This window comes from Salvia miltiorrhiza, chromosome 4 (genome assembly GCF_028751815.1).
Source record: "Salvia miltiorrhiza cultivar Shanhuang (shh) chromosome 4, IMPLAD_Smil_shh, whole genome shotgun sequence".
Lineage (NCBI taxonomy): Eukaryota > Viridiplantae > Streptophyta > Magnoliopsida > Lamiales > Lamiaceae > Salvia > Salvia miltiorrhiza.
This window is the reverse complement of record NC_080390.1, coordinates 43051315-43123403: the sequence shown is the minus strand read 5'-3', so window position 1 is coordinate 43123403 and position 72089 is coordinate 43051315. Positions and strand designations below refer to the sequence as shown.

Here is a 72089-nt window from a genome sequence, read left to right as displayed (position 1 = left end):
CACTTGTAGGATGTGGGAATTGAGCTGTATCCCCTGCCCTCATGCAATTGCTGCTTTTTACTCTTCTTCATTGGACCTTTTGTCTGTCATGAGTAACTGGTTCCATAAAAAAATGTATAAGAAATGTTATGAACATACAATTCAACCACTTCCTAGGCAAAAATTCTGGAATATTAAGTTTCAAGATTACATTGAGCCTCCACCTGTTGAGAAGAAGGTGGGAGGGACGAAGAAGAACAGGGTCAGAGCTCCAAATGAGCCAAAATTGAAGCAGAAGCCGTCGAGGAAGGGTAAGGGGTCCAGCATTGTAGCCTTTGTGGAAGTGTAAGCCACAAAAAACACAATTGTCGTCAAAGGCCTACACAAGTATCTATCTCCTAATCACCCTATAAACTGCATATCTTGTTTAATTCATATACTAACCTGTTATATTGTAAACGCAGTTAATCAACCAATCTCAGGCTTCAACATCTACAAAGCCTAAGAAAAAATCAGTGGCTTGAGTAGGTCTTTATGTGAATTTGGAAAATGGAAGGCAGATCTTAAATGTGAGTTTGAAGAATACATCACTTTATAACACTAAATTTCACATGTAATCTTCAACTAACTGATTGTTCTTTCATTGTTTACACAGCCCGAATGAAGCAAATCAATTGTGATTGATGAAGGCACACCCAAGGAGGCAAACCCAAACACACGATTCCCTATACCTAATGAAGCAAAGCTAAGGAAGGATAAGAGGAAGAGAGGAGAAAGCAGCTCAACTAGACTGTCAGTGAAGGAAAAAAAACATTAAAAGTAAACCATTTAAAGCTCCAAGAAAGAGCTTGACAGAATCTGTGGATCAAGAGCACACCCTTAGAAGAAGTTCTAGAGGAAAAAATGTCATTTCAACTATTGGATCTACAACCACTAGTTGAAATGGCATTTAACATTGGGTTATTTTTTTTTTTTTTTATCAAAACATCTTGGTTATGATTACAACAAGAATGGAATGGTTTTTTTGGAATTGTATTTTGCTGAAACAACAGGTTATTGATGTTGATACACTTTGTTTGGTTATGATTTTGAGAATACAATGCTAATTTTTGGTGTTATTTCATATTACTTTGTCAACTTATGATTAACTCAAAGTTTGATGGAAGATATACATCAAGATGGAAGATTGAATACAATATAAATTTCATTCATTCATTGCAAAAAATCCAAGATACAAAAACCAACACATAACTACTTTCATGCTATAACAAGCTTGATTATCACAAACCAAGATACAATCAAAATCATGAAAAGAAATTTGCTTTTCCTTCTAACAACCCTTGTTTCTTCTTTCCAACCTTCAATTTCAGTCCAATGATGAGCAATTTCGGCTTCCAAATCCATGGGTGGGGTCGAACTTTCATGCATCTTTACAAGCTTCGTGTTTTCCTTCTTCAAATGGTTAATAACTTCCCTAGCTCGTTCACTCATTGGTTCATCATACCAATAAAAAAAACCACAATTTTTGGTCCGCAAAAGGTAAAATCTGCGTTATTTACACCAAGTTACAACAACCAAATGAGTGATGAACATAAGTGACGTACCTTCCAATTTCTACACCCATAGAACCTTCTCCCCGGGTTGTCGTTCGTCCATGAAGTCATTCTCGTAGCTTTGAACCTATTGCTTCCAAATTCGCTATGACAATACCTAACCTCGTTGTCGTTCTCCCTCTGTCGGCGACCGCGCGACGACGAAGAGCCGAAACCTGAGTTCGAACTCATGATTAGCTCGAACACTAATTTCTTGAAGAAACCCTAACCTAATTCCACAAGATTTCGTTAATTTCACTTAATTTCTGGAAGATGGCTTCACAAATTAGGGTTCTTGCTATTTGAACCCTAAATTCTAATTAGAGTACCGTTGGGCATGTCGTTATGGTGGGGCCTGCCTAACATTAAAAAAATAAGCAAAATTGCGTTTAGGTGTCGTTTAATGGAGGGGTTTAAGTGCACCATTGTTTCGGGAGTTCAGGGAGGTCAACGCAACTTGACCGAGTCTGGGGGGGTAAAAGTTCTAGGGGTGTCAAGTTCAGGGGCTAATGTGCACCATAGCCCTACATTTTAAATTAAGGCTCAAAACTTGTAATTTTATAGGTTGAGAAATTATCATCGGCACATTCTCTAAATTCGAACCACCACCAGTCTCTCTGTTCAGTATCAAATAGAAAAGCAAAAAGATAATCTTCGAAAAGTTAATTCCTAACCAAAAGAAACACACTAAAATGGGCAGAGAAAACAAACATGCTAACACCAAATTATAATCCAAATCAAAGGAATTTATATCTGTATACTTAAGTTGAAAATAAGACAAGAAAGTCAATCTATGTTTGAAAACAATTAACACAGGTTCAATTGAAAAAAAAAAAGTCACAATTGCTTCAACATCTAAAATGATATAGTATTTTAGTTAAATCAAGAATTTGAGCGATGAAACAAGAATTTGAAATGTTGCAGAGATTAAGGATTAAAGATGAGAAAGATTTCGGTTAAAAATCAATACTACAAAACTTATATTTTTTTTATTTTTTTTAATACATAATGTGAAATTATAAAATACTCCTATAAAAATTATACTCCTTCCGTCCTCATAAAATGTCTCTACTTTTAAATGACATGAGTTTTAATAAAGTGATTGATATGTTGTGAGTGGAGTAAGAGTTCAATTTTATTAGGGTGAAAAACTTATCAAAAATAGACCGAATACATTTTATAAGAACAGACGAAAATGACAAATTTGATATATTTTTATGAGGACAAAGGAAGTAAAATTCTAGGAGATTCAGTGACCCCATTGCCAGTGACAAACGCACGTGCTCCATAATTTTTAATTTTATTTAATTAAGTATATATATATATATATATAATTAAAATATATAATAAATATATAAACTTTTAAATCTTTAATTTCTAATAAACTTGAATTATATCTAGTAATTATTTTCAATATATTTTTATATTTCTATAAAAAAAAAATTTGTGAATCCATCCGTTCCTTCGTGGCTCCGCCTCCGCCCCGGCATAGAATGAGTATGCTCTGCTCTCCTTGAAAAAAACAAGAAAAAGAATGACTGTGTTCTCTCTCTCCCACGACTTCAACGCCTCATCCCAATGCTTTGGTAACTTCTTATTTGACTATTCCTACAATTATACTTTCCTTCCTCCCATGAATTTCTTGGAATGATGCAATCAATTTACATTTCTCTTCCTTTGCACTTGAAAGTTGAAATACAAGAGAATTGCCATCAATGCCAGGGTGTCACGCAGGCATTTACGATATTCCAATTATCTACCTTTTACTGCATTACAATGAAATTGAAAATCAATATCAACTGCACAAGTCATGCTTTCGTATCACAATTGCCAATATAATTTAAAAAATGGTACATGTTCAAAATGGTAAAGATGACTTATTAATTACAGAAACTGGCCATTTTCGATCATTTATGCCACAAACTGAGAAGCTATATTTTTTTTATTCAAAATGATTATTTACAAATTTACTATATCCCACTCTATTTTTATCTTTTATTTTCATTACATTTACATCATGATATATAAGTGTCATGTACATAAATATGAAACAATATAAGGGATGACAATTAGAGAATATTGCGTGGTTAAATTTCATAGTTTGACAAATACTTCAGGGTACGTTCTGTTCGATGGAAAATGATTAAAAAAATATAGTATATTTCACTCTTTTCACACTTTTTATTAGGGTGATCAAGCAACATGGAAAATTTTCGCAAAATCCATCTTCACTTGAATTCATGATAATATTATCATATAGGTATTACTATGATTATATTTTCCCATATTTTTCATCTTAGAGCACATGAGATAAAAATAAAATAGTATGATAAAAATTTAGTCTCTTTTCATGTCTTTGTTTTCTCATGATAAATTTTAACCAAAGACAATATATCATTGTGTTATAGTTTTCTAGCATAATATGTATTGTTTACTCTCATGATACATATATATATATATATATATATATATATAGGGGAGGGCTAAAATAAGTACACTTTTTTAAGATATAAAATAAGAATCATTTTCATCCCTTATATCATCAAAATCTGCGGTTGATTCATCATCCTGTTGGATGAATTCATAGTCCTGAGTTCGAATCTCAAATATAGCAAAAATTTAATTTTTGCAATTCATACCTTTATACAGCGAATTCATACGTGTTCTACATAAAACTCATACATTTTTCCTAGCTCTTATTTCTTATTTTAAGAGGTGCTCTCACGGTAGCTCTTCCATATATATATATATGTATATATATATATATATATATATATTAATTTCAATAAAATAATATTCTTTCTGTCTACAAAAAGAATATTCATTTCATGATGACCCGAATTTTAATAAATTAGTTTTGTGTTGTGAATGAAATAAGGATCTCATTTTTATTGTACTTTTAAATTGATTAATTTGGTTGAGTGGTGAGTCGATAATAATAATATTGGTAAATAAAAGGTAACATTGAAGGTTATAATTAAACGTATAAGTGAAATATGGGTCCTATTATTTTTGTAGTTTCAAATTAATTAATTTGGTTGGATGATGGCCTCGTGAATTCAGTAATGACAATATTGATAAATAAGAGATAATATGAGAGTTATAATTAATAGTGTACCTTAATAAAAATGAAAATATAGAATAAGTATATGCTTTAAAAAAGAGATTTTATATTTCCTTTGTCTACACCAAATTCTAGCTAGTTAGCTCCCGCGTATATTCTTTTTCATATTAAAGTTAAATAACTTTGTGTGATCTTATCGATCAATAATGCATCTAATGATGAACAATGATATAAAAAAGCCAATTCCCACATTTGAAAAAGTCACAATTTATTACTCATTCTCAATCTCCACCTAAATAATAAGCCATCAAGATCTAACACGTTTGTTGTACAGAAGTAGGTTTCACCAACTACCAATTATACATATCATAACAATTTATTATAGTGCTCCAAAGGAGTAGGTAACCAATAAAATATACATATATTTAAAATACATTGACTGAATAATTATTTGTAGGAAATAATAAATAATAATAATAATAATAATAATAATAATAATAATAATAATAATAAAAATAATAATTTGATCTGATTTGCACGTATAAAATAGACGTAACTTATTAATTTGAAACCTACCCAAAGACAATACCGTAATATGGAATCTAGCATCTCTGAATAATACAACTACGCACTACAAGAAAACTGGTCGAACACCGACGGATATCACCGACGGACTATTTTCCGTCGGTATCTACCGACGGATCACCGACGGACCGTCATCCGGCAACATCGCCGGAGCCGGCATCTATTTCCGATGAAAATACCGACGGACTACCGACGGAATCACGACCGACGGACAATATCCGTCGGTAAATTGGGTATTTTTTATTTTAATAATTATTTTTATTTTTTACCGACGGAATACCGACGGAATCTCTACCGACGGATTAAACTCCGTCGAAAAATTGGGTAATTTTGAATTTAATAATTATTTTTATGTTTTACCGACGGAATATTCCGTCGGTAATTTCAATAAATAGTATTATTTTTATTTTTATTGTTTTTTTATTTTTTTATTTATTTTATTTATTTTTAATTATTTTAAAAATTATTACCGACGGATAAAGTCCGTCGGTAAATTATTTTTTTATTATTATTTTTTTATTTTTTATTTCTTATTTTTTTATTATTTATTTTTTTATTTTAAATTATTTTAAATTGATTTTCTATATTATTATTATTTTTAAATTATTGAAAATATTGTTAAAATTATTTTTCTCTTTTTAATAAACGATAATATTATTTTTTTTTTATTATCTTAAATTCGATCATATATTTACCGTCATTTTTTTGCCGGCACCACAAGTCTTAGATATCATCTCGACATATTCTAAGATTATGAATAAATGATATTGTATATTGAAATAGAGTTTAAATGAATTAATAGGTGCTAGTTATATCAATAATACGCGTGTTCTCTACTGGCGACCACTCGAAAGAAACTTCAAGGTTAAGCGTGCTTGACTCAGAGCACTAGTAAGATGGGTGACCCACTGGGAAGTTGGCCAAATCATATGCAATTAAGTTCAAAATACATTAGAAATACGAAATACTTGTAGAATACGAAGATAGGTTGATAAAAAAAAAATTAAAAATTAAAAATTAAAAATTAAAAATAATAATTAATTTACCGACGGAATTTTCCGTCGGTAAACGCGCCACCTACCACGGCCAACGCCGGCGCCGGAGACTTACCGACGGCGATGTCCGTCGGTATCCACCGACGGACAGAAAAGATCCGTCGGTAAATGATTTACCGACGAGCGTTTTCACGACAGGTAAAATCCGTCGGTAGTCCGTCGGTATCTCCATTTATCGACGAAATTTTGATTCTTACCGACAGAATATTCCGTCGGTGTTCGGCCAGATTGTGGTTGTGACGCATACAATAATATGATGTAAGAAACAAATATTACTTAACGTTATGATCACGTGTTTGTCCAAAGAATTAACGAGTTAAAAATTGTAAGACAACATATTAAAATGTCAACTAATTAGCTATAAGATCATTGTCCACTTGAATACCGATTCGGCCACACTTCGAAAATTAACTTCATTTTATTGAATAATGTACCCATGATAATTTTTTTATTTTACGTTTGAAATTTCAAAGGATGATTCATGACGCGTGACGAAAAGATGGTTTGCTCATCATTTTTTTAATATATTTTTAAACAAGTAAGTTTAATTGGGTTTAAGTTGGAATAGATTTAATTATATATATTTGGATGCAATTTAAATAGAAATAGTTTCCAGATACATCAAAATTATTTAACCAAGATCTCAAGGAAGTGGTACTATTCAAATTTTATCAGAATTTCTGCTGGATTATATATTGCATATTTTGAAATATAGCATAGTCAAAGAGAAGCATCCGTGTTCCATTCCATGCATACCAGTTACGTGTATTCCTGTACACACTCAACCATGTATATATAGATGGTTGGATTTCAGAACAACTTTTATAAGATAAGAATTAATTATGAGTCTTGTACTTAATTAATTTATGGAATAATTACGTTTAATATATAAAATAATTATACTTTCGTGTAATATAATAATTGTGTTTTCTTTGATATTCCAACCCATAATCACGAAAGTGTAGATAATATAATCACTAAATAAAATAAGAACGGACAACCATATTCGGTCATTCAATCATCAAGATTTAAGCTTGATGCATCATCTTGATGGATGAATGAATGAAACATCTGGGTTCGAATCCTGAAGGGAGTGAAAAATTTATATTTTCCAAGTGTAGTAAATTTAACACAGATGCTTATCAACGGTTCTCATATTCTTACGAAAAATGCATTTCTCACTAGAACCACACCCTATATGTGTGTGTGTGTGTGTGTAGGAGTGAGCTAAAATAAAAATACCTTTTAGAATATAAAATAGAAATCATTTTCAGCCTTAGATCATCAAGATCTACAGTTTATTCATCACTTTGTTGGATGAATTCATGGTTCCGAGTTCGAATCCCATAGAAAGTATCCATTCTCATGACAAAAATAAAAAGTATCCATTAAAATAAAAAAAAATTATTCCCTTCATCCCATTAGTAGTGTCTCATTTCTTTTAGGCACGGAGATTAAGGAGTGTGTAGAAAGTAGATAAAGTGGGTTGATGGAAATTATTTAAATATTAGGTATAGAGAGAGAAAATATTGTCATAAAGGAAATGAGACATTATTAATGGGACAACCTAAAAAAAAGTGAGACACTACTAATGGGACGGAGGAAGTAAAATTTAACCAAATTTTATGTAAAACGACAATATTATCCTCCAACTATGGAAGGAGCAATCAAAGTCTTTTCAGCTGAGATTCAATGACATGAGGCTCTGTGCTTTGACTGCAGCTGCATTTTTCTCTTCAATTGCTTTTTTTTTTTATGTAGATACAACGAGAAAGTCAAAGTTGATTTCCTATCCTCAATTGAAAGAGGAATGGGGATGTGAGATTAAATCATATATTCAGTCGTATGAACTGCAAAATGCGATTAGACTCTCAACATTTTGTACTTTTTCCTACCTCCACCATAATTATAGGTCTCCATGAAATCAAGCAAAATAGCAGCCTTCTCCTCACGAGACTGGATGACATCACTATCGAAAGAAGTGGAAAGAAGGGACTGGTACGAGGAAAACATAATGAATAAGACACTTAGGGCCTGTTTGATATGGGTTTATAGGTAGGATAAATTAAATTAATACAGGTTAGTGTGATGTTTGATATCATATTCTATTAATGTGGTCAACTCCTACTTCTATATGCTATTTTGTGGGAATAACCCATACTAATAATCCGGCCTCCCCCTCGGATAACTTTAATACTGCGAAGTTGGATAAAAATTTTGCTACCTTTCCTCACGCATATCGATGCAAATGCCCAAGTAATGGTGGACACACATGATATTTTTAAAATTATATGAGGATAGTTTTGGTATTAGATAATATAATCCAACATAATCCTATGGATATCAAACACAATATAGGATTAAGTAGCCATGATATCAAACACCCATGAAATAATATAAATCCACACTAATCCACACTAATTTCTCAAGATAATTTTAATCCTAATCAATCATAAACTGCAAATCAAACAGTCCCTTAATTATTTAGGCTAAAGACAAACTATGAGGTTATCTATATCTAGACAAAAGAAAATTAAAAGCAAATAAAAACGTAGATATAACTTAGGAATAAAATATTGATCGCTTTAGGGAATGTAAATATGTAATGACTAAACTAAATCTATGTAATTAACTTATTAATCTAATGACCAAATTTTGATCTAATTCTGATGAAAGTTCACAAAACTCACCACATATAGAGCAATCTATGACAGTAGATTAATATACTCTCTATCACTCGAAGATATTAAGAAGAAATATACTAACTCCGAAGAGTACATTAATATACTAACTCCGTTAGATCAATGAATGACTATGATAGCTGGATCTGCACATCCGTACGTTGATGTTGATATTTGGCTGACATCATTGTACCATTTTTTTTCTTTTCTGAAAAGCGTGATTCACATTTAATGCAAACTCTGTTGCATTAAATGTTCGAAATGACTTGATACTCTTTAAAGGTTGGCTTCACTTTAAGCTTGTTGACTTCAGGACCGACGTGGCATAACTGAGTCTCAACATGTGGCAGGCTGCCAGCTTTGTGTCCTTCAGTCAGTCAACTTGAGCAAGACTGATGCTTCCATCAGTCCACATTTCATTTCAGCAAATTCTTCGTGTTGGTGGCGTGACACGAGCTTGATTTACTTGGCCGTCAACTGATCATTCAGACTGGGTTCTTCATTAGTTTGCTTCTCATTCAGCTGGATCATCTGTTGGTTTTTCTTTGCAGTTTGATCTTCATCTGAGATTTTAACAACCTTGAACTTCTTCACAGAATTTTTCTAAGTAATTTTTCTTCAGACTTAGGTTTCAGCATACTGCATTTCAACTAGAAATTTCCTAATCCTTCAACTGATTTTGGTCATCATCAGGGTTCACTTTGTTGGGTTTTGACATTAATCGAAACATATAATTTTGTCAACATATATTTTTCTCAAACAAATTAAGATGAAATTACAAAATTAACAAACATTAATAATAATAATAATAATAATAATAATAATAATAATAATAATAATAATAATAATAATAATAATAATAATAATAATAATAATTATAATAATAATAATTATATAAACTGACATATTAAATATATATTTTCACCTATTTAACATATGATTTCACATTATTAACATACATTCATATAAGCATCCTAAAAAGTACGGGCTATTGTTACATTAATATGAGACCTTCTAGAAACTTCAAGTATGCGTTCTTTTTTATTGATAAATTTATCATGAGAAAGTGAGGAATAATAAAAATTTATCTATTTAAATTCCTTCTTTTTTTTCAATCATTTTCTACAAAAATGAATTTTAATCTTTCTCATCCCTCTTTTTCACTTCAAAAAGGGATAATATTATCCCTCATTTGAGTGAAAAGAAGAAATGAGAAAAGAATAAAATTCTTTTTTGTAGAAAATAAGAGAAAATAGAAATAATAATAATAATTTCTTTAATATTTTCTTATGATAAATTTATTAATTAAAAAGAATAGGGCCAAAAGTATAGGTAAAATTCTTACCTATTGCTAATAATTTCGTGCTAGCGTGAAGATGTATTTATTTATTTTTATTGTTTTGGACTTTCGATCAGTATTGCTATCAGAGCCATGTTTCATACGTAATCGAACTATAGTACAACATCAATTAAGCATGAGTATACAGTTATGGACCACATCTTTACTACTACAATATTATTTGGAATTTTGGACAAGTCACAATTAAAATGCAATGTTCTGATTAGAGCTAGAAAACAATTTTCGTAGCGTTGTGGAGCCTCTATTGAATGAACTTTGAGTTTTAGGACAGAATCCAATGTTAAAATATAATTAATAAAATACTTAAATTTAATTAAATACTAGTTTTGAATGATTTAATTTCGGATGGCTGATTCGGTCTGTATTTTAATTGTTCAATTAAGAGATTATTAATCATTCTAAAATTAGATTGATTATTTAATTATTTTGCAATGTTATCAAAATTATATATTTCATCTATCAAATCAAATGCGTCTTTAATAATTACAATGAACTTTTGATATATAATTTTTTTGGTATATATATACATATAGTAGAGAAATTCTTCTTCTAAGCAAATATCTATCCGATTTCAGATGCTACAGGCATTATAATATTTTATTTTAACATCTAACAAAACATTTCCTATAGAAATTGTGTTACATTCACTGTCTGTCAGAGGTAAGAAATATCTCACGTGCGTCAAACAACGTGAAAAATGCCCCTCCCAAAAAGAAAAGGAAAAGGAAAATAGCATACACAAATAAACACATAAAAAGACAGCAGCTCATAATCATATAATATCTTCATATGCATAGGCTGCTAAAAAAATCATATTCATAGATGCAGTTAAGAGTTGTACCTTTATTTTATGATGAAAGCCATGCTGTCGGCTGGAATCTGTGGAGCATGTGCTTGATTCTTCGTAAATTACCAATATCACCCTTGCTATCTGTATATAATGACTAAGAAATCCAATTGCCCACCAATCGCAATACAACGAAAGTACTCCGTTCCATTGATTTTTTTTGGTTGTCCAATTGATATTGTCATGTTTCTATATTTGATAATGATTTTACACTATAAATAATATGACCTCATATATTTGCATATTTTTATTACACTAATAATTATACTCTTTTTAATAATAGTGCCAAAAAAAATGAGATAAGCCTAATGAGACGGAAGGAGTAGCAGTTACATGACTAAGGTAATAATTACGATTAATATTTCTCATATTTTTACCGAAAATACTGGGAAAATATCTATAAGTTAAATAGTTAGTTTTGTTTGAATTTAAAATAAAACATTTTCCTCAAAAAAAAAAAAAAAAAAAAACAAAACAAAACAAAACAAAGAGTAAAACATGAATGAGTTACGTATTAGATAAAAATTTAAATTAGCCATATTATCTCTATTTATAACTACAACTCGAGTTAGCTATCCTAGTTGGGGTACTCAATACTCATGATTAACTGTGTGTTTGATATCCATATTTAAAAATGATGTGATTAATAAAATTAAAATAAGTAATATAGAAAAAATAAAATTAGTTATGTGTTTAATTGTTTGGCAATTGAGATAAAATTTTAAGATAATTAATATTATTATTTGATAAAAAAAATTATAGATTAAATAAATAAATTACAATTTTATCCTTATACAAATATAAATAAATAAAATCAAAGAAAATAAATATTGCGTTTTTGGACTACCCCCACCTCCCACCTAAAAAAAATTCTTGCCAAAGCAATCCACCCCGAAAATCTTGTGAGAGCCAATCCCTCTACGGAATAAGATTCAGTGCACCACACTTTATGTCCTACTTTGTGTCCCACTTTCAATTTTGTTTAATTTCTTATATATATTTTCTTCAATTTCAACTTTTTATGCTTTAGTTTAATTTCGTGATTATTAACTAGGGTTTATTCCATCAATCTAGGGTATATAATTATTTTTTATCATTTAATTTCAGTTTTATTAGTTAATAATAGGTTGAAAAATTCAAAGTCATGGTATATGCTTTTTAAAAAATTTAATTTTTTGAAATAAAAATTAAATATAATTCATAGTATTATAATAAATTTTATTTTCATAAAAAATATTTTAAAAATAATAGATATAAGCATGAGACACAGTGGCACACATAAGATTGTGGGACACTGAATCTCATCCCACCCTTCTACCCCCTCCCCAAAATTCTTGCGGAACCACCGTCCCTCCCCGGATGGCTGCAGAACAACCACCATGCACCCCCCTTCCCCAAAGATGCCCGCAGAACAACTGTCGCCCTTAATCCCCAATATTCTTGCAGAACCACCCCTCTCCCCCAATTTCTTGTACCATTGCCCCCTCCCCCTCCCTCCTCCCCCACTCCAAATTTTTGTATCGCCTCACCCGCTTCCCTATATGGTTGCAGAACAATCGCCCATGCCCCTGCCCCGCCCCCAAGGCTTCGCCAACCTCGACCAGCCACCTCGCCCCCTTTTCACTCATCTTTCACCCAAGATCTGTGAATAGAACCCTCCCACAACCCTATCGAGAAAGCTTAAAGATCTGCAGAGCACTCCATGGGAAAAATCAAAGATTCGCAGAGCGCCCCCTTTCTCCCTTGTGGAACAGATGGAACCTCTTTGCCCCCAAATCCTGATAAATTTAGAACTGACGATAAAAGTTGACAAATTCAAAACTCAAACTAGCCCCTTCCCCCCATTTCCCCCTTCTCTCCTCCCCCTCCCTCTCCCAAATGGTCTTGCAAACTCAGAATGCAACCCCCCTCCCCCCTCGATCCCTCCTCTCCCCAATTCAGAACTGAAAGGTACCTTGAGAAGATAAAGTTATCTTGCCTCCAGATAGCTTACCCAGTCAAAATGGTAATACTATATTTCAAAGAGTAACAGGAATGTAAGGTCGGGCCTTATATAAATCATGTGCTACTCGTACTAATAATATGGAGTACCAAACACCCATCTAAAACCATATTATTAATTTATCTTATCTAATAATCCCTACCAAACACTACCTAAATACTTTCATGTTGGAGTGTAGAAATGAGGAGTGACAGAATGGTACTAAGATAGGAAGAGCATTCTTAGTAAGAAGGTTCCTAATCGATTTCTTTTATCTTAGCCCATGGATTATCTTCGATGTTATGATATCAGAAGATACGAGCAGAGGACGGAAGTGAGTTCGCTTCGAGTGCTACGAGAGTAAGCTAAGATCTTCAGGTGGGCATTACTTTTACTATATGTATATAGAGATCCCCTACGTATCATAGGCCTCTTATACGAATATATGCATGAGATGGTTTAACTGTTAATTTCAGTTTTATATTATGCTCAAATGATAATAGTTCTTATGAAATGAAATGTTTATGAAATGATTGTCTGCCAAAACTATTTATGTTTTACGTATGTATCCTATATGTGTTGGTTCGCCAACTTTAAAGAAAATCCAATTGGGACCCTATGCTAGACGAAGGTATGCTAGTACGGGTTAACGTGTACACTCATGGAGACCGTGAGTCACTTGCGACCGGTCTTGGCGTACGTGGAAGGAGGCCTCCTTGCCGGCACGTGACATAAAGGACAGATATGGAACATATGACTGGCCAGTAGACTTTATGAAAATGAAAGAAATGTTTTAGTAAGCACAGGTCTTTCAAGAAAACCCATGTGTGTTACTGTTTGGCAGCACAATGTATATATGTAAAAAAAGTTATAAGTTTGATGAAAAAAATAAAATAAAATGAAGGATATATTATTTAATGTTGTCATGCATAACAACATGTCCAACGCAAGAATTGAAGCACAATATTAAGAAATATGATTTGTTACAATGATCCCTTAGGGAAATTTTGGGTGTAACGAGGTCAATATTTGTAGCAGACTACGTTGGTGAATCTATTTAGGATATTTCCTCCAAAATCTCCGTCTGAGAGGAATTGATGATCATCCTCTAAGCTCGCCATCACTTGGGCGATATGCTATTTCCCATGCTTACAATAATGCCATGCATGAGCATGAACTCAGCTACCCGAATATCACCACCAAACTTCGACTCTGTCTATTTGGTAGCATAAATTAAAGATGCTTCACCGCCTGCTACGCTTAGAGCATCCACAATGCTTGCACCCATAGTGGGTGCAATACCATGGGTCCCACTTCTATTGCACCCACTCCCACAATGGTATTGCACTCACTATGGGTGCAATAGATTTTATTTTATTTTTGAATTAGTTTTATTCTAGTTTCCATTTTACAATAATTAAGAAATTAAAATTTCATTGAATTAAAATTCAAATCCTACATTGTTAGAAATAAAAGAAATACAAGAAATTAAAATCCTAAATTACTTAAATTAAAACAAACATAGAATAAAAAATCCTAAAAATCTACGGGATGTTGTGTCGTTGCTTGATCTCCGCCACCTTGCACATGTGAAACGCCAATTCGTCGGGATTCATTTGAGAGGTGTCCCGGCTCATCAACATGCTATCGGCGAGGTCACGTTGAACTTGGGAGAATGTTTCCATTGCATTCACCATATTCGCCATGTACCCGAGAGCTTTTTGGTTATCCTCCGACGTCTCTTCGGCCTTTTTCTTGCCTTTGCGCTTGTCTCGCTTGGCCGCCTTTTGGCCTTGGGGCCAGGTGGAGATAGAGGCGTCACTAGAAGTCGTTGTATAATTTAGAAGATGAGGGGAATGGATGAATGAGGAGAATGGATGAATGATAGATGATGAAGAAGAGAATGAGGTTGTATATGTATATATAGAGGGAGTATAGAAAAAAAAAAATCATCAATGGAAAAGAAAAAACGGTCGAAAACGGCTACTTTTTTAATTTTTTTTTTTTTTTTTCGGCCGAAAAGGGGCGCGTGTTTACACGCCCCCTCCATCGCACCCACTATTCACGAGTGCGAACGCACGCCTCCCTCCCATCACACCCGGGTGCGGCATTGCTGGTGGGTGCGATAGGCCGGGTTCGATCCGGCCATCGCACCCACCATTGTGGATGCTCTTATGCAATCCATCTTCCTCACCCAAACCTCATAATCATCCTTCTCTCCTCACACCCATTATCCACTTTCATCTTCGGGTGCCTATTGATTCTCTTGCCATCCCTTTCTCGATCAACGATCTACTCGAACCAATCAACCTCCATATATAAAAGGCATTTGATTTTATCGGAGCATTCAAGAGATCACCGTTGTCAAAATATTTGGCCTTGAAATCATATTGGATTTTTTCTTGCTTTTGCTTCTCTTATTAGAAATGAGAGCGTATGCATTAGTTTGGATCAATATTGTGGAATTATTTTCTCATCTTCATTTTATATTTTCTCTGAATTACGCAAGATGCATCATGCATGCTTAGCCAACAAAAGCCTTATTATTAAAATACTCGAATATATAAGCATATTAAATTCTTCAACCTCCAAAATTTCATATGAAGAAAACTGACCTTCTTCCCCTGAATTTAATATTACGCACATAACAAGAAAAGAGAAAAACAATCATGTCTTTCCCTTGATCAATATGGCTTTGATATATTAATGGTTTTTTGCATAAAAAAAAGATGTATTACACTACAAAAAAAACGTTGATTACCGACGGCTAAAAGCCGTCGGTAACAAAAGACGGCCGCCGGTAAATAGTGTTACCGGCGGCGATAACGGCGGCAAGCTCCCGCCGCTAAACGGTTCGTCGGCAACGACAATAACGGCGGCGAATATCCGCCGTCGGCAGTTAACGGCGGCGATGCCGCCGGAATTGTCGCCGTTAAACGGCGGAGCCTAGCCGGAGAATTAGCGGCGGCAGACACCGCCGCTAGTTACCGAGGGCTATTTTGCCGTCGGTAGAGAACCACCGGAGTCCGGCTGACCTTGCCGGAAAACTAGCGGCGGCGAAACGCCGTCGGTAACAAGCTACCGCCGTCCGGTGGGTCATGCCGGAGGATGGCCGGGTATTTACCGAGGGCAAATTGCCGTCGGTAACTACCGACGGCGTTTTGCCCACGGTAATGTTTTTTATTTTATTTTTTATTTTATTTTATTTTATTTTATTTATTTATTTATTTATTTATTTTATTGTATATTGTATATCCACAATTTATTTCCGTATTTATACGGTATTGCATACTTTAGACGAACTTCCCAGTCGGCGACCCGACTTCTCAGTGGGTCACCCATCTTGCTTGTGCTCTGTGTCAAGCACGCTTAACTTTGAAATTCTTTTCGAGTGATCACCAGTACAGAACACTCGTATTATTGATATATCTACATCTATTAATTCATTTAAATGCTATATACTCACTCATATAATTATAATCTTTGAATATGTGGAGATAATACCTGAAATATGTTGTTAATTAGTGAGCGAGTTCGTTTCGGTCCTTATTTTTATCGTCGGTAAAATATTTAATTAATATTTAATAATTAATTAATTTTTTTTTAACATTAATACACCAAAAGTGTTTTAATTTGGTTATTATAATGTGATTTGAATTTATTTGTTTATGTTAAATGCAATCATCATCATCATTGCCATAAATATATAAAACATATATAGTTTTAATAATTAAAGCACTTGAAATATATAGTTCAATAAAACATAAATTTGAAAATAAAGTGCAAATGTAATTTTGTTTGAAAACATAAATATATAGTTTTAATAATTCTAAACATCATCATCATCATCATCGGCATCAGGCCCTGGAGGTGGCTGAGCATTATACATCTTCATAAACGCCTCCAATTGAGCCATGCGGTCATGCATCTGTTGGCGTGCTGCTTGCTCTGCCGCCATGCGCTCCTCCATCTGTTGGCGTTGTGCTTGCTCTGCCGCCATGCGGTCCTCCATCTGTTGGCGTTGTGCTTGCTCTGCCGCCAATCGCTCCTCCAGCGTGGAGATCCGTGTCTCATAAAGCTGCTGAGACACCGCAGAACTGCTCGTGCTGCGGATAGACCCCCTACTAGCCTGACTCTGCCCGGCACTCCCGACGCCGTAGATCCGTGACCTATCCGGATGCACCACCTCCAAATACACCTCGTCTAGCCGCTCCTGTCGTCCTGTGGTAGCGGCCAGTCGATGAACCTCGGCCTAATTCATACATAACAATGCATAATTGTTAGAAAATAAATACATTCACTAAATATTTGAATAAACTTAAAGACTTACGTCAATTCTAGCATCTCTCTCCGACGTATAACTTCCGTCGGCGTAAGTGTGGAGGCGGAGGAAGGTGGCATAGTTCGGTGCATCCTGGGGAGTACCAGGATCCAAGCTCTGTAGATGCATTTATATAAGATAAATAAGTTATATTAGTCAATATATTAATTTAATTTATATACTTAATTATTTGTTAATTACATACCATATACTGCTGCAGGATACGAGTCGACTGGGACCCGCCCACGTGCCTACTGATCCCTGTACCCTCCCCATCGGGCTCGGACATCCGGTTGGCACGTGCTCGATTTGAAACAGCCTCAACCTCGGGCTGATGCCAGTAATCCTGGAGTCCAGTCCAAAAATCGGGAGTCATCCAGACGGGCCTAGACATCTCTCTCCCTTGGCGGATACACTGCTTGAGATCTGTCTTGTAGTCGCTCATCATGTCGGAGTACCTTTTGCGGCCTTTTGTCTCCCACATTTTCCTCACGTCACGCTCATCATCGGGCTGCCACATAAACTCTTTCTGTTGAAAGAAAGAGAATTAATTTAATATCAAACATTTTAACAATTTAATATGATATATTTATATGTATTATAAATTTAATTGTACCTGTAATTCATCAAAAAATTTATCCTTCATCGCCGGGGGCGTCAACTTCCATGTGTACCCGCCTAGGTTTTCAAACTTCTTATACGTAAATTGAACGAGAATACTCACTTGCTATATGTCTCTGCAACCTCTGCACAATTGCTCAAAATATACATGTGTGCAGCAAGCCATTCGCGCTCATCCATGTATCTCTTCGTCCCTCGGCCAAGTGAACGCCCAATAGGTTTGAATATGGCGAGACAAAGAGGATCATCATTTTCAGCAACGGGCATCTCAATATTGCGAGGCAAAGTTGTCCACTTTGTAGATATTTGATCTTCAAAGTAAAACGAAGAGAAGGTTGACATTTCTGCAAGTAAGTATGCATTGGCGATGGACGCCTCAACCTTGACTTTGTTTTTTATATGATTTTTTAATGTCCTCAAATATCTTTCAAAAGGATACATCCACCGATATTGCACTGGACCAGCCAATCGTGCCTCATCTGCCAAATGAACTGGTAGGTGCTCCATTGAATCAAATAAACTAGGAGGGAAGATACGCTCAAGTTTGCAAAGAGTAACAGCTATCTTCTCACTCAGTATTCTCATGTCATATATGGCCACGTTGCGGGATGTTAATTCTCTGAAGAAGAAACTTAACTCTGTAATTGCCTCCCAAACATTCTTAGGAAGAAGTTCTTTAAATGCAACAGGCAGAAGGATTTGCATGAACACGTGACAGTCGTGACTTTTCATGTTGTGCATCTTCAGGGCGTTCATGTCAACGCATCTACTAATATTTGACACGTACCCATCGGGAAACTTAAGACTCTTGATCCATTCAAGTAAGATCTTCTTCTCTTCCCTGTCAAGCGTATAACATGCTTTCGGATACCCTCGAGTTCCATCCACTTTCTTCAACTCTTTCCGCTTGCAGAAGGTGTTCAATTCTTCTCTAGATTTTTCTGTATCTTTTGTCTTCCCCTTCACATTCAGGACAGTATTAAACACGTTATCAAACACATTTTTCTCAATGTGCATGACATCCAGATTATGTCGAATCAAAAGATGTCTCCAATAGGGTAGATCCCAAAATATGCTTTTCTTTTTCCACCCTACATCTTGATATTTGGCGAGTTGAGCGTTCCTGCCATCGAAGTCTTCGGTAACCTTCACGAAGCCTAACCCCTCGATTTGATTCAAGATTTGTATTCCTGATCTTTGTTCTGGTGGACCAACATTGCATGTCTTATTCCTCAAGAATGAAGTTTTGTTTCTCCTAAACACATGGTTAGGAGGTAAGAACTTCCGATGATTATCAAACCACGATTGTTTTCCACTCATCGGCAAAGTGAATGCTTCTGTATTCTCCATGCAATGTGGACATGCCAATTTCCCAGCTGTACCCCACCCAGACAACATAGCGTACGCTGGAAAATCACTGATAGCCCATATCAGAGCTGCTCGCATCTGGAAATTTTGCTTCAACGATATGTCGTAAGTGTTCACACCAACCTCCCACAGAGATTTTAACTCGTGTATCAATGGCTGTAAGAATACGTCCAACTTCATCTTTGGGTTTGATGGGCCAGGCACGAGGACTGTGAGGAACATGAATTGTTCTTTCTTGCACTTCTTACACGGGCACCTAATGTTACCTTGTCCATCTGTGTACGCCGTTTGATTGAACGCCCACTCAAGAAAAAACTCAAGCCCCGTTTCAAATGCGGTACGATCATTGTATCTCGCGTACATCCACGTACGATTATCACTCATTCTTGCAAATTCTAATTGAAAAAAACAAATAAAATATAATAAATTACTTGAAATCTAACAAAATTTCGACAGCATAACCCCACTATCCTAACTACCAAGTGCTCGACTCTACCAGCAACTATAGTGACCATAGTGGTCCTAATTTACTAAGCCTATACTAGGTCTACCCGGCCCCCCAATGTCGAAGCAATAATACAATACAAATAAAAGCAATAAAAATCATGGTAATTAAATTAAAAACAATCATTTGTAGGGAGAAGATCCTTAATAAATAATCAATTTCTATCCCAAAGGGAGAAGATCCTTAAGAAATTGATTAAATCTATCCCACAATATATATATATATATATATAATAATAATAATAATAATAATAATAATAATAATAATAATAATAATAATAATATAACATTTCATAAACACATAGCACATAACATTTAATTTAACAAAATTATCCAACATATATAAATTATTCTAACAAACAATTCTTAAACTAATTGATTAAAATTAATATAATTTAAAATTAATCATGCTTCATAATTTAAAATTAAACTAACAACATATATTAAATAGATTAATATAATTTAAAATTAATCATGCTTCATATAATTTAGTTATAAACAAAATCAATTATAAATTAATTAACTATATATAACAAATAAATCTATTTAATTAATATATAATTAAATACATAAATAAATTCATAATTAAATAAATAAATAAATAAGAGAGCGTACGGTGGTGGTTTCCGGTGGGTGTCGTGAAGAAGGCGGTGAAACGAGGTCGTCGAACTACAATAAATAATATAAGTGAAAATTATATAATTATATATATATATATAATTAAAATTAATGAGATATATATATATATATATATATATATATATAGATCTAGAGAGAGAGAGAGAGAGAGATACCTGCTAGGGCGGCGGCGGTCGGCGGCGGCGGCGAAGCAGCAGCGGAAGCAGCAGCAGGCAGGGGAGGGGGGGGTGGATTTTCGTGTGTGTGTGCGGCGCAGAAACTGAAAAAAGAAGGAACCCGCTGCCCTATATTTAAACTGTTACCGACGGCAAATGCCGCCGCTAGCTAGCGGCGGCAACTTTGCCGCCGTTAATTCTATAAAATAAATTATTTAATGCGTATTTTAATATTAACGGCGGCGTCGCCGCCGCTAGCTAACGGCGGGGAATTTGCCGTCGGTAGATGGCCGGTAAATTCGAAAGTTCGGGTCGCCTGGACTGCCGCCGCCGTTAGCTATCGACGGCAAAATAGCCGCCGATAGTTTTCGCCGGTAAAAACGCGTTTTTTTGTAGTGTTAATGGTTTTTTACCGATCAAAGGTCAATCAATAAATAAATAACCTCAAACTTTTTTCTTATTTTTCCTTCAGAGAATCAATACATAATCTCAAACTTAAGAGCAGGCAATAAATTTTGTTGACTAACTATACCCATGTTATTGTTCAAGATGACAAGATATCACCTAAAATAAATTTAGGGTCCATTTTTTTAATGGGAAAGTAATTTTATATCGAAATATTATATCAAGAAAAATATCTTATAAAAAGATTGATAGAGTTTTAAATTTGTATCCACTAATTAAATACAATTAATTAATAGATACAACTATTAAATTGTTCTTCATCCGTCCAGAAAGATTGTAATTTTATTACTCCATCCGTCCCAACCAACTTGATCAATATTCCTTTTTTGGGTCGTCCCAACTAAGTTGATAAATTTCATATATGGATGACTTTTTCACTTTATTCACTTTATTACCAAACACATTTTAAACACTAAACACTAATTTTTCAAACTCTGAACTAAAAAGAAATTGATCAACTTAGGTGAGATGGAGGGAGTACTACTTTTGCCCGTCCATGAAAATTGTACTATATTGTTTTATTTTTGGAAAGCTATCTTATATATTTAAATCACATTCACACTTAATATTTACAAAAATTTCACCCTTTACTTTTTCATTTTGGTAGTCCTAAAACTCACAACCCCACTAAATGACAAGAATAACCAATAAAAGATATATTTCCCAACTATTTTATTAAAATTCATACCCTTTATTTCACCATATAATTTTTGTGGACGGATGAAGTAATTAATATGCATTTTTTTAAAAATATTATTTTAGTAATAATAATGTACATTATTAAGATAAATTAAAATTTCTTGAGAATGAGAAAAAAGATTATTTAAAAAAATTGCGGGAATTAAGGATTGTGAAAATTTTCACTATTTTTCTTAGTTCAAGATTTTTACTACTCCTTTATTTGATAAAAATTCAACCAAACACAACAATTTAATACTAACATAGATTGCTTTCTTGGAACAAAATCCGTACAAACTAGGTCCACAAAGAATTCTTTTTTTTTCTTTATTTTGCCAACCTTTTAACTAGAAAAGACGCCATAAAATAAAAAAAAAGAAATAACATTCAAATATTGTTGCTAGATTTCCCTATATTAATAGAACGTTTTTGTTGTTGAGGTTTTTCTAGTTGAGGAAAGGACTATACCTATATCTATATTGCCAACCAACTCAAAACATGAAATGACGAAGTACAAAGGATGAACTCTATAAATTAATGTTCATTTTACAATAGTATAAATAAAAATTATCAATTAAAATAAAATAAAATAAAACTTAAAAATTAATCACACTTACTAGTTTATTTTTCATATAAAAAATTTAAAAATTATTCACTAATTTTTTAATTATGAACTCGAATTCACAACCAACACTATATATCAATTCAATTGTTTTCATTGAGCTGATGGTGAATTTAGTTTGTGAATTCATCAAGTTGGTTGTGAATTCGAGTTATAAAACTCAAATTCACAACTAAGACAACTAGTTATGAATTCGAGCTTTAAAACTTGAATTAACAACTAATCTATATTCGAGTTGTGAATTCTAATTTTAAAATTTGAATTTACAATCAAAACAACTAGTTGTGAATTCGAGTTTTAAAACTCGAATTCATAACCAACACTAGTGATTAAGTTGTGAATTTAAGAACATTAATAGCACAAACTCACTTCCACGACAATTTTGACAGCATACAACTTTAAATATTTGATTCAATCTACATCAATTTTCTGTATCACTTGTATTTTTTTCCGATTGAAATTCTACTCTTACCCTTAATGCTTGAGATTTAAGTTTAGGCATTCGTCAATACCATTATGAAAACTAACAAAATCACATAGTGAAATGTCCGGTCAATAAATCTCATCAAAATGTATCTACTAGAGAAAGTGATTGATGAAGAGAAAGAGAGAGACGAAAGAGAAGAGAGAAAGAGAGAGGAAGAGAAGATAGTAGAGTAGTAGATTTGGAAATTTATGAAGAGAGAGAAAAAATAGATTAGAGTTTTTAGCACTAGAAATAGATAATGAAGCCATATATTAGATTTTCACAAAATTTGACGAGGATTCATGAAAAATAACTTCAAGTTGATGAATTCAATTTTCATGGCGGGGTATATATGTATTTTTACACAAAAAATTATTGTTTTTTAAATTTTTTATGTAACTAGATATTTCTTTATTTTACTGTAGCAAAATAAATATTTTTCATACATTGACACAATTACAAATCACATTACTTCTACTTGATGCTTTAAAGTAAAATATATATATATATATATATATATATATATATATATATATATAGGGGAGGGCTATTCAGAAAACTCCTCTTAGACTATAAACTATAAACTAATTAAAATGTATGAATTATATGTAGAACACCCATGAATCCGCTGTGTAAATGTATGAATTAAGAAAATTAAATTTTTTGCTATCTATGGGATTCGAACTCAGGACCATGAATTATTCCAACAAGGTGATGAATTAACCGTAGATCTTGATGATACAAGGGCTGAAAATGGTTCCTATTTTATAGTCTAACTTTGATTTTTATTTTAGCCTTCCCCTATATATATATATATATATATATATATATATAGGGAGAGGTTCAAATAAGAACCACTAAATAAAATTAGAACGGAGAACCATTTTAAGCCATTCGATCATCAAGATCTACGGTGGATGCATCATCTTGGTGGATGAATGCAGATCCTGGGTTCGAATCCTGAAGGGAGCAAAATTTTTATTATTTTCGGATGCATTAAATTTAATAGCGAATGCATTAATTTATATAGCAGATGCATTGATTTTAATGGTTCTTATGTTCTCACGATAAGTGTGGTTCTCATTATAACCACACCCTATATATATATATATATATATATATAAATCTCCACGATTATGTGAAAGATACGTATAATATTGTAATACTGTATGGTAATCAACTTTAAGTTTAACACATAAGAAACATTTTTAAATTGATATAATTTAGTATTAAAAATATGGAGTAATAAGTTAATAAAACATGTACTTAAAACATAAATAAATGTTGAAGAAGGAAGTCACCAACAACCTCTTCGTAGCGCTACTACACATGACAGCACCTAACCTTCAGAAAACTTGTCCATTTTAGATTTCACCAACCATCAGCCCCCGCCCCGCCCCCGCCCCCGCCCCCGTGAAAAATACACTTCTAAAATAAATAAATAAATAAATTTCACCTACCAAACTCCCCCTGTCTCTCTCTCTCTCTCTCTCTCATTCTATAAAACCCATTCTGCATTTGCAGCATTTTGTAGAGCCAGCCATCCTCCACAGCTCTCTCATCCTCTCACTCTCACACATTTCCACAGAGACAACAGTTTACAATGGCTGCTTTGCCCAACACCGCTGCCTTCTCCTCCAAATCCGTCATCCAGCCCCAAACCCTCCTCCCAGCCGCCGCCCATTCCTCCTCATTCTCCTGCGCCCCGGCCTCCAGCGCCGCCCGCCGCCATATCTCTGCCGTGCATGCTGCGGAGCCGGCCAAGGCCCCCGTGGTGACGGCCAAGCCGGCGCCGCCATCCCCCTCCAACGCCAAGTGGACCCCGGAGTCCTGGAAAACGAAGAATGCTCTGCAGCTCCCGGAGTACCCCGATGCGGCCGAGCTTGAGTCGGTGCTGGACACCATGGAGGCCTACCCGCCGCTGGTGTTCGCCGGAGAGGTGCGCAGCCTTGAGGAGCGGCTGGCGGAGGCCGCCGTCGGCAAAGCCTTCCTCCTCCAGGGCGGCGACTGCGCCGAGAGCTTCAAGGAATTCAGTGCTAACAACATTCGTGACACCTTCAGAATTCTTCTCCAGATGAGCGTCGTCCTCTCTTTCGGCGGTCAATTGCCTGTTATCAAGGTAAAAATCTTAACAAAAATGTCACCAATGATTTTTGAATGAAATCTATTTATTGCTACATTAGGTTTAACGATTTGATTTGGAATAGCTGTTTTTAGATCTGTAGTGTGTTATAGGAAATTAGAAATAAAGAGATTTGTGTCAATTAACTTGATAGGGCAGAATGTGTTGATGCCGTCAAAAAATGAGCGTCATCGCCCAGATTTGAAGGGCGATTTTGACTTTTTTGAGATCCTCTTTGAAAGCATAGAAGTTAGATCTGCTTACGAATTGGGGATTTCAATATTTTCATGCGAACTTTTCATTCAAATAAAAGTCTGAAACCGAATCGATAACTCAGGTTGCTAGTAGAGTTCATTGTGTTTGGGGGTACGGCATGAAACATAATCGGTTTGACCTACATTGGTGTAAATTAGTATAACAAAGCCATTAATATATAAAGTTTGTCTTTCCATGCCTTCTTTTAGAGTAGACAAACAATCGTGCCTTGTTTGGTGGGTTAGGCTATTGAGAATTCAAATTGCCAAATTCTAGTTAATTCCACAAGTCCATTCAATTCGCGGTGTTTCATAATTGTGTGATGGCCTTCCTTAGGTTGGGAGGATGGCTGGACAGTTTGCCAAACCAAGATCAGACTCTTTTGAAGAGAAGGATGGAGTGAAGCTGCCTAGTTACAAAGGCGATAACATTAACGGCGATGCCTTTACTGAAAAATCAAGAATCCCGGATCCTCACAGGATGATCAGAGCCTATTGCCAGGCTGCATCGACCCTTAATCTTCTAAGGGCCTTTGCTACCGGTGGTTACGCTGCAATGCAGAGAGTTACTCAGTGGAATCTTGATTTTGTCGAGAACAGTGAGCAGGGTGACAGGTGCGTCTTAATGAATGGCATTGAAATGATCAGATTCCTGTAGTTTGATCTTGTCTCATTTGTCTACCTCATTGTAGATTGTTTACGTCATACAATATTTAGGCCTTTCAATTTGCTAAAAAGTCCATGTTTGAATTGTTCAATAGGTATCAAGAACTGGCTCACCGGGTTGACGAAGCCTTGGGGTTCATGGAGGCTGCTGGACTCACGATCGACCACCCTGTGATGTCAACGACGGAGTTTTGGACTTCTCATGAATGTTTGCTGCTCCCTTATGAACAAGCACTCACCCGTAAAGATTCAACATCTGGTTTATACTACGGCTGTTCAGCCCACATGCTCTGGGTTGGTGAGCGTACCAGGCAGCTCGATGGTGCACACGTCGAATTCTTGAGAGGAGTTTCAAACCCTCTGGGTATCAAGGTAGCAGTCTTACACCGATTAGTTGTAGAATTAATTTTAAACAATTCTTAACCAATTTGCGCAACATGCTAAGATATCTACCTATGGAATCCATTTTGCAGGTGAGCCAAAAGATGGACCCGAAAGAACTTACTAAACTCGTCGACATCTTGAATCCTTCCAACAAGCCAGGAAGAATTACTGTCATAGTCAGAATGGGTGCCGAGAACATGAGAGTCAAGCTTCCTCATTTGGTGAGGGCAGTCCGTGGAGCCGGCCAAATTGTAACTTGGGTATGCGACCCTATGCATGGGAACACTATCAAGGCACCTTGCGGACTCAAAACCCGTGCTTTTGATGCAATCTTGGTATGTTCGCTTTCTTTCCTCATCGTCTTATGGAAATTTGGTTGTGAATTTAATTGCTAGCTTTTAACTATACATTTACGACCATTTTGCACTCAGTGAGAAGAGTTACCCAAGTTCTTACATATAAATGCTTTTTCGTGTTTCCCGAACTGCATCACCATATCCCCGTATTTTGTCCTCTTAATATATGCTTTATTTTCCTCAAAGCAAAAGAAGATTGAAACGGAATTATATACAATATTGATATTGTCTACAACTTACACCAATCGAATTTAGTCAATAGTTCATTTGTCTAATAAAACACAAGTTGAAACATTATGTTATAAGGAAAATTCCAGAATACCGGTAGACTGTTGACATCAACATTAGTCAATGCCTTGAAGAAATCGTGTAAGGTTGCCCGTTTTAAAATGGTTGCACCAATTTTGATTCTGTGAATAGTTGAATCTTTAAAAATAAGTGTTCTATTTAAAGAATCCAGCTACTACATCTTTCAGGCACATAGTTGAGGTAGTTGAACAATAGAATTAGGTGCGTGCCATTATTTGAGGTTTTGTTTCTTTATTTGCCACATGAATTATTTAAATGCAAGTAGGCCATCCTTGACAAGTTGCTTGTACTAAGAATATTCCCAGAGTGTGCCGTCTACCCTTCTCAAGTTCAAGCCACAAAATTGCTTGGTCTAGTTACAGTCTGAGTAATAACAATGTTTTTTATTTGGCCTATTTGTAGGCTGAGGTAAGGGCTTTCTTTGACGTTCATGAGCAAGAAGGCAGCCACCCTGGTGGGATCCATCTCGAGATGACCGGACAGAACGTGACTGAGTGCATCGGAGGATCAAGGACAGTGACATTTGACGACCTGAGCTCACGTTACCACACACACTGCGACCCGCGACTCAACGCATCACAGTCACTGGAACTGGCCTTCATCGTTTCGGAGAGGTTAAGGAAGAAGAGGATGGCAGCTCAACGTCTCATCTCTTAGATGTCTACTTGAATCAGCCGAAAATGCCAGATATTTTATCACAACTGAGGCTCAATATTGTGGAATATGCTGTCTACCTACCTCCTCAAAATTTGTATTCTGTTGTAGTCATGTGGAATTTATTTTATCTTTTATTTGCGAACTTTAAGAGATTCTCCTCTGTATTATTTTGGAATAAATCATGTGCTCCCTCTCTCATCTCATGTACTCCATTATTTAACATCGATAAACATATTTAATTTATTATTGTGCTTCTCTTGTAAACATGAATGAGCCCTGGGACTGATGGTACATTGATCGACACATTATTAGGAATAACAATTCACAAAAACCAGGAGATATGGAAGCAGTTGTAGCAAATTTAAGATAAAGTTTGGAGAAGTTGTAGCAAATTTAAGATAGATATACACGTGTAACATTAATTGTAAAGTACAATAAACTAAAAAACAATGATCAAATAAGGGTTAATGGCGCCTAAATTACTCAACTATTTCCAAATTCTGGTTTGGCCACCATACTTCAATGTCTGTAAAGGAAAATACTAATCTTTCAATTTAATCTGATTTTGCGACTCCTCTCATTTTCCGGCGAATACATTGATGACATGGATGACTGGAAATCCAACGTGGACACGCCGACCGCATGTTGAAACACAGCCGTTTTATATGACTAAAAACGATGTCGTTTATCATTTCTTTTATAGTTCCCGTTAGATTTCTTTTGCAGCCACCGCCGCCGCTGCTTCTTCTCCGGCAAGTCCGTCGGCGGCCCCCCAACGACGTCCCACGCTCTTTACTGCCCTTCCTCCTCCTCGATCTCTTCGTCTCTCCTTCTTTGGTCGGAAAGCAGCGTAACGGCCACCGCTAGTGCTGCTCTTCCCTTTCTCCAGATCTGGCGATGCTGTCGCCCTCTCTCCGCTGGCCGCCGTGGCACAGTAGCGCCCAACGGCGTTATCAGACGACTCTGACCCTCCGTCTCTCCAGTTGTCCAGAAGCCATTCCCCCAAACGAGAACTCACAGACCAATTCTTCTTGAGGCGAGCCAACCACGCTGCACACCACCGCCCTCCCTTCAACAACTGTTGCTCCATCGTAAGCAGAGTGTGGAATAGGGTTTTGGATAGGTCTAAGTTCTTCGTGGCGCTGGAGGTGGTGGTGGCGACGGCACTCGGCCATGAGCCGCGGTCGTGGAGCGACACCAAAAAAATCAGGGACGAATTGAAATGGTGTTATATTATTTAATCAATCGCATAGCTTTGATTAAAAATTTCAGAAACATAGAACTCCCAAATCAAAAATCTTTTTACATCTGTGAAATTCTTTATGTTGCCTTCAGTGAGTGTGAGGGTCGAGGAAATAATTGGGGGAGGGGAGGCTGCCAGCGCTCTATGTGTGCCCGCAGCCGCTGACCACTCACGGCCAAGGCAGATGGAGTTGGAGCAAGGTGGCGCAGACAAAGGCGACCGGAGGCGGAATGACGCAACCCGAGGCTGTGGTGATTGATTGGGGATCTGGGGCTCGACTGCAACTCTGTCATCGTTTCATCTGGAGCATGAAGAGATGATATACAAAGAGAGAGAGAGAGAGAGAGAGAGAGAGAGAGAGAGAAAGAGAGAAGGGAGGTCAGAGGGAGATCCGGTCAGCTCACTACCTGGACGCCAACTGGGCGCCACCTCGCTTAAATTTGGACACGTATGCAGATTTCCTAATTTGCCCTTGTCGGAAATTGAACGAAAAACTTAAATCAGATCAAATTGAAAGATTAGTATTTTCCTTTACAGACATTGAAGAATGGTTGCCAAACCAGAATTTGGAAATAGTTGAGTAATTTAGGTGCCATTAACCCATCAAATAATTATACAATAATTTAGATCTTCTAGAGAAGGCAAGTGCACCGTAGGTCCATAGCGCAGATGCACAAAGAGATAATTGAGATAAGAGCCTTGACTCGAGAGAGAGAGAGAGTGCTGAGCAGCGAGAGAGAGATGAGAGAGTCGTTTCTGTTCTAATTTTTGGCTTCTGAAGCCAAAGAGAGCCGTTTCTGTAATTCTGTGTTACCGTTGAATTGAGGGATACCAAATATTTTTTTTTTAGTTTTGTTGTTGCTCTGTTCGCTGGTTTAGGTAGATATATGATTTTTTTTTAATAGGGTATGATAATTCTATTGGGCTTATATTTTGGGGCCCTAGGCCATTGCCTCACTTCTACAACATAAGGGCCAACCCTGTATGGAAGTACATCATAATGATTATCTCAAAACCGAATTTCTTAGACTAGTAAAGAAAGCGAGAGAGAAGATTAATTCTTGGAAATGGTTACGTGCACATTTTGCTACTCCGTTAACGATTGGTGCTTACATCCAAGAGATTGTATTCCTCATTTGTTGTAACTTCTGCTTCTTAGTAATGGATCTGTACTATATAGGTTTGAGTACCCCTTGTACTCTTCATTTATACTCCTTCCGTCCATGAAAGAACTTCCTAGAGGAGGGAGTGGCACAAGTTTTAAGAAAAAATATTATTGAGTGTATTGAGAGCGGATAAAAGGTAGTTGAGTGTATTGGGAGTGTTGAAAAAGTGTTATAATTAATATTGGGAGTTGTGAAAAGTGAAAAGTAAGAGGATTATAAATGGTGGGGTATAGTCCAAAAATAGGTAGGAAGTTCTTTTGTGGACGTCCCAAAAAGGAAAGATAGGAAGTTCTTTCGTGGATGGAGGGAGTATAATTTATCTTGACCTTTCAAAAAAAAAAACGAGAGAGAGAATTATTTGGGTCGAGGGTTGCGACAGAAGATTTGGCATTCTTTTAAAAAAAATTATTTATTTAAATTTATATAAGAGTAAAATTATAATTTGTATCATTTAATTCATGATATCTATATTTTATAACTAAACAACTAAATTACCAAACACAATTATACGATATCAATCACTTCTATCTTGACATATCATAACATATATGTCCACATTTTATATCTAAACTACCAAACAGAATTATACGATATCAATCGCTTCTATCTTAACATATCACAACATACCAATCAAATGTGCCCTTAAATTTAGAGTTTATTAATCTCAATTAAAGTTTAATTAGGACATTCATATATATTTTTGTATTAAAGTGTATTTAAAGTTTATTAATCACATTTAAAGTTTAATTAGAACAAATGTGTATTTAAATTAGTGTTGTCCAGGGCTAACTGAAACCAGGTGAACCGATCCCATATCATTGACAACGGGACAGAATCGAAATCAGAATTGTGAAACACCCAGTCCAGTTAAGGGTCATATTTTCTTGAACCGAAAATCGACAATTAACCCCTAGGTCGAACCGTCGGTTCGGAAACCACCGGTTAATTGCCCAATACCAATGATTTTTCAAATTTTAATTATTATTATTTTTAATCAAATTCAAATTAGAAACTTTATAGTAGTAAAATTGTTTAGTAAGTTTAATTTTCTGGTAGGCACTGTCGATCCAGAGGCTATTGGTACTCTTCATTCAGTAGCTCCCCCTTGGCTTCTGCCATGAAAACAAAGCCAACCATGGATCTATCCATGCTTTTCTCGTACAAATTTCAATAGAATGACCCTCTCTAACCTATTATCAAACTCACAATTTGTATTGCTAAGATTGGGCTCTCAATTTCTTTCATAAGTGTCAAAAATAGAAGTTTTCACCTTGAAAAATGTTGATTATCGGTACTCACCTTTGTCTAAAACTTCGAATGAGACTTCATATTCCGGGGAAGCTTGATTCAGGGTATTCCAAGAGGGAATAACACTTCGTCAGACCTTTTTCTTGTCTTGAGCTTGCATGCTTTTGATTGACCCCACATTTGGCCCTGGTCGGGGCTAAAAGCTCAAAGACAAGTTCCAAGATTCTAACAAATTCTACTTCCAAAAGCTTTTGCAATCTCGATCGATCAAGAGATTGAGCGCGATGTAGTGCTTCTACACTTTTGATCCAGGGCTTTAGCCCTAAATTCGATTCCTTAGTGCTTTTCTGCCCTCCCGATCCACCAAACACAGCGAGGGCACATTCTCAGATTGGGGAGGCTAGTTTTGGTTGATTGTGAATTAATGGGGTGTTATTATAGCGATATGTTTAATTATCCCCTAGTGACTTGTGACTGTAGGGGTGGTAATTTGATTTTTCAAATTTTGATTAACTCGGTTAACCGATAATCGTAATTCACGGTTTCAGTTTGGTTATCAGTAATAGCTTTAATTGAAATTTGGTTAAATTGATTTAACCGGTATCTATTCGGTTAAAACCGATTAATCGATTAATTTACAAAATAAAATAAAAAAATAAGGATAATTGCGCGAAAATACACAAACTTTGCCAAAAATCCATATTTGACGCGAAGTTAGGATTTTACATTTTAATACACCAACTTTCGTTGTTGTCCAAATTTGACACACTCAATTCTTAAAAATTCAAAAAACAACCCATTTTTGTAAATAATTATACAAAGACCCACTTATGTTATTATTTGGGACATTTAAACCAAAACAAGATATTTCCTTATGATGTTTTCTTTTAATCTTTGACCCGCGCCTAAAATGGTTTAAAAGAAAACATCATAAGAAGTATCTTGTTTTGGTTTAAATGTCCCAAATTATAACATAAGTGGATCTTTGTATAATTATTTACAAAAAGGGGTTGTTTTTTGAATTTTTAAGAATTAAGTTGTGTCAAATTTGGACAACACCGAAAGTTGGTGTATTAAAATGTAAAATCCTAACTTCGCGTCAAATATGAATTTTTGGCAAAGTTTGTGTATTTAGGTGCAATTTTCCCTAAAAAATATTATATTTTACTTTAAAATTAAAAATACAGTACAATCTGATTCTCATTCTCATTCACTATTTAGTGTGTGCCCTGTCCACTGTCTAACCCTAAATTAAATTTTGAATAAATTATTCTCGCTGGTTGTAGCCCTCACTGCTTCTCCACCTAACGGCGATAGCTTCGCCGCGCTATGCCTCCTTACACTGCGACACGCCTCCAGTGTGTGCCCTGTCCACTGTCTAACCCTAAATTAAATTTTGAATAAATTATTCTCGCTGGTTGTAGCCCTCACTGCTTCTCCACCTAACGGCGATAGCTTCGCCGCGCTATGCCTCCTTACACTGCGACCCGCGCCTAAAATGGTTTAAAAGAAAACATCATAAGAAGTATCTTGTTTTGGTTTAAATGTCCCAAATTATAACATAAGTGGATCTTTGTATAATTATTTACAAAAAGGGGTTGTTTTTTGAATTTTTAAGAATTAAGTTGTGTCAAATTTGGACAACACCGAAAGTTGGTGTATTAAAATGTAAAATCCTAACTTCGCGTCAAATATGAATTTTTGGCAAAGTTTGTGTATTTAGGTGCAATTTTCCCTAAAAAATATTATATTTTACTTTAAAATTAAAAATACAGTACAATCTGATTCTCATTCTCATTCACTATTTAGTGTGTGCCCTGTCCACTGTCTAACCCTAAATTAAATTTTGAATAAATTATTCTCGCTGGTTGTAGCCCTCACTGCTTCTCCACCTAACGGCGATAGCTTCGCCGCGCTATGCCTCCTTACACTGCGACACGCCTCCAGTAGCCAACTGCTCTGATTTCGTCGTGACTTTACCCGACGTTGAGGCTCCTCCGTCCTTCCCTAGTCGTCGTTAGCTAACATCCCTTTGGCCACCACCTTCGTTTAGCAGCAGCAGCCAGCAAGTTGATTTTTTATTTTTGTTATTTTTATACTTGTCATTACCATTGATTAATTTTATTTTTTTGGGCAAAACAGTTTCGTCTTTTTTTTTCTTATCTTATATTAATCCATCGATTGTGGTTCTGGTGCAGTTGTTGTTTGAATTTTGGTCATGCATTTTGTCCCAATTTATTGTTTGTAACTATAGGTTGTTGCCTTGTTGGCATTTAACACACTGTAAATCCATCATATATAAGAACATAAAACCGAAGAGTTGCAATTGGAGAAAAGTATGGTGATGGATGTTAGATGAATTTGGTGAAGAGATGAGTTGCTTATAAGATTCAATTTTCAAATGTAAGTTTCGCATTGGATTAGTAGTTATCGATAGGATTAATTGCTATTATATTGATCTTTATTATATTATATTCGATTAATATCGTTAAGGTTAACTATGGTTAATTGGTTTTCGAACTGTTTATCGGTCACGATTAGTGAAATTATATATTTTCGGTTACAATTAATTGAAAATTCGATTCGATTAACCCGTAACTAAACCAATTAACCACCCTTAGTCGTGAGAGATTAAAATTGAAGAAGGAACAATGTAATAAGCTCGGGCCTTCACTGTATAACGAGCTTGTTTGATTAATAATTGAGGATACCAAACATCTATATATCATATATTATTAATCAAGCAAGGTCTTGTAATCCCTACAAAACAACATATTGTTTAATTTCAATATTGGTCGTGCGACACACAGTTAGGTGTACTAATTAGTTGAAGGATTAAATAATGTAATATCACAAACTTTGGCCGAAATACGCTTTGCCAACAAACTATAAAAATTCTATTTTTTTTATCACGAACGTTCACATATTTTTTCCACCATTTTCATTTTTTCCCACAATTCCAAATCGATGTGGCGCTGATGTGACTTGTCAGCACGTGCCATATTTGTTGTGTCCGGTGACTTAAATGCAACGTTTGATTTTTGTACGAAACTACGACGTTTTTATATTCATTTGTGATTAAATATCTAGAATTAAAAAATCAAAACTTCAAATTACATTTCTTCATTGTTGCGTTTGTTACCAGAAAATATTTTTCTCATTCGTCCTCCTTTGATCCTCGCATTTTGCAAGCAGGTTAACATTGTTCTCATTCATCATTCTTCATCCTCGCGTTGTGAACGTTCTTCTTCTTCTTCTTCATTCTCCTTTTTCGTCCAAGCGAGAAGAACACAAGATGTCTTCTTCTTCTTCTTAGATTCGAATCCAAAAATTATTGTTTGTAGTTGTAAAAAGACCCCAAAGGTTGAAACTTCAAAAATTGCAAAGAATCGACAAGAGGAAGAACACGGCTTGGAGAAAGAACATGACTTGGACGAAAAAGATGTAGAAAGGAATAAATGCGGCTTGGAGGCTGCTGCTGTCGTCAGCGAGCGAGGAGAGAAATCAGTGTCTAGTGAGCGTGCGTAGAGTGAAGGTGAAAGCTTTAGGTGTGATTTAGAAACTTAGGAGTACTTATTTATGATTTTAGGAATTAATTAAATTATAGTTGAATTCACGTCAATATTATTTGTAAAATTAAATTCATATCAATATCAATGTCACATTAATTTTACGGTAGGTAACCGGAGATAATATATGCATTTAACCATTAATCGAATATTACACGAAGGCCCTCTCCCCTTCTCGGCTTTCTACCCTTTCTGTTTCTCACGTAGATTTTTGCGGTTTGATGTTGTATAGAAATAGAAATCATTCACAACAACGACGCAATAATTCGCAACCCAATTTTTGAGAAGCATGGATGATTAACCCCTTTTTCACGATACACACAAAAAATGGCACTCGCTTTTCGATCCATCCTCACAAACAAGAATCCAATCTCTTCTCTTATCCCTTTGTCACCAACTTATATTCCCAAGCCGCCAAATTCCCCATTTCTACCCCCAAATTCAGGACCCCATTTCCCAAATCACATGTTCTTGACATGCGCATCCCGGCTTTCCCCCCTCAGAAAGACCAGCGCCTCTTCCGATGACCTGTACAGCCAAATTGACTGCAGCAAGGGCACCAGCTCCAGCAATTTCAATTTTGATGATCTTCTCTCAGTTTTTGAATTCTTAAGTCTAACTATCTCGGCTGCCGTATCCTTATATGTAGCAGTAAGCTACGGAGTGCAAAAAGGGGCGGTTTTTGGGTGGGTGGGGAGCAAGGTTTTTGTATGGCAGTGTGTGTTGTTGGTGGTGAGCGTCGTGGTTGGGGCGGTGATACGGCGGCGGCAGTGGCGGAGGGTGTGCGGCGCCGGGTTCTCAAAGGGGACTAATTTGTTGAGGAGAGTGGAGAAATTGGAGGAGGATTTGCGCAGCTCGGCCACCCTCATTCGGGTCTTGTCGAGGCAGCTTGAGAAGCTCGGTATTCGGGTTCGGGCCGCCCGGAAATCTCTTAAAGAACCAATCTCTGAGGTAATTCTGCTTGGTGACATTTTATTTGGTATTGATTAGGGAAATTTGGATGAGATTTGTGTATGCTTACGGTAAAGTTTCATCTCTTAATAGCTTGCATTTTATGAAATGATTAGCGTCTTGTAGGGATACACCAAGACACTTTATGCCGGAATTCTAATTCTTTATAGAGGGATTGGAATAAAGGAAAATGGAATAATCAGTTTTAGTCTGTTTAGGACGATGATTTGAACCCTGCTGTTCCCTTCTCTTTGTGTGTAAAAGGAGAATTGTGAATTAACAAAAAAGGGAATCAAGGAGAACTACTGCCTGCAAGGTTGTAGGATGTTCTTTGAAGTTTGACTTCAGTGCTTCTCATATTCATCATCCAAAATTGCAAACTATGATATATGCCGATGCTGTTTCTTGTCAGGAAATTTCGATCTCGTATTTGACAGTGAACGTCTAATTTGGTTTCATGAAGTTCGTGGTGGAATAAGAAACGTATAATAATCAGTTTGTTCAATCAGCCAAAATTACCAAAAGCACTATAGGATACCAAATTCTTTTAGGGAAGGGTTTATTTTCCGTATTATGAACAAATGTGGTGGGATGGAACATGTTTTTTGATGTTTATAATTTATATGAGGTGCTCGACTGCTCATACCCTACACCATCTTCTGGATTGTGGGGAGTGGTTTAGCAGCATTACTTGTGCTTTGATGGAATCTGAAGTTTCTAAGTTCTAACTCCTGCTTTTTCTTTTTCTTTTTTTCTTTTTCAATTTCAGACTGCAGCATTGGCACAGAAGAACTCCGAGGTCACTCGAGCGCTGGCAGCACGTGAAGACATTTTGGAGAAGGAACTCGGTGAGATCCACAAGGTTCTGCTAGCTATGCAGGTACCTTTTTTTTTGTGAAATTATAAAATAAAGCAGATGATTACTTTTCATTGATACTGCAATTTCTATAGTACTTTACTGTCTTTGCTTGTGCTACAATGATGTGCTATCTGGAAACTTGTCACAAGTCATTTTCCTTACATTGATAACTACTTTCCAGAAATCAAATTGGAGATTGTTTTGCAAACAACTTGATTCAGAAACCCTGCATCGTTTGAGTTTATCTGCAACGTTATTTTTATGTTCACCAATTGTTATTTGATTTAGAGACTCATTGTGTGTATTGTTGGTATGTGTAAATGCCAGTTGAAGTTCAAATATTGTGGTTATTCCCTGTTGAATTTGATGTAGGAACAACAACAGAAACAACTCGAGCTCATTCTTGCAGTTGGGAAAGCTAAGAATTTGTTGAACACGAAACCTACGCAAACTATCGACCAGAATAAACCAGAGGCTTCAAACTCATCGTCAGTGCATGGAGAACAAAATACAGAAATAAACAAAATCGAGACTCTGGATGTTGCAAACGCAAGCCAATAACGACAGTGCGGTCTAGACTTCCAGTTGGGAGGAGTGGTTTTGTTTTTGAAAATTGATCATTATTGATGAAATCATGTTGTTGTTGTTGTTGGACTTGTAGATGAAAACATGTTGTTACATGAAGTTAAATGATGATGGAGCTATAGGCTATAGCCCTATGTTTCTGTGATACTGACTTGCTGAGTTAGAATGTTTGTTGTAACACTGAAAAGAGTTATCAACATAAATTTATTGGAGGAGAGAACATGTATATCAAGTGTTTGTGTATGAAATTGCCATTCTTCCATGCTATATTACTAGTATTTATTAGGTTTGAAGAAACAGACACATATGGGAAAGCTTTCACCAAACACTCCAATTTTAATTGTTACCATTTTATATGACAACGTTCTTTTTGTAATTGTAACCTAACGTGAGCATAATTATAAATTAATACTTGTACAGTCATTTTGGTTGATAATTTTACCCTACCAGTAAAAAAAGGCCAACGTTATTTTTTTGACAATCTGATCATTAGCCAATAAAATTCGATAGACACCTTAGCACGTGACATGAGTCCAACAGACTTGACAAAAAAATAAAAAGTTGTGGAATTATCCTTGTTAAAACCATGGATTTGATTACCTATATGTGCAGTGCAATTTTGTACAAAGTCAATACAAGTCTCTTGTGTATCCAAGGAAATGAACAAGAAGCAGCAAAGTAGGAATTAACAGCTAATTCTTATTTCATGATAGGCCAAATAGTTGGTTACATATTGAAGCTCGCAGACTTACAAAGCAGAAGATGCAGATGATATCGAGGAGCTTAGGGAGACTGAGGCCAATCATAACCAGCATCCGCGGCATTAACATCATAGTAAAACCACATCCCCACATCCTCTACAGGGACTTCATCTTCCCAGAAATCATTCTCCAACATCTCATTGTACTCATCATCCACGTCGTCTGCAAAGTCCCATGGCAGGTAACCAGAGGAACTCGAGTTATCCGAACAATTATCCCAGCCATTCATATCGTAAAAATCCACAACAAGGGGCCCAACAACCTTCAAATTAGGGAGTCTCTTCACCAACTTCTCGTCTAACTTCACATTCCAACACCCTCGTACATCTAGTAACTCCAGCTGCTTGCAGTTTTCAAGAATCTTCACTACGCTTGATGTATCCACAAGCAAGTAGGCAATCTCGAGATGCTTGAGTCTTGGCATTGTGGCAGCGATGGCTAGGGCTTCATCGTCTTGGGAAAGCTTGTCGATCACCTCCAGCGGATGCATTACCCGTCGCAAAGTAGTGAGAGATTTACAGTGCTTCCCTACCGCTTCAAGGGCTGGAGCTCCTATATTGATGCAGTAACTCAAATCAAGACAAGTAAGACTTGATAGCATTGCAGCAGCTCTCTCCATTACTGAATTATTCACGTGGCTTCCCGGCAGTTGCAAAGTTTGTAGAGATTGAGCACTTGAAACCAAGGTGAATTATATAAGCCAATTTTGAAAAAGGTATATGACAAATTATGTGACAAGACAACATTGGACAAATGATGCAACATCATCCGAATAGCAAACCAGCCCTTATGGTATTAGAATAATTCTACTTAAGTTTATCCCCTCTCAACAGTTTTAGCTATAATGAACATCTATTAACAATGCAAGAGCTGCAATCTACATAAAACGCCTAACTTTAATGGACGACATGAACGAAAACCAAATCAAATTCCTCAATTCCATGAACGTACAAGTCCATTGAATCATTTGAACGCCAACAAACAAATCTAACATTCTCCACTTATTATCACTGCATTTTCTCCTTATTCCGAGCAAGTTAAACATAAATAACAAATAGAGATTCGTAGAAAGCACAACTAATACTTACTGATTAACTATGAAGAAAATGCTTTGGTCACTGGCAAGACCAGAGACACATAGTTTCCTCAGCGAGCCACAGCTTCTTGAAACGAGTAACCGAAGCATTCGTTCAACAATGTCAGGCTTGCCATTCCTGCTCCATTCAACAATGTCTATCTCTTGCCAACAATACGGCCCAGACACCGCTCTTCCCCAAGACTTGCAGACTCTTGGTACTACAGTTAGCAGCTCAACAAGAGAAAGATTCTTGAATATTAGCCCAAGTGCATCTGGTATCAGTTCGTCCCATTTCGGAAAATCACACGCCTCATCCATTTATCTCAAGCCCTTTTCCCCGGGCCACTAGTTAAACGAACTGCATACAAGCAAGATGATGCAATGTAATCCAGATGCATTCAAATTGTAACAAGACACTTAATTTAGAGGAACTGCAAATGAGTAAAGACGATGCAATATAATCCAGATGCATTCAAAGCAAATGTTTTGTAACAAGACACTTAATTTAGAGGAACTGCATATAAGTAAGAGGATGCAATATAATCCAGATTTCTTTCCTTTTGTTAGAAATCCAGAGGCAACATTCTTCCAAACCAAAGAAATGCAAGATGAGAACATTCAAATGAAATGTTGTGTAACAGGACACTTGAATTTACAAAGATGAATTATTAATCGCAAGGCTGATATTTTCCTTCATTTTTTTCTTGTACCACAGATTTTCCAATTCAATTGATGGAAGAAATGATAATGACCGCTAGATGAAGGGCCCAGGCCTACAGCCTACTGCAGCAGCAGGTAAGGAATAATAAATACACATTAAATGCGACCAGTTGAGCCAAAAATCAACCCCAAATTTAATAGGAAAAAGGAACAGTACCGATTAAATCAAGTTCTCAATTTTGAAAGAAAAACAAAACAGAGAAATCTCAAAACATATTAGATGAGAGAGAAAAAGTATTCGCGATTAGGGAAGAATTAGCTCGAGCAGCAAGGCCCCACATCAGTAGACGGCCTTAATTTTCCAGAAATGGATCAAAATCCGTAATCAGAAATATATAATCTTCCACACCATTATATTATATAGATGGAAAGCAGAGATCTTGGCAACCTTCTATCAATCGAGTTTACGGAATCACACACAAAAGATAATTCATTTATACCTACTAATTGGAAGCTGAGCACAATTACCTAAGCTCTACCAGTAATCTGGATCTGTGAAAGCATACGGTTTAACCACGCAATTGAAGGATGAGGAACAGAGGAAGGGGGGAGGGAGGATAGGAGAGCTACACAAGAAAACAAAGGAATACCAACAAAAGCTGTTGTATCTATTATACGTGCAACTGACGAAATATAACCGAGATTCTCTCTCTCCCTCTCCTCTCTCTCTCTCTCTCTCTCTGTGTTTAGTAGTAGTGTTTGCTCAGAAATTTGGTTTTGTTTTTAAAGCGTTCACATTTGTTATAAAAAAATTATTAGAAAATTGGTGAATAAAAAATATGAGAATATATATAGGGTGTATATATATATAAATTAATGCATTCACTGTTAAAATTAATGCACTAAAAAAATAAAAAAAATTACTTTCTTTAGAATTCGAACCCAGGATCTGCATTCATCCAACAAGATGATGCATCCACCTTAGAACTTGATGATCGAATGACTGAAAATAGTTTTCCGTTCTTCTTTTATTTAGTGGCTTTTTCTTGAACCTCTCCCTATATATATATATATATATATATATATATATATATATATATATAATTTTATCATATATTATTAAAGATGAAAAAAATAAAAAAAATATCAAAAATATTTTATATCAATAATATTATCTAATATTTGAGATAATATGTATGAAAAAAGGAACTATTGGAGAAAATATTTCACTATGTCTGACGAAAATTTTCTATTATAATGAATATGTGAAAATAGTGAAAATATATCTTTTACTCTTATTTTAGATTAAAATTTTAGATAATATTATTTAATATTAAAAAGATAATGAGTGAAAAAAATTATTTAAAAAAAATTACTATATCTAAAAAAATACGGAGTATTATAATAAACATACAAAAATAATACAAAAAGGGGTTTTTGCAAATAAAATCACGAATAATTTTGAATTTGCAATTTTAACGCGACTTTTGAAGTGTGGCGAATTAAATCATAACCTTTTCAATTTTTGCAATTTCGTCCCCTCAATCTTTCTGGCCACCGGAGTGATGAGTTGGAGCTTATGTGGATTATTTTTTTTCCACGTAATTAATTTCTGACTAAGATTAAAATAAAATCAAAACTTAATTCTTTTATTTTTCTTCTTTTTCGTCGAACTTATTTCAGTATCCCCCATTTTCCTTAAACTAGTACGCCCTCCCGTACGATGCACGGCCACAATATTTTATTTATTTTTAGAATTTGAAATTATGTAAAAATATTAGTATTATTTATGAATCAAATTAATTAATAACAAAAAATATATTAATTTAAATATTAGTATTTGATTTAAAATAGTGTATAGTAATAATTTTATCAACTTAATGAGTAGGAGTATAATATTAAGTTCAATGAGAATTGTATAATAATAATTAAATTTACCGAAATTTTTTTGTTAATGATTATTATTTTTTTATTAAAATTAAAATTAATAAATACTTTTATAATATTGTCTCGATTTTTGTTGATAATTGTGCATTATATTTTTTAATTAATATTTTTATGTATGCTTTGATAAAATAATTCAAAAAATAAATATTGTGTTTTTTTAATCAAAAGAGAAGAGAAGATATATAAATTTTGTAGGAGAAAGAGATACAAATAAAAATAATATAATAACAAAATAAGGAGAAAGAGAAAAAAAAATAAAGAATATTGTGAAAGAGATAGGAGGGAGAAAAACAATCACTTTAAAATTTTAAATTATAATAAATTATTTATTTCAAATTCATATTTAATGAATTTTAAATCAAATTGAAGATCTTGTCATAATCTTTAACTTAAGATACACATCAAATATATTTTTATAAAAGACGAAAAAGAAGTAAAATAAAAGAATTAGGTTTTGATTTTGTTTTAATCTTAGTCAGCAATTTAATCTTAGTTAGAAATTAATTACGTGGAAAAAAATAATCCACATAAGCTCCAACTAATCACTCCGGTGGCCGGAAAAAATTGAGGGGACGAAATTGCAAAAATTGAAAAGATTATGATTTAATTCGCCACACTTCAAAAGTCACGTTAAAATTACAAATTTAAAATTGTTCGTGATTTTATTTACAAAAACCCCTATAAAAAATGATAAAAGTATAATCTTTCACTCTCATTTGACGTCAAGGTAAACGAACTCTAATAGAAATTGGAGTTTTGAAAAAGGGAGCACTGTGAGTGGAGTGCAATTAGCAAAGCTCCTTTTTATTTAAATTTGGGTGAGTTAGGAAATGGTGTAGCATGGGAAATTGAAGTAATTTAATGTCCGTGTTACAGAGACCGAATAACAATTTTTCGAAGACAGTTATTTGAAATTATTTAAAGTCGCCGTTAAATAGTTCGTTTTAAAATTGATTCGGAAACACAATGTCATGTAATGTAACCCCCCTTCTTTCATTACATGTCTTATTTCATTACTAGTCTAACGATTTTTTAAATGAGTAATATCGAACCTGACGCTTATAAAAAAGTATTGTTAATTTACTCCCTCCGTCTCACTATATGTGAGACCTTTTTTTGGACATAAAAATTTAGAAAAATATATTTTATTTGTAGGTGAAAAAGTGAAAATGTGTTTTAAAGGTAAAATTTTTACCACAAAAAAAAGAGTCTCACTTACAGTGGGACGCCTTAAATAGAAAGAGTCTCAAATACAATGGGACGAGGGGAGTATTTTTTTCTTCTAGTTTAAGTAATCAATATTGAACCAATATAGTTTTAGCACTTTTCTTTTGTTTCTCTATAAATTATTGAAATAATTGAGTATTACGATAATTTGCAAAATAATTTAAGTCAATTAAATTATATACCACTTCCATGTAGGCATTATGAAATTAAAAGTTACCGATCAATACATACATAATTCTAAAAGATTATTTCTTTTTATTCTTTTTTTTTTTTGTCATTATTTCGTTTCACATCTAACACGACCAAATGAATAAAGTAGGGATCATATTTTATATATTTAATTTATTTTAAATGATAATATATTTATCACTTCTTTATAATGTGGTATAAAATTATACAATCCTCTTTTAAATATAAAAATTATGAATGGTATTATTTCAACGAAATACGTTTAGACAAAATATGATTAAATACATATAAAATGAATTTATTAAAAAACTTTGATTCAAAATAAATAGGATTTAGTTAGTTTTCCTATTTTTCCACTTCGTAAGCTATCTTTGTGATTTTTTGTATTTTTTTTTAAAAAAATCTTTATTTTTTAATTTTTGTACATTGAAATAAAGCAAAATAACTACAATATGGACAAACAAATAAAATAAACCAAATCCTTTTTTTAGCTAAATTTTTTAAATAAATCAATTTATTTGTGTATTAGACCATTTTTTGTCAATACATATTTGTCCATATAATATCTTGGGTTAATTGCCGGAAAAACCATATACTTTTTCGAATTTTGGTTATTTCCCATGACAAAAAAAGTCTGAACAGAAATCCATGAATTGAAAACTTAATTGTAATTTTCCCCCGCGTCCATTTTTCCCCAAATTGAATCCGAGGTGGCAATCGGATTTCCAGCGTGTCATCGCCGGGAATTGGAGTTTTGCGGCGATAGTGAAGCTTTTTTGAGTCCCGTCACCTCGACCTCCGGCGCCAGCAAACCAGTCAACGGTCGCCTTGCCCGAGCCTCGTGACTCCACCCCGAGTCCCCGACGCCGGCGGCGATTGGCAGTTGGCACGACAATTAGTTTTGAAAGAACTGATTTAGATCCCAGCTCCCACCTCCGCCGCCCTCATCTCACCTCCAACCTCCGCCCTCTCGCCTCGCCGCTTCCACACACCGCCTCCGCCCTCCCCTTTCCTCTTCCAGTTCGCTCGCCTCTATTCTCATTAATTAGGGCTCATTGCTTGACAAAGTAGGGGGAGAGAGACAGAACCAGATCTGCGGCGCCTCTTTCAGAAATTTGGGTAACTGATTCAGATCCCGACTCCCACTTCCGCCGCCCTCGTCTCGCCTCCAACCTCTGCCCTCTCGCCTCGCCGCCTTCGTCCTCCCCTTTCCTCTTCCAATTTGCTCGCCTCCATTCTCATTAATTAGGGCTCATTGCTTGACAAAGCAGGAGGAGGGAGACAGAACCAGATCTGCGGCGCCTCTTTCAGAAATTTGGGTTTCAGGCGGCGGCGATGTGGCTGCCTAGTCATCATTTTTTTTTGACAGATGGAATGAATTATGCCACGTTGGATCGGAGCTCCATCGGAGATCGCCGGAAAATGGACGCGGGGGAAAATTACAATTAAGTTTTCAATTCATGGATTTCCGTTCAGACTTTTTTTGTCATGGGAAATAACCAAAAATCGAAAAAGTATATGATTTTTTCGGCAATTAACCCTAATATCTTTTGTGTTAATGGGCAAAAATGCCCCATCCTTTATGTGTTTTTTGAAAAATGCCCTCTCTTATCATAGAAAGCATTCTATGCCCTAAATATGTGAAGTGCCTAATTTACCCTTTGATGTTGATGGGTTTGCTTGGTTTTTAGTGAAAGTCTTACACATTTGACCGATTTGACAGCCATCGGTTATAAAAGTCAACGATTTGACAGCTATCAGTCAAGAGTACATATGATCGGTGGGTGGCTAGATCATGTGTCCGGCCGGCCGGACACATGATTTTATCGGTCGGATCATGTGTCCGGCCGGTGAAATTATGTGTCCGCCCGGCCGGACACATGTTTTCACCGGCCGGACACATGATTTTATCGCTATCGTGTCGTGTCAACACGCTTTGAATCATGTTGTTATCGGGTTCATGTTGGGTTCGGGTTTAGGTAAATCGTGTCGGGTTCGGGCATTCCCTTAACAGGTCGTGTTCGGGTTTGGCCTTATCAGGTCGGGTCGATATTAGGTCGACCCGATAACGATCCGACCCGCACGTTTTGCCAGCCCTAGTTTATCTAGGGACATATGGGCTACAGTTATTGTGCTTGTCCATGGACCATGTTGCTACAAATACTTATGTTCCAGGCAAAAACTCTTGTGCGCTCTATCGGGATGTTCTATTAGGATGTGCCCGGATCTTTTCGATTCGGATCCGGGTCCATTCGACCCATCATATATAAAAAATATTCACTTTTGGCCGTATTTCTCTCATTTGAACCTCCATTTCTCGTTGAATCTCTCTCTCTCTCTCTCTCTCGTCTCGTCTCCTTCATTTCTCTCACGCCGCCTCATTCTCAAGGTAGTTGCCCGGAGTCGGATAAGCAACAACTACCCGGAGACGATGCAGCAGTACCGATGTAGCAGCGGTGGTTTAGAGACGATGGAGGCGCAATAGTTTCTCAGTTCAAATCTCGGTCTCTCTCAAATCCAAGAGCAGTCCTCCTCCGACAACACCACGTTCCGACAACTCCACTACCAAGTTCATCCTCAACCTTACTCCGGTTAACCCATACAGAGATAACAAAGATCGGACGAAGAAAACACACAAGTATTAAGATTGTTCACACTTCGACCAAAACACTAATAAGACAAGAGTAGAGGTGAAGATACAGGCGTAACTTATCTATTTCACTCAGAAATACAGAGGGAAGGGAAAAAGAAGAAAAAGGAAAGAGGCAGCTAGGATTCCAAATTTATCTCAATAAATACAACTAGGGATGTCAATCAGGCCAACCTATCGAATTTCAGGCTAGCCCCTATCGGGTTATCGGCTATTTGGGTGCGAGTTAATCAGGTTGAACATTTTTCGAGTTAAAAATTTTCATCCCTAACCAATAAATGTTCGTGTTTTGGGCTAGCTCATCGGACTAATTGGGCTCGAAAATTTATTTAAAAAAAACTAATTAATATAATTCTCTTGACAATATTATATTTATAATAAACAAATACACGCATAAATAAGTAACATTTCAACATCGATTTACATACAACTCTTAGAAATATAAAGATGCAACATTTTTGTTAAATAATTATCATTTTTTTTTTAATTTTTACATCTAAATATTTGATGTCAAGTATTAGATTAAAAATACAGAGAAGTGAAATGATGAGCATAACTTTCCAATATTAAATTTATAATATTGAATCAAACTGCATTTGACAAATTTATGAAAATAGTATCTTATTATACTAATTTTCATAAGCAAAGTAGTGAAGTTAAAAAATCAAATAACAAGAAAAATTTCATATAATCAATCGAACACATTACTATCGGGCCAACCCTATTGGATTTTGGATTATTTTCGGGTCAACTCTATCGAGTGGCGGACTATTCGATTACGGACTAATCGAGCTGTAATTTTATCGAGTTGAAAATTTTCAACCCTAACTTTTTCAGATTGACTAGTTATAGGATCAATTCACAGATTTTAGATTGCATTGATATCTCTAAATAGAGCAGCTATAGCTGTAATTTAAGACAAAAAAATGAACTATCACAAATAAATTAATGGACAGCCAAAGAACGAGCCTTAATTTGGACCAACAATTTCAAACATATGTAAATGTTAAAATTTTCACTTTGGTGTAGTAGTTGCACTTTTAGATCCTTAGTCTATCAAACTAAAAGTTTCAAATTCGAAATTCTTAATATCTTTCTCAAAAATTAAATTACAGTGATTATGTAAAAATAAATTGGAGTAATTTGGCTCACTGGTCCCCGGAAGATTGGGCTCATTTCTACAACACGACCGACCCAATTTTTTAATTTTAAAATAAAAGACAATTCAACAATAAGTTTATTAATTAAAATTTAATGTCTGGCGGTGACCACAAATAATTGAAAGAGTGGTGGTGGCGTGGCAAGGCAAGTACCACTAGCAAGCAATCAAGGCCAATTCTAACGTTTTAAATTCATGCGAGATTCAACACGTTATGTTGGAGTACTTCATTTGCATCAGTAATATTGCATGTTATTTTGTACAACTCAGAGTCTCAAAAAAACAATGATAACATTACTATATACAGAAACTGAAATGCAATGTGAACTATCAGCGATTGAGTGGCATGTCACAAGCGATTAAGGTTTTCATAAAAATGTCATGAACTAAGCAAATTACAATTTAAGATTCCAACATTTGATAATTCATTAAACCGCTTCCCTTAGGTAGAATATAAATTCATATTTGGCAAATGGGATCCTCTGTCCCAAAATATAGTGTGTACCACGTGTACCACTCTTCATTTCTTTGTATTTATAAATTATTTTTTATTTCATTTTAATTTATTATGCTTTTATATATTATAAAGATAATTAACAAGGGTTCACTCATCCATTTAGGGTTTATAATTATTTTTTATATTTATTTGAATTAATAATAGATTATTTGGGTTCATTAATTCAAAGTTAGGGTATATAATTTTTTAAATTTTAATTTTTCAATGATAAATACTAATTAGAGTTTATAACAATATAATAATTTTTATTTTTATAAAAAATAATTTATAAAATAAAGAAATGAAAAAGACAATATTGTGGGACAAAAGATCCCATCTGCATATTTGGACTATTAATTAAAAAAGACTGACTACACAAATAAACGACATGTGACTCTCACACTAAAGTATACTCCCTCCGTCCCGCTTCAAATGATCCAAAAAAAATTAAGCACGGAAATTAAGAAATGTGTGATAAAGGTGTAAAGTGGTGGTGAGAGAACCCAAAAAATAGTGTTAAATGCCTAATTTTATTTCTAAATTTGGATTGGGCCATTTGAAGTGGGACAACCTAAAATAGAAATTGGGTCATTTGAAGTGGGACGAAGGGAATAGTAAATAATGTAATTATTTATTTTCTTAAAAGTGACCGTTAACTTTTTTTTTTTGATAAATTACATAAGTAAATAAAGAAATTTTAAAGACCGTGAGACGGACTCGAACTCAAGACCTTGAGTTTTGGACATTAATCTTCTACCGCTAGATCAACAAACGCACACAAAGTGAGCATAAAGCCACATAGGGCTCGAACCCAATACCTTTAAACTTAGGTATTAACCTCTTACCGTCGACCAACACACACAAGTAAGCATAAACTTTAGTCATTGGTAGAGGTGACAAAAGTTAGAAATCGTTCGGTCCAAATCAGAGCCCATCAGGCCTAAACGTTAAAATAAGGTTTGAACAACCCAGACCGAAAATGTGTTAGGCCGCCTAAAATTCAACCCATCCTAATCTTAATCCATAAATTTAAGCTTTTGAAAATAGTTTTTAAAATTAGAAGACTAAAATACCAATATTAATTGATGTAGTTTTAGAAAATTGATGAATCGAAATTTGGGGTTGGATCCGAAGGTGGAAATTGCAAAATTAATTGGTGAATCGTATTTGTATTTGGAAAGTCTCCATCCCACTATGCCTATTTATTATAGTAGTAGGTAGAGTGGCATTTTCAGTTTTCCTGTTTGGCGACTCAACATTTTCCCAGCTTTAATTGCTCAAATACTCTCGTATTTGAAAACAATGCAAACATGTTCATCACCGCTCCATTAATTTCTGCGAATTCCATCGCCTTTATTATCGCCCTCTTCTTCCTCCTCCATTCTTCTCATTCTTCTCTCTCTTCCACGGTCTCGATCTTCATTTTCCTTTCTCTCTCTCTCTCTCTCTCTCTACATATACGCATATATATACTGATGATGAATGATGAATTTGTAGGGTTTATTGGCGGAGGAGAAGGCGAGATTGGGATCGACGCCGCCGAGCTGCCAAAACAGATGCAATCTGTGCCACCCGTGCATGGCGGTGCAGGTGCCGACGACGCCGAGCCCGAGCCGCGGCCGACTCGAATCGGATCAAAACAGGTACTCCAATTACAAGCCACTCGGATGGAAGTGCAGATGCCAAGGCCATTTCTATAACCCTTAATTTAACTAAAATATATTCATTTTTAATTCCCAACCAAGGCTCCGGATTATATATGTCGCGTAATTACTGAATAATGTATATTTTGTGTTGCATATGTTTTAATCTTAATTATAGATAAGTGAACTGAGATTTCGATATTCCCTGTTTTTATAGTAATTTAGGTTGTATATGTGTGTGCTTTTATTTTAATTCGTTATGGGTCCCTGGCATTTAGTACAGATTGTACAGAAATTATTTCTGATTTTTTTCAGACTGACTTGGGTTGTTGCTTTGATAACTACTGGCAATTAATTCTCTTTCTCATCTCTGCGACTGCAAGCTATATAGGTTAGTTGTAGCTCCTTACTTTATAATAATACTCCTATTCCTATATACTAGTAGTAATAGTAGTAATATTTTCCACAAACTGTGTTTTCTCTTGTATGCTTCCATATATATATGCATGCAAATATATAATGTTATATACAAATATATATACCCACATTTTGTCATGCAAATTCTATCCATTATGATTAATTTTCCCTTCTATTAATTCAAATTTAGATTATATTTTAATACTTTAATTTATTTATTATAATTTATTAAAATATTGAAAAATAAAATAACTCACTACTGTCTGTCGTCCACCGCGCTTCGCAAATCCATCATCAATCGTCGTAATTCACAAATTAACCAGCATCATCACTGACCCACCACCACTACCATACATACTCGACTTGAATGCATGAGCTCGATCGACCAATGGGCAATAATTTAATTTGCACTAGTGTTCGATACTAAAGCATCAAGCGCCAAACATAGCGTCGAGCATCGACCAATAATTTAATTGATCAACACTTGAGCATCGAGCAATTGTTCAAGATGATGAATTGCTCGACAATTGAACATTGAACATTGATCAATAGTTCAATTTGAACCATTGTTTGACACTCGAAAGTCGAGCGCATCAAAAATCTGAGTGAGAGAGAGAGAGAGAGAGGCGCATACACTTAGAGAGGCAGCAAGATAAGGTGACGCTTGAGGTGCAGCTAGCGGTGGTAGAGAGGCAGCGCAACGAGATTCGATCGACAGGAGGGAGAGAGAGAGTGGATGGTAGGGTTGGTGGGAAAGGTGATAGGCAAAGTGTGGCAAAGAGGCGGAGCCGCGAGGAAAATTTGATCGTGAGGAGGAAGCACAAGTTTGAGAGAGAGAGAGATGGGGATGCTGGAGGAGAACAATAGGGGTTTTTTTTTTTCCTCAATTTTTGATTTTTTGTCATTTTATTATTTTTATTCTATTTTCATTGAGAGCATAACTGTCTATTCACATAAAATTTGAATATATTTTATATGTTTAGTTTTGGTGGTTATATTTTGTCTTTGCTTTATAAACAGAATAATCTATCATTAAACCTATATAATAAATACAGTAGGAGGATCAAGTTGAAAGTTTTATTCCTTGTAGACATCAAAACTAATCTATCATTAACCCTATATAATAAAAAAATATTATTGTAATTTATAAAATATATTATGATATAACGATGCGGTTTCTTTAGTTATAATTATAATGAGAAAATGAGAAATAAAATTTTTTATCTTGCTTATTTTCTACAAAAAAAGAATTTCACCTTTTTTTCTTTCTCTTTTTCACTTTAAAGAGTGATAATATTATCACACTTTTTCTTTCTAAGGTGTGCTCTCTTTAATGGATAAATTTACCATGAGAAAAAGAGGAATAATAAAAATTAATCCTTTTAAATGTCTCCTTTCTTTCCCTCATTTTCTACAAAAGAGAAGTTCACTATTTTTTATTCCTTCTTTTCACTTGAGTGAGAGATAATATTATCACACCAGAAAGAACACATTCTTAAAGTGAAATAGTAAATGAAGAAATTATGAAATCTTTTTATAAAAAATTATTTCTTATTTTTTCATAATAAATTTATAATAAAAAATGATGCATCGTAAGAGGATTATGATATATACTCTATATATAAAGAAGCATGACAGAATAAAAAGTGGACTATATCTTTTATACGGATACATATAATTAATTAATGATTTTAATTAGAGTGGACGTGACAATTAATAACCATATTAGAATCTCTTACCATATCCCAGCCTTATAAATTCCATTTAATAATGGGATGATTTTATTCACGGCCCTTATTTTACTCATTATAGCCCCTATATAAAATAATAATAATAAAATAATTAAAATTACAATGATTCTTTGTATATTCAAATTAAATCCCTAATTTTGTATAGCCTCCAACCACTTTCAGAAGCAGAAGATGAATTGCTGAACGCGAAGAGATTGATAGAGAGCGCATATTTTGTGTTGAGGAACTTGTCAGCATTTAGAAGTGAAGCAAGTTTTTGTTGTGGTGAAGTGCATTGTGTAGGGTATCTTCGCCTAGCCAGGGTTCACCACTTGGTTCCCGAACCTCCTGTCTTCCCCACACGTACTCAAGTACTTGAATCTTCGTCTTCTTCTTCTCTGTCACTTCGACTTCTCTGCTCTGCAGGGAAGTGACTTTTCTGCTCTGCCCCTTCGGACTTCTCTGTTCTGCAGGGAAACGACTTCTCTGCTCTGGCAGACGACTTCTCTGCTCGGGCGAGACGACTTCGCTGCTCTGGCGAGACTCGGCTTCTCTGCTCGGGCGAGACTTTGACTTCGCTGCTCTGCCGAGACTTTGACTTCGCTGCTCTGCCGAGAATCTTCGACTTCGCTGCGCTGGCCTTCGACTCCGCAGCTCTGGAGCTTCGATCCCTCTGCTCTGGAGATTCGATCTCTCTGCTCTGAAGCTTCGATCCCTCTGCTCTGCAGCTTCGATCTCTCTGCTCTGAAGCTTCGATCCCTCTGCTCTGCTCCTTCGACTTTGCAGCGTTGGCCTTTGTTGACTTCGCTGCTCTGCACAAACAGGGAAGAAAGCAAGCGAGTAAAAGGAACAACAGGAGACCAAAAGGAAGAGAAGAAAAAGAAAAGGAAACTCGATGTGGGAAAAATGTGTCATCGGGACACTTTGGCTCAGATTTTTCCCACAGTAGGCAGGGCCCTTCCGGTAGCTCAATGATCATGGCACGGTGGAAGAAGAGCAGGCAAACTCCCAGATCTCAGAAGTACAGCCACCAATAGCAGAATTCTGGTGGTCAGGAAACCGATGGCGTACACACCCAGCAAGTATCACCAAACAGGAAACCGATGGACAGGAATCCGGTGATACAAGCACTCAATCGAAGCGAAGTTCACACCCACAGTCACCAATCAGGAAACCACGAACAGGAATCCGGCGACACTTCAAGAAGGAATAGCAGAGAAATTGTAGATTAGTATTTTAAGTGTGTAGTTAATAAATTATAAAAGTGATAAAATATGAGAGAGAATGTGATAAAAGTGATAAAGTAGGAGAGAGAAAATAATAAAAGTGATAAAGTAAGAGAGAGAAGTTACTTATTTGTAAATGTATCAAGATTCGTGGGACGGCCCAAAAAGTAAAACGTGTCAAAATTCGTGAAACGGAGGGAGTACTAATAATTTACCACAAAATAAATTTTGTAATTTAATGATATTCTTCTTGTTCTTGTATGTAAGAATAAGATATTTGAGTATGAAATCTAATCCCTCCATCCTCATAATTCAAAAGAAAATTATGTTATCGATTTTAGATTGGGGAAAAGGAGGAAAATATAAATGTTAGAACACCTATCATATATATATTGTGAAATTTAAAAACATTGAACATATCAATAATTTTTTACGAACATATCAATAATTTTATTGAACGTTTGGGGTTCGAAATCTGAAGTGCGAGATTTTCAACAAATACGTTCGTTCATAAAAAATTATTGACATGTTCATCACAATTATGGATATATTCATCAAAATCCGGACAAAAAATTTAATCTTAATTATTAACCGTTCGTTCATAAAAAATCCAGACATGATCATGATCAATAAATGAAATTGTTTCTCCAATATTTAACTTTCTCTATTGAATTTTTTCACACACACACACACACACACACACACACACACACATATATATATATATATATATATAGGGTCAAGTTAAACAGAGAATTATCATATATTTCATTTTGAACAAGTCTATACATTTTACGAACAGATCAACATAACTAACGAACAGACGTATTTAGTAAAAAAAGAGAAAAACTCGCCACTAACAGAATTTGAACCCGGGGCAAATAGCTGTTCATGCGGTACATTGATTTATTCGTACAAATTGTAGATCTGTTCGTTTTTATTTCACGAATTCTCTATTCTCTAAATATTTAGCATTCTCTGTTTAACTTTTCTCTATATATATATATATATATATATTGGACAGACACGGTTATAAAACGACAAAGCATGTAGGGGTACCTTTGCCCCACTTTTTGAACAATCATTGTCAAGAAGGATTTGTAGATAACATTCGCCAAGATTCGTGCATTGAATGCAATATGTCTACTATTAATGCATGTAATGTCTATTATATTAATTAATACTCGATTCTTTCGATGTATAGGTTAAAATACAACAAGATATTTTAAGTTCAAATATACTTTCTTTATCTCATTTATAATGGTACAATAGAAATAAACATGAAGATGAAAATTAAGGTGTTAGGAGAATAAAGTAAATATGAATCACTTATTTTATGAGTATAGAGTGGTTAGAGACCATACACTATTTTTAGAAAAATTGCAATAATATATAAATAAAATAAACTAAAAAGAAAAGTGTGTCATTAGAAGTGAGACGAAGGAAGTATATTATTTTAAAATCGATCATTAATATTTTTTACAATGTTATTTTTATATACCTTTTTTAACGATAATATTTTAAAACTTTTTTTTTACCAATAATATTCACTTTCTTTAAAAAAATAATTAACGATAATATTAACTTTCTTTTTTAATTTTTTCATTATTTCAAAATATATTGTCATTTCCGTCGTCACTTACCGCCGACACCAGCAATCTTCCCCAAAATCATCCAAACAAGTCACGAAATCCTTCATGCACATGTATATTCTAAATGTATGCATGAATGAGACTGCACATTGATGAAAAATCTAAATGAATTAATAGGTGTTAGTTATATCAATAATATGTATTTTCTTTATTGATGACTACTTAGAAGATACTCCAAAGTTAATTGCACTTGACTTGGATCAGTTCTATAGTTGCTAAAATTGAAAATCAATATTTTTATAAAATTTATTCTTAACAGTTGAATTTTCGATCATTAAAAGACGGAGCGACCATCCAAATAACTGCCAATCAAATCTTATACGGTGTACTTTGTATAATAATTTGTAGAAAACCTATGCATAATAGAACTTATATAAACATATTAATTATCAATGCATTAAAATAGTAAAAACAATATTGTCTAATAATCAATTGAAAAGATATTGGACGATAAAAAGAAAAATTTATTGCATAATTGTGAGTGTCTTTTGTAGGACAAAATGTCATTCTTACAAGCTTATCAATATTTGGCTTTTATAACCAAAACAAGGGAGTTGTCGGTTCATCAAATCAACAACTATTTTAATATGATACAATTATGACATATAGAAATTAAATAATATCAAGGGGTGGTGGCGCAGTTGGCTAGCGCGTAGGTCTCATAGCTTCTGAGTTATCCTGAGGTCGAGAGTTCGAGCCTCTCTCACCCCATAATTTTAATATTCTAACTTTTTTCCTTTATTTTATTTTCCCTTATTTTTTCCTTTTCTTTACGAGCCTTTCATCATTTTTACCATAATTTTTAATATTCTAATATTTTTATTCATATTTTTAATATTCTAAAGATTTTCCTTTAATTTATCCATAATTTTAATATTCTAACTAATTTTAATTTATTTTATTTTTCCCTTATTTCTTCCTTTATATATTTCTTCATTATTTTTTCCTTTTCTTTACGAGCCTTTCATAATTTTAATATTCTAATATTTTTATTCATATTTTAAATATTCTAAAAAATTTCCTTTAATTTATCCATATTTTTAATATTTTAACTTTTTTTCCTTTATTTTATTTTCCCCTTATTTTTTCCTTTTCTTTACGAGTCTTTCCCTTTTTTTAAACAATCCTCTCTCATCCCATATTTTTAATATTCTAACAATTGTTGAAAAGAAAGCTTGTGGGCGCATTACAATGTGACAGAAATGTAGAAGATCAGAATTACAATGAACTAACTATATTGAAATTACAATAATGAAAAACCCGTAGAAAGATGTAGCCGAGTCGAGGAGGATCCTCTATTCGCAAGACAAGATACGCTCCGGTAGTGCTCACGGTATGGCGTGTCGTCTCCAAAGATAAAACGACTTCGTCTTGTGGATAGCAGCACCACAAACCAACGAGCTCCGACGAACTGGAATGAGGCGAGAACAAAGCTCTAGACTATATTAATGTAGAGAGAATGCTTGTATGCTGAAAATCTGGACAATTTCGTAGTATGTTATGCATGGTGTGATTGTCCTATTTATAGACAGCAGTCCACCCATGGGGGAGTCATGACAGCAATAAATTCCCATTAACGGAGATTTGGAACTGCTGGGAGTTACAAGTGTAACCGTTGGATGTTTGAATTCAGCCATATAACTCTTTCCCGTCTCATAATGACGGACGTCACATGTTGTGGGACTGTAACTGCCGAGTCAACAGTTGTGTGCACGCATGGGCCCAACGGATTAGGCTTTGTTTCTCTTTGGGCCAAGAACCATTTGGTCCAAAATTATAAGTCATTGGGAGCTAAGGCTTGGCCCAAAGGCCACCCAAAGACCAAATGTCAAGAATCAAGTCTAAGACCAAGGCCGAGACGTCAGTTGCCGGGTAGGCAGCGGCTGCGGCAACACGCGCGTGTGGGCTTTGCAACCCATCACTTGTGCACACAATTTTATTACATGTACTGATGTAATAACTTATATAATATCTTAATTATCATCCACAAATCAATGTGGGATAGGCATTAACATATCTTTAATGCTTATCACTTTCCCACAACTCCATATTTCAAGTACCAAACTTTGATAAACTATTTCTCACTCTCCGAAAATCGGTTTTGAGTAAGAATTTACTACGATCATCTACTCGAAATGTAGATCGATCCTATATCATTTAATTCTGCTAAATTAAATATTTCCGGTACTCAAAAATTAGTAAAACATTGGTCAACTCAATAACCAATTTTCTACAACAATTTCTTGTAATATAAAGTTCATCTTCTATAAAGTTTCTATCAGCCGCCTCGTTTCGGAGAAAAAAGAATTAAAAGAAAGCTGTTGTATTTTGATGTTGAACGCTGTCATTCCTTGCCCAGCAAATGATCACCCATTTTGTAGTTTAATTTAATTACGTCACCCTTTCAACAACACTTCATTCCCCCCTCCCCCCATTTTCACTCTGCTTTTGTAACCTTTTTATTTGTGTTTGTAACTATCTTAATCCTAAAGCAAAAAAGTCATTCTCACAATTGGTACATTTGTGGATTAATTTAATCTGCTTTGTTAGTGTGTGTTGTCAAACTTATAATTATGTCATCACGTAAGTTTATTTTAATGTAATTCTCCTTTTGCTCTTAGTGACAATTCAAGTATCTAGCTAGTAGTAGTTTCATTTGGTGGATATTGGAAACTTTTCTCATGTTTCTTTGTATTTTTTGGAAAGAATTTTCTTGAAGATCTTTGTAAGATATCTGGTATGTGGATTCGATTTGCTAGATTATATTTTCTTCGAGAAGGATAGTAACATATATAGGTTTTCTCTACTCTCTACTCTCTACTCTAGTACACTATATACATATATGTTCGTGAAGACTCAAGTGAAGTTTGTTGCTTACTAACTTGCTTTTGAGGCTTAGATTTTTAGTTTTTTCATAAGTGAAACATGACGCTTTTAAGTGTTAGTTTCTCATAAGTATTCCATGTGCTCGTAAAAGATAGGTTTTCTCATTTGTTGTTCAATAGTTGAGTTAGTAATTTATTGTTATTGAAATTCTTACAATTCTCTCTGTTTATTGTTGGGGTTCGGTGGTGAGCTTCCTAATGCACATATTGTTAGCTTTTCACAGTGGTGGAAATTTTGGAATGTTACTTAGACTATGTAGCTTGAATTTTGTAAGTCCTTTGTAATTTATCATCAAATAGTGAAAAGTTTCCCTGAGCATCCAAACATAGGTGTATTTACACCAAATTGAATAATCAATTTATGTGTTGGTTTATTGCTTATTGCTTGGGGTGTTATTCTATTACGTGTTACAGTTAAAGTGCTACAACTATTATTATTATTATTATTATTATTATTATTATTATTATTATTATTATTATTATTATTATTATTATTATTATTATTATTATTATTATTATTATTATTTTTATTTTTATTTTTATTTTTTTTACGAAAAATGAGATACTATTAAGCACAAACTCATGGAATGTGAAGAAGACCTTCCACATAAGCCATTGGTTCATCCCAAATAAACGCATCAGGAAAATTACAAACACTTCTAGCTAAATGATGGACACCCTATTATGTGTCGACTTGGAGACAAAGCAAAGATAGTATGGCACGACAAACATGAGCTAAACTCTCAAGCAACCAACGACAATCTTCAATATTAACTTCGAATTCGGACCTATATGTGATACTAGAGTTCAAAGCATCCACCACCATCCTGCTATTTGTAGTCACCTCCACGTGATCAAGTTGTCACATTTTTATCTAGGACAGAGCTTCTCTCACACCCATAGCTTCACCCTCTGCCACTTTCAAGCAACCCGCCACAATTACCACTATTGCACCCATCGAAATTCCCCTTTGCACTCTGGAGAATAAAACCCACTCATGTTCTCGATTGTGACACAAAGAAAGTTGTGTTGACTGAGCATTTTAGACCCATCAAGAAGGTCGTGCCACCCAACACAACCTCGCCGTCTTTCCCGACACGTGCCTGCTTCCACTGGTATCTACGCGCTTAGCCATTCCAAGCGGACTGTTTCTGCACTTCTAAGTCTGCGTTGGAGTGGCTGATTTATTGCCCCGCACTTTGTTGTTCTTTTTCCGCCACAACTACCAGAGCAACATAGCCATCCCCTTCATTTTTTTTCAGATCAACCAAATCACAAAGTCTAAAGATCCATTGTGTGAATGACTCGCAGTCCATCGAGAGTTGTTGAAACTTATTCCATAGAGTTGAATTCATCGAATAAACATCAACAACCATGTGTTCTCCCAACCTTCCCCACAGATGCCACATGCATAATCCACCTTCACACCTTTACTTGAGAGATTTTCTTTTGTCGGCAGCACGTCATGGGCTGCTCCCCAAAGAAAAAACTTGATCATTTTAGAACTTTGATCTTCCAAAGTGCTTTCTAAGGTCCCAAAATCCCATACTCATCATTAATCAACATGGAGCAGGTGAGATCATAGGTGGAGTGCAATGAATAATTATCTTTCGATGTATAATGCCAAATAAGTCGATCTTCATCAGTCTCCATCCCTAGAGCATCGGAATACTTGAAACTTCCTTAGCAATGTCTTCCCATCTCTTATTTTCCCCTCAAATGTCTTCATCAAGAATAACCCCACTAAATCTGCATAAGTGCTCCTATGTTTCTCTCTCATCAACTCATTTACCCTCATGCCAGCAAGCTCATCCTCATGAATATAATAAAACGAACAAAATAGTTACCGTATCTTCTCAGCCAAGGGTCTTGAAATACACTAACATACCCACCTCACTCCCTACTTTCCATCTCCAAGTAAAGCTTGGATTAGCCCAATCTCGGCACTTTACCGATAAACCAAAGCATCTAGGTCAGTCAACAGAAGCTAACCCGTCTTTTCAAGAATCACGCGATTAAAAAGTTGGAACTTTCGAAAACCTAATCCCCCAACCTCCTTCCTAACACATAGCTTATCCCATTTCGTCCGCCGTATTCCACTCGATCCATTTCCTCAATTCCCTCACCAAAATGTCTTAAGCATCTTCTCTAATTTCTCAACAAACAATATGTGTGATCCGCGAACGTAACGTGAGAAATTGGAGGGCCATTTCTTCCTACTCGTAGCCCATGCAGACCTTCCACACATAAGATAAACAAGTAAGGAGATAGTGAATCCCCTTACCGCAATTAACCCACACCCCGACTTGATTGGACTCACCACCTCCTGCTCCATAACCACACTATACTCGACTGACGAGACACACATATTTGTCTATGTCACCCATTAGATACTATATATTGGTCTTTTTCATGCTTCATCCTTTCAACTTGATTTTCAACTTTTCCATAGCTTTATGAAGTTATCGAGTATTTGTGGACTATTATATCCCAAGGTTTAAAAAAATAATAAATTGACCACAAAAGATATCCTTAGGAAGGTATATATATAGGATAAAGTTCTATGGAGACCATCAAAAATTCGAAGAACGAAGACCAAATCCTATGCGTCGATCTTGGTATATCCAAGGGTGAGATTCATCTGGTGAAGATTTGATATTTTCGTTAATTGTCATAGATATAGGCAATCAAATCTTTTATTTATGGAATATTAATTTGATGAAGAGTCTGTTACGTGAATAATGTATCCACATATTATGTTCATTGATATGTTCGTAAAAAATACTAATGAACATACTAATGTTCGTTGATATGTTCGTAAAAAGACAAATGAACATACTAATTTTTGTTGATATGTTCGTAAAAAATAAATGAACATACTAATAATGTTCGTCGATATTTTCGTAAAAAAATAAATGAACATACTAATGTTCGTCGATATTTTCGTAGGAAAACAAATGAACATAATAATGTTCACATATTATGTTCATTGACGGATCAGGTCCCAGAACAGGAAGTTTCGGAATTTCCGAGATTTATTTAACGTGATCCCAGATTTAAGTGGATTTAATCAACCAATATTTAATTACATCAAAAATCAAATCAGGAAATTATATGAACCGTTAGATTAAGCAAGATCGACGCACAGGATTTGGTCTTTGTTCTCTATGTAGGGGAGTGGTCTTCATAGAAGCTAACTCTCTATATATATATAAGCTACTATGGTTGTGAATGATTTGAGGTACCTTTGTGCTAATCGGATATTAATATGAGAAAACTTCATTGTAAGACAAGAAAAGATATCCAAATTTGTAGGACGAAATGTCAAAATTTTATAATTCTCAGAAAAGTGCATTCCAACACATTGCAATTTACATTCCCTTGTTTTATATATAATGTATTCTACATTTCTACTATGTTGCGCAATGACTCTATAACCTAAGTCGTTAATTGCATATGGATTTGTATAAGCGAAATTTATTTATTTAATACTATCACTTAGTGCCAAAGATGCGTTTTAATTTACTAATATTTTTCTGCTCTTTGTTCTTCTTTCGTGAGATGGATTAGATTTTACATCAAACATGTGATTCTAAAGTACTTCTATCCTAACTCTCTTTTTTGGTTAGTGGTAAAGTTTTCTAATATGATATTGAAATACTTACTAGAAAGAAACAAAGGTGCTTCTTGCAGCAAATGTAATATGGATATATACTGATGAACATGGCCATATATACTGATGAACAATGCAATATATACTAATGAATAACAAAATTTAAAATAGGGTTAAGGTGCAGATAGGCCCCTCAAGTGGAGGCCCTTAGAGCGTTTCAGTCCCCTTACTAACTGTGTGTGCAAATTGGCCCCCGAACTCAAAAAAACGGTGCAGATCGGCCCCTCTGACTTAACACCGTTATGGGCCGTTAGTCAAGGGGGCGATCTGTACCGTTTTTTCGGAGTTCAGGGGCTAATCTGCACCTTTTAACTTTTTAATTAATTCATCTCTCTCGCTCAAAATTTGATCGTCGTTGTCGCTGATTCAAGCTCCGGTGAGGCCGGCGGAGGGCGCCGCCCCTTTCTTTCTCTCTTGGGCCCCAAACCTCGGAGCTCGCTCGACTGCACACGCTTAGCGTCAAGGACGAGCCCTAATTCTCCCATTCCGTCGGAAATCGCCGCTGCAATATCCGGTGAACCCGCCGCCTGGATTTTCTCGATGAGGAGTCGCCTAGCTTTTCTCGATAAGGAGTCGCCTCTTTATCTCAAATCCGGCGAAATCCGATGATAAAGGCCGACGATGCCCGTCGCCATCTACACTATCGACGTGCTGTTGAAGAAGGACGCCTTCAAATCAGAGACCATGGCCAACATGATCTCGATCTCGATTGGGGTCACGATCACCGCCTACGGCGAGGCGAAGTTCGATTCGTTGGGGGTGATTCTGCAATTGGGGGCGGTGACGTTCGAGGGAGAATTCGAGTTTCCATTTCGATTATGTGATTTTCGGGAGCAATGACGCCGATTTGAAATTCCCGATTTGGGGCTTGGGAACTTGATTTCGTGATTTTCCTCATCTGACGGCGATTGGCGCCGGAAAAGTTGGTCGGAGAAGATGAGATGTGATTTTTTTTAATGAACGGTGTGCAGATTAGCCCCCGAACTCCAAAAAGGGAAAAGGTGCAAATTAGCCCCTGAACTCCAAAAAAACGGTGCAGATCGCCCCCTCTGACTAACGGCCCATAACGGTGTTAAGTCAGAGGGGGCGATCTGCACCATTTTTTTGAGTTCGAGGGCCAATCTGCACACACAGTTAGTAAGAGGACTGAAATGCTCTAAGGGCCTTCACTTGAGGGGCCTATCTGCACCTTAACCCTTTAAAATATTATGCTCCCTCCAGGATTCGAACCGTGCGAAAAAAAATCACCCTCCAGATACAATATCAGCCATAGGATTGATAAAATAAACGCACCAGATCGTGCCCTAGAACTCACTAAAATTAGAGGGTCTCATTGGAGCGGCCCCCTATATATATATGATATGATTAATATCATTCCACACATATTAGTATATCGTTAGGCCATTGTTGGATCTCCACGACTACTTCCGATCCACAACTGATATTTTTGCAACGAGAATTTCGTCATCAATCCATCGTCAATCTAACAACTGAAAATTATTCCGTCATATCCCGGACGGACTTTCTTAAATTGGTTACATCCCATAACAAGATACAATTAGAATAGTGAATTTCTTGTATAATTAAAATGAAGTTACAAGCGGAAAGATATCAAAGAAATTAAGGAATAATGAAATACAAGAAACACCATTTCTTTGTTGAAGATGCTCTATACCCCAACATTACTTTCTTTATAACACAGAATAAATGCCCCTTCCCCAAATAATTAACATTTCTCTCTCTCTCTCAAGGCATCAATTCTCCCATCTGAAGTAGTGAAGTGAGAGAATGAACACTCTTCTCCTGGCCATAATGTTCCACTCCATTGTGACATCAGCCATGGAAACCCCATGCAAGAAAAGCTGCGGCTCAATCCAAATCAAGTACCCTTTTGGCTCCGGCCGCGGCTGCGGGTCCCCTCGATTCCACCCCTACGTGGCGTGCTCCGCCGCCACCAACCAGCTCCTCCTGACCACCCACACGGGCACCTACCCCATCACCTCCGTCGACTACTCCGGCGGCGTGATCACCGTCGCCCCGCCGTGCATGTCCAACTGCACCGACATGCAGCCCACCTCCACCAGCTTCGGGCTGGACTGGGCGGGGCCCTTCCAGCTGGGCCCCTCCACCTTCATCCTCTTAGGCTGCTCCTCCTCCACTTCCTCCGTCGCCCTCAGGGGCACCTTCATCTGCGACGCCTCGTCTGCCTACCTCTGCGCCACCATCTACTCGTGCCCCGCCGTCGTGGCGCTCGGGCTGCCGCTCTTCCCGCCCACCAACACCTGCTGCGTCTACTCGCCGGCGAATCTGGGCCCCAGGGATGAGCTCGATCTCGCGGAGCTGCAATGCGCCGCCTACAGCTCCGTGGCGGCGCTGGGCGATGTGCCCACGGATCCGGCGCGGTGGCAGTACGGGGTGGCGCTCAAGTATACGTTGGGGGGGCTGGACGATTACAATATGGCGCCCAGCTGCCATGGCTGTGAGCTGAGCGGCGGCGTTTGTGGGTACGCGCCGCCGAGGAATTCGTTCGTGTGTGTGTGTGGGTCTGGGAATACCACCACGGATTGCAATGCCTATAACTGGATATATATGAGCTCAAGTTTCCAACTACGTGGTATGGATTTTCTATATAATTTTCAAACTTTCATCACTTTAGTATTAATTTTCATGACTTAATATACAAAAATAGTACTAGTTTTCATGTTGTAACGATAAAAAATAATCACAAAAAGTCATTTCTTTTTACTTAAAGTAATATTTTGATTTTAATTCGCACATTCAAGACTAATTAAATCCACGATTAAATCTATTCTTTATTATGAATTGTCTTGTTTAAATAGCAATACACAGATAGACTTATTCTTCATCGTGAATTAAGAGGTATAGTAAGAGTAACTATCTTTTTTTTATGCTAAAATGACTATTTTACTAGTTCACTCCATTTCCATTAATAAATCCATAATCTTAATTTTTTGTTCTTTTTAAAATCTGCAGTATCTTTTGTACTAGTATTTTTGTTGAATGTATTATTTTATATCAATATTGTTTTTCTCAAACATTATTAGATTATCTTTTTGGGAGGCTACATAAATTAAAAGTAAGTTCATTTCATTAAAGGATAATTGATTGAATAGAATAAAAATATATGTCTAAACTTAAAAATTCAAAGGTTTAATAAATTCGAAGCACAATAAATATACATACATGTCCTTTACACAGACAGAATAAGATAAACAGTTTTTAGTGACTAAAATGAGAGAAATAATCATATTTTTGTCACTATTTAGTGGCAAGTATTTCTCTTGTCTCAAAAAAAAAATTATAATTGTTACAAAATTTTACAATTATTTTTTCTGTATTTATTTTCACTATATATTAGCAATGATCGTATTTTTGTCATTAAAATAAATATTTATAGTGACAACCATTTAAATAAATTCAGTAACAACAAACAAAATAATTGTCACCAAGTAGTTTTAGTAACGACTTTTATATTTATTTATCACCACTAAATGCTTTTTTTTTTTAAGTGCGAGCGTCAAAGTTTAAGGGCCAAATGAAAACGGAAAAAAAAAAGTTTAAGGGCCAAATGGTTTACTTTGGCCCCTTTATCGTGAAGATCATTTCATTGTGCGTATTTGTATTTTTATTTCTATTTGTATTTGTATTTGTATTTTTATTTTTATTTTTATTTACTTTCAGGACTCTTTTGGCTGGGAATAATTCTTGGAATCGCAGTTTCGTTGGTGGTGATGTGAGAGAATGTGGAGAGAGGAAGAGAAAGAGACAGAGAAATTCTTTTTTTTCATCTCGAAACTACCTTTTTTTTTTTTTTTTTTTTCCCTGCTGTGTGTTTTTGTTGGAATATAAGTATATATAATGGAGAATTTATTTAATTGGTAGGAGGAAATTTGAAGAAATTGGCTGTGGACGTGTGTGTGCTTAAGAATTTTAGTGGGAGGATTGGAGTTTGCTAACACAATCTTTCTTTAATTCACTTCCCTTACTTCCTTGCTTACAATCCCAAAACATGGTTACATATTTATAGTGGTACATAGTAGTAGCTAGATGATTCTAGAGTTCTCTCACCTATTATTTTCCTAACACTTCTCTAGAATTTTCTAGTTTTAGCTATTTCTTCTTAATTCTAACTTATTCTCAATTATTCTAGATCTTTCTCTTTTCTCTATCTCATTCTCAACTAATCTAGAATACTCTTTACAAAATATCTATTCAAATCAAGTTTATATTCCAACACTCCCCCTTAAACTTGATTTGTCTTTCTGAGCAAAACTCCGAACTTGACGAAATCCTTTCTCGACGAGCCTTCCTTTATATTTTTCAACTTCACCTTTGAGATTCTTCTTAACCTTATGCACCCACTTGACTCCAATGGCCTTGTGCCTTTCCGGTAGTGTCACGAGCTCACACGTATCATTCTTGTTTATAGCTTTGATCTCTTCGTCCATTGCAACTCGCCAATTTTCACTATTTGCTGCTTTAGGTTCATAATCAGCAGATAGGCAAAACAAGGTGAGATCTTCTAACCTTTCAGTGTCCTCATATATCTCGTCCAAATTCCTTGCTCGTGGTGTGGCTCTTTCATTTAAGAAAGATGGTGGCGAGTCTTCAGTAACTTGTATAGGTGAAGCTGGTGGAGTCACTAGCTCTTGCTGGACTTCTTCGACATGCTCGACAGGCCTTTCATCTTCGAATTGTGGGATGAAGGTGAAGTCACCACTGGGATTAAAATCCCACACTCCTTCTTCGTCGAACTCCACATCTCGACTTATCACTATTTTCTTGGTATTTGGATTATATAACTTATAACCTTTAGAGTTAGAGTCGTACCCGATAAAGATGAATGCTTCGCTTTTATCGTCGAGCTTCTTCCTTCTCTCATCCGGTACATGCACGTAGGCTTTGCTCCCAAATACCTTTAGGTGGGAAATTCCTGGCTTTCTCCCGCTCCAGGCTTCTTGTGGAGTCATTCCCCACACGCTCCTTGTCGGCGATCGGTTGGATAGGTACACCGCGCACGCCACTGCTTCCGCCCAAAACTCTTTAGGCAGATTCTTCGTCTTTAGCATGCTCCTCGCCATCTCCATGATTGTTCTGTTTTTTCTTTCCGCCACTCCGTTCTGTTGGGGGATCTCGGAACTGTCAGGGGCCGCCGAATTCCATTTGCTTCGCAAAATTCTAGAAACTCCCTTGACGTGAATTCTCTGCCTCGATCGGACCTCATGGCCTTGATTTGTCGTCCGCTCTCCTTCTCGACGGCAGCTTTGAATTTCTTGAATGCATCAAATACTTCTGACTTCTGCTTCAAGAAATATACCCACGTTTTTCTAGAAAAATCATCAATGAATAGCAGAAAATAATTATTTTTACCGAGGGAGCTTGGATTTATTGGCCCACACACGTCAGCATGAATCAACTCCAGTGGCTTTTGAGCTCTTGAGCTTGACTCCTTTGGGAATGGCTTTCTGAACTGCTTCCCGAGTAGACAACCTTCGCAGAGTTGATCGGGATGCTTGGTGGATGGTAAACCTCTCACCATCTCCTTCTTTGACAGCAACTCCAAACCGCCAAAATTTAAGTGCCCAAACCGAAGATGCCACAACCAAGACTTATCTTGGTAACACGCTTTCAGGCATTTTGCCATGTCATTTCGAATATTCAATAAGAACATTCTATTTTTAGACATTGGCACATTGGCAATAAGATTATTTTTGCCATCTCTTATTGAAAGGTTATAATCTCTCATGTGAATATCATAACCTTTCTCTAAGAGTTGTCCCAAACTCAAGATATTATTTTTCATATTGGGCACATAATAAACGTTGGAAATAAATTCATGACTTCCATTCTTCAAGCGAATTAAAATTTTCCCTTTTCCTTTAACTGGAATTTTAGATTCATCACCAAAGGAGACGTTGCCACTTACCGACTCATCGAGCTCCACGAACATGCTTCTCTTCCCGCACATGTGATTGCTAGCACCAGTGTCGAGGTACCACGTGTCATCTTGTCTTCCAGCTTCTCCTTTATATGCCAGAAGCACACTACCAATATCTTGATTTGTACTTTCGGCGTAATTGGCCTTCTCTTCAATCCTTACTTTTTCACTTCTGCACTTGGAAGCATAGTGCCCAAATTTATGGCAATTATAACACTTTATCGAAGATTTATCGTACCTCGACTGCGGGTTGCTCCTCCCCCGACCACTTGTAAACTCATTTCTTTCACCATTGTTGACGAAGCCTCCTCGTCCTCGACCACGTCCACGTGCTCGGCCTCTGCCTCGATCTTGCCCTTGGCCACGTCCTCTCCCGAACTGTCCATGGCCATTGCTCGGACCTTCTTCTTTCTCTTTCGGGCTTACTTGCAACTTTAAAAGTTGCTCTGAAATTTCTTGCTTCTTCTTTTGCTTCTCCTCGTATGCTTGCAACGACCCCAACAAGAGATCGATTGTCATCTCCTCCAAATTTTTAGTTTCTTCAATTGTGATTACTATATGCTCAAATCTTGGAGTTAGTGAGCGCAATATTTTCTCCATAATTCTTACATCCTCCAACTTTTCACCATTTCTTTTCATTTGATTAGACACCGCCAAGACTCTTGAAAAATAATCCGAAATTGATTCGGACTCTTTCATATGCAAAGACTCAAACTCTCCTCTTAAAGTTTGAAGTCGTACCTTTTTTACTTGCTCCGCTCCTTTGCACGCGTTCTGGAGCTTCTCCCACGCTTCTTTGGCGGTACTCGCATTTGAGATCTTCTCGAAATCGTCGTCCCCCAGCGCTTGATAAATGAGACAGAGAGCCTTCTTGTCTCTCTTTATCGCGTCTCGCAATCTATCCTTTTGTTGTTGGGATAGTGCGGCCTCGTCCCGCGGCTCTTCGTAGCCGTTCTCCACGATCTCCCAAACGTCGTGGGCTCCCAATAGCGCCTTCATCTTGATGCTCCAATTGTCGAAGTTGCTCTTGTTGAGCATGGGGACTTGAAACGATTGTAGGTTGGCCATTCCACAGGTAGGATTTTATGGCTCGGATACCACTTTGTTGGAATATAAGTATATATAATGGAGAATTTATTTAATTGGTAGGAGGAAATTTGAAGAAATTGGCTGTGGACGTGTGTGTGCTTAAGAATTTTAGTGGGAGGATTGGAGTTTGCTAACACAATCTTTCTTTAATTCACTTCCCTTACTTCCTTGCTTACAATCCCAAAACATGGTTACATATTTATAGTGGTACATAGTAGTAGCTAGATGATTCTAGAGTTCTCTCACCTATTATTTTCCTAACACTTCTCTAGAATTTTCTAGTTTTAGCTATTTCTTCTTAATTCTAACTTATTCTCAATTATTCTAGATCTTTCTCTTTTCTCTATCTCATTCTCAACTAATCTAGAATACTCTTTACAAAATATCTATTCAAATCAAGTTTATATTCCAACAGTTTTCTCATTCTTGCAAAAAATGTGGATGCTTCAGTGAGAATAATATCTGAATGGAAGTAGAGAACGAATAAAGTAAGTCGAGCATAATATGTAATTCTTGCCTAAGCGCATATGTTCCTTTTCCCTATATATTGTTTCATTATTTGATAAATCCTTACATCATCCAACGATTATATATATTGGGTAAAGCATGTGTACTTTTATTTTTTTTCTTTCATTAGATTTTATATAATTTTATCGTTTGAATAGATTGTTGTACCTTTATTTTGAATTAGTAAGATTCTTATTAATAAATTCATTAACTTTTTTGTTATCTTAATAATATCATCATTTAATATTATAGATTTGATATGAATATTATGCCAAAAGAAAAATAAAAAAAAAAACTCAAAATGTCTTGGAAAATTTGAACGTACGGGAATGTTATTAGAAAGATAGATTAGGTGATTTAGTGAAGGGTGATGTTGTATTTCTTTGGAAAATATTGGCAATGGCTGGTCATGACAATGGAGCTTGAGCTAATAATCAACGGCTCTCTAAGCGTTCGATAAAATATCTAAAAAAAATAGTACTATGATAGTATGTGAAGTGCTCCAACTATTCAATGATTTTATGGATTAGGCGTTGTATCATCTCTTGGACATATGCTTGGATGGAGTTTATCAAAATATTTTTGAAGGTATTAGCAAACATAGCCAGATTGAATCATTTGACTATATATACTCGACTCACTTTCCTACACTGAATAATTCTTCCTTTTACTTCTTGCTCCTACAGTAAATTTTCTGAAATTTATGTAAATGAGAATGTGAAAACACTACATTGAACGTAAAAAGTTATTGTATCTGTCGCCAAATTAATTTTATTAAAAACTATAAAATTTTCACTTCATCGAATTCAACAACTGTAATTCATCCATCAAAGAGATACTTAATAAGAATTAATTTCAACAACTATAATTAATTCATCGTTCTCATAATAATTAAGGGTTCTCGTTTAAGGAGACAACACAACTTATAAACCAATGTGCCAAAAGCTGTCACTTTGAATGAATTATTTGCCTGCCAATTATAACGAATATTAATCCTTAAATAAATTGTTATTTTTTCGACAATTTACTATGCTTTATTTTGATTGACAATCCCATACCATAAGCATGTTGCATTTCCAAAATTTTCCCCTGATAATCTAAATCGGAGCAATTGAAGAAATAAATAATAAGATATGGTAGCTTATTTACAAGAATCCGTTGTAGTCTAGTTGGTTAGGATACTCGGCTCTCACCCGAGAGACCCGGGTTCAAGTCCCGGCAACGGAAACTCTTTTTTAAGTTTAAGTCACATTTTCTTTATCCTCCAAATTTTTTTGGGTCACATTTTCTTACTTTTTTAAGTCACATTTTCTTCACTCTCTTTTTTATTTCGGTCACATTTTCTATATCATCCTTTTAATTGTATAATAGTTTCATTTTTTTAGAAGATTAACTAGTTTGATTTAGTAGATGAGGGGTGGATAAATAGTTTGGTTTAATAGATGAGGGGTAGTAGTGTAGGCACGTGAATTTTAAAAGAAATAAAATTTTTTAATTAATTTTATATCATTATTTATTTTATAATCTTATGAAATTCAAAATTAAATATGATATATTATTAATAAAAATATTACCTTATCTCAAAGATAGAGATCAATTTCTTTGACAGCAAGTCAAATCTTAATATTGATATATATCAATCTTCAAAGGCCAATAAAATCATGTCAGGTCAGCCCTAGGCCCATAATCATACGGGCTCAAGCCCAAAATCTGGCTCTTCCTACAACTATAAATAGGTATCAGTTCTAAAATGCACCGAAGGATGAAGATGAGTGCTCACCAAGTTTGATACAACAAAAATAGAAAATTATTTTCCTTGCAATGTGTTGTACTATCTGCGAAATTCGGAAAACAACCGTATTTCAAAACTCTGGATATTGGAGGCTTTGAAATAGAAATCGAGGGCAAAATCGGACGAGCAATGGATGTCCTAACCCTAGGACGAATTTTCTTTGATAAATTTCCACCATGGACAAGGAAAGAAGAATGAATGGAGTTTATGATTGGCATAAAAAAAAACTGCTAATCGAATGACAAGTCTATTCTCAATATACATCTATATCGGGATGTTATACGACAAATATAAGGCGGAGTACTTTGCTGCCTATATAGATTCCGGTGCAAGAATTAATCTGCACAGCAAAGCGAGAAATCTTACTAGCAGAAATTGAAGAGGAGTCACCACGGATAACTGGAATAGATTTTTAAAAGAAAATCTTGCTCTTATCAAAACGAGTAAGACAGACGAAAATATTGATCGAAGGAGCAGGATAAACGTCGTGGTATTAGGTCAAAATTCCATCTATCTATTTCCATAATACAGATGCAGATACATTGCTTGGAAATAATTTTCTACAGACATTCAAACGATTCACACAAGACAATGAAGCCAGAAGGTTAGTGTTCACAACCAATTGTGACCATAAAATCAGTGTACAAAGGTTGGAAGGAGCATTCAATCGAACCATGCTAGTCAGCTTTCGCAGCAAGCGTGGTGATGATGAAGGCGAACTTCGACATCCAAAGATCAATAATTTTATCCTTCCTTGAGGTGAAAAAAAGGAATGAAAAATGGTGAACTTCTCTTTTATAGAAAATGAGGGAAATAGATGTTTAAAGGCATAATTTTTTGTTATCCCTCATTTTCTCATGATAAATTTATCCATCAAAGTGAACACACCCTAAGTGATGTTTTATTCGTTGGTTTTTGTCATTAAGGTTTTGATGAGAATCAACCCTTAGTCTGTTTCTCTGTGCTTTGAAGGGTTTGATAGGTTTTTCTTTTCTTTTCTTTTTTTCTTAATAATTAAATGACGATTTTATAAAAAAAAGAAAAGAAAAAACCTAAAAAAAACCCTTGAAAGCACAGAAGGAGCAGACTAAGGGCCGAACCTCATTAAAACCTTTTCACTGAAAACCCAGTGGGAAAAACCGTGAAAAGGTAAAAGAGTACTCGTCTAAACACAAAACGAAAGTAGGGAAGAGCGGAAGGGAAAGTTTCCGGAACTCCGGCCTAACCATCGTCCCCAAACTATCCCGGCTCTCACCCCACGAAAAAAAACTAAACGGGCGGTTAGAACCAAACAGCCACCCATCAGCCCCAACTACCGTTTCTGACGCAGATGGCTATGCGAAGCCATGTCAAGACGAACCACAGCCCTAATCTCCTCAATCTCGTGCGGCCACCACCCTTCCGAACGTTGTTGGTTAGCCATTAAATCGGCCACCTTGTTTCCTTCTCTAAAGATGTGAGAAACCTGCAGCGAGAAATCATCTAACATCTTTAAAATCCTATTCCACGCCGCCTTAAAACGCCAAGGCACATTCAAAGAACGAGAATTAAGAATGAGTATCACGTAGGTGGAATCGGCTTCAATCCAAAGTCTGTGCCATCCACGATTGTGAGCAATTTGAATCGCCGAGATAACTGCCAGTAGCTCTGCTTCAAAGGCAAAACCCGAGCCACCTTTGAAGTGAAAACAACCACGCACCACATTCCAGTTATCTCTAAACACCCCACCTGCAGCAATAGTGCCCGGAGTTCCCGTCGCTGAACCATCAGTATTCACTTTGATCCACGGCGCCACCGGTGGCCACCAATGTACCTCCACAAACTCCGGAGGAGGAGCACTCCTGGTATTAACACCCACTGCCCGGAGAATCAGATAATCCGACCAAGAATTCCACATGTAGCCTAATTTAGCAAAGTTATTATCAATCTCTTTGAAAGCAACTTTCACAGTGTGGATGACACGACATGCTTCGAACTTTTGATTATCAAAGATACAA

General features: G+C 35.7%; 5 protein-coding genes and 2 non-coding genes across 9 annotated transcripts; 6 read left to right on the top strand and 1 right to left on the bottom strand.

Moving 5' to 3' along the window:
- The first annotated feature begins 24414 nt into the window (after window positions 1-24414).
- On the top strand, window positions 24415-27977 carry LOC131021842 (phospho-2-dehydro-3-deoxyheptonate aldolase 2, chloroplastic-like). The gene is made up of 5 exons (XM_057951162.1): window positions 24415-25102; window positions 25697-25974; window positions 26121-26397; window positions 26499-26744; window positions 27477-27977. Exons 1-5 carry the CDS (start codon window positions 24587-24589, stop codon window positions 27729-27731), a joined length of 1572 nt encoding a protein of 523 aa, XP_057807145.1. The 5' UTR covers window positions 24415-24586; the 3' UTR covers window positions 27732-27977.
- Window positions 27978-34506: 6529 nt separating this feature from the next.
- LOC131021841 (uncharacterized) lies at window positions 34507-37584 on the top strand. The gene is made up of 3 exons (XM_057951161.1): window positions 34507-35908; window positions 36678-36788; window positions 37140-37584. The coding sequence occupies exons 1-3, from the start codon at window positions 35285-35287 to the stop codon at window positions 37326-37328; spliced, it is 924 nt and encodes a 307-aa protein (XP_057807144.1). The 5' UTR covers window positions 34507-35284; the 3' UTR covers window positions 37329-37584.
- A 447-nt stretch (window positions 37585-38031) lies between these two features.
- LOC131021840 (F-box protein FBW2-like) lies at window positions 38032-40642 on the bottom strand. Of its 3 annotated transcripts, none has more exons than XM_057951160.1 (3): window positions 40380-40642; window positions 39202-39549; window positions 38032-38787 (listed from the first exon to the last, which is right to left on the bottom strand). In XM_057951160.1, exons 2-3 carry the CDS (start codon window positions 39507-39509, stop codon window positions 38136-38138), a joined length of 960 nt encoding a protein of 319 aa, XP_057807143.1. In that variant the 5' UTR covers window positions 39510-39549; window positions 40380-40642; the 3' UTR covers window positions 38032-38135. The 3 variants fall into 3 exon arrangements, with proteins under 3 accessions (XP_057807143.1, XP_057807141.1, XP_057807142.1); XM_057951158.1 differs by having other exon boundaries at window positions 40352-40606; XM_057951159.1 differs by lacking the exon at window positions 40380-40642 and adding an exon at window positions 40069-40325.
- Window positions 40643-48583: 7941 nt separating this feature from the next.
- Window positions 48584-49363, top strand: LOC131021839 (EPIDERMAL PATTERNING FACTOR-like protein 1). Its single transcript, XM_057951157.1, has 2 exons — window positions 48584-48928; window positions 49017-49363. The coding sequence occupies exons 1-2, from the start codon at window positions 48830-48832 to the stop codon at window positions 49224-49226; spliced, it is 309 nt and encodes a 102-aa protein (XP_057807140.1). The 5' UTR covers window positions 48584-48829; the 3' UTR covers window positions 49227-49363.
- A 5450-nt stretch (window positions 49364-54813) lies between these two features.
- TRNAM-CAU (transfer RNA methionine (anticodon CAU)) lies at window positions 54814-54898 on the top strand. Its single transcript is given in 2 exon segments — window positions 54814-54851; window positions 54863-54898. It is a non-coding gene; the product is annotated as a tRNA-Met (tRNA).
- A 7565-nt stretch (window positions 54899-62463) lies between these two features.
- LOC131021838 (uncharacterized) lies at window positions 62464-64561 on the top strand. The gene is made up of 2 exons (XM_057951155.1): window positions 62464-63359; window positions 64448-64561. The coding sequence occupies exons 1-2, from the start codon at window positions 62534-62536 to the stop codon at window positions 64501-64503; spliced, it is 882 nt and encodes a 293-aa protein (XP_057807138.1). The 5' UTR covers window positions 62464-62533; the 3' UTR covers window positions 64504-64561.
- A 4893-nt stretch (window positions 64562-69454) lies between these two features.
- On the top strand, window positions 69455-69527 carry TRNAE-CUC (transfer RNA glutamic acid (anticodon CUC)). Its single transcript has one exon. It is a non-coding gene; the product is annotated as a tRNA-Glu (tRNA).
- The last annotated feature ends 2562 nt before the right edge of the window (window positions 69528-72089 follow it).

Bases quoted from the DNA above. Each gene is read 5' to 3' on its own strand.
- LOC131021842 (XM_057951162.1), top strand. From the start codon at position 24,587: ATGGCTGCTTTGCCCAACACCGCTGCCTTCTCCTCCAAATCCGTCATC. The intron at 25,103-25,696 runs GTAAAAATCTTA...GGCCTTCCTTAG, and splicing joins GTCAATTGCCTGTTATCAAG to GTTGGGAGGATGGCTGGACA. The intron at 26,398-26,498 runs GTAGCAGTCTTA...TCCATTTTGCAG, and splicing joins CAAACCCTCTGGGTATCAAG to GTGAGCCAAAAGATGGACCC.
- LOC131021841 (XM_057951161.1), top strand. From the start codon at position 35,285: ATGGCACTCGCTTTTCGATCCATCCTCACAAACAAGAATCCAATCTCT. The intron at 35,909-36,677 runs GTAATTCTGCTT...TTTCAATTTCAG, and splicing joins TTAAAGAACCAATCTCTGAG to ACTGCAGCATTGGCACAGAA. The intron at 36,789-37,139 runs GTACCTTTTTTT...AATTTGATGTAG, and splicing joins AGGTTCTGCTAGCTATGCAG to GAACAACAACAGAAACAACT.
- LOC131021840 (XM_057951160.1), bottom strand. From the start codon at position 39,509: ATGGATGAGGCGTGTGATTTTCCGAAATGGGACGAACTGATACCAGAT. The intron at 38,788-39,201 runs GTAAGTATTAGT...CTTGGTTTCAAG, and splicing joins ATTTTCTTCATAGTTAATCA to TGCTCAATCTCTACAAACTT.
- LOC131021839 (XM_057951157.1), top strand. From the start codon at position 48,830: ATGTTCATCACCGCTCCATTAATTTCTGCGAATTCCATCGCCTTTATT. The intron at 48,929-49,016 runs GTCTCGATCTTC...ATGAATTTGTAG, and splicing joins ATTCTTCTCTCTCTTCCACG to GGTTTATTGGCGGAGGAGAA.
- LOC131021838 (XM_057951155.1), top strand. From the start codon at position 62,534: ATGAACACTCTTCTCCTGGCCATAATGTTCCACTCCATTGTGACATCA. The intron at 63,360-64,447 runs GTATGGATTTTC...ATTTACTTTCAG, and splicing joins CTCAAGTTTCCAACTACGTG to GACTCTTTTGGCTGGGAATA.